Below are 70,898 nucleotides of genomic sequence, written 5' to 3'. Positions count from 1 at the left end.
AGCCCCGGAAGACGGCGAACTCCGCTCCGCCCGACCCAGGGCTCGGACTCGGGCTAAGTCCCGGAAGACGGCGAACTCCGCTCCGCCCGACCCAGGGCTCGGACTCGGGCTAAGCCCCGGAAGACGGCGAACTCCGCTCCGCCCGACCCAGGGCTCGGACTCGGGCTAAGTCCCGGAAGACGACGAACTCCGCTCCGCCCGACCCAGGGCTCGGACTCGGGCTAAGCCTCGGAAGACGACGAACTCCGCTCCGCCCGACCCAGGGCTCGGACTCGGGCTAAGCCCCGGAAGACGACGAACTCCGCTCCACCCGACCCAGGGCTCGAACTCGGGCTCAGCCCCAGAAGACGACGAACTCCGCTTCGCCCGACCCCAGGGCTCGGACTCCGCCCTGGCCTCAGCCGACGGTCTCCGCCTCGCCCGAACCAGGGGCTCGGACTCGACCTCGGCCACGGAAGACAGACTCGACCTCGGCTTCGGAGGAGCTTCCACATCGCCCAACCTAGGGCGCAGACCAGCCACGTCGACAGGAGGCGCCATCATCACCCTACCCCGAACTGACTCGGGCCATGGGGAACAAGACCGGCGTCCCATCTGGCTCGCTCCGCCAGATAGGCAATGATGGCGCCCCGCATACTCTGTGACGACGGCTGCTCTCAGCCCCCTTACGGAAGCAAGAGGACGTCAGCAAGGACTCAACAGCTCCGACAGCTGTCCCTCCACCAGGCTCCAGCACTCCTCCGACGGCCACGACATCACACCAGCTGGGTGCCAAAATCTCTCCGGCTGCCACGACGGCATGTACTTAGGGCGCTAGCTCTCCTCCGCTAGACACGTAGCACTCTGCTATACCCCCCATTGTACACCTGGATCCTCTCCTTACGCCTATAAAAGGAAGGACCAGGGCCCTCTTAGAGAGGGTTGGCCGCGCGGGGACGAGGACGAGACAGGCGCTCGCTTGAAGCCGCTCGCTCCCTCTCCCACGTGGACGCTTGTAACCCCCTACTGCAAGCGCACCCGACCTGGGCGCGGGACGAACACGAAGGCCGCGGGATTTCCACCTCTCTCACGCCTGTCTCCGGCCACCTCACTTCCCCCCTTCGTGCTCGGCCTCGCGTCGACCCATCTGGGCTGGGGCACGCGGCGACATTCACTCGTCGGCTTAGGGACCCCCGGTCTCGAAACGCCGACAGGTAGTATATGAGTTTGTTTTTGAGCTAGCGAACCTAAGTACTTTATATATACAAGATCGTATTCAAGTTGCAAGTATAACCTCAATAAGATAATTGCAAATGGCATGTGACAAAGCATAGAGAGGGTTCAAGTTATTGGAAGCCTATGCAAATCAATCAGTTCATGTTAAAAAAGAAGCTCATGAAAACAATATAGTTCGAGAAAAAGACTACAATACAAAATTCAACTAGTATCCATGTCACCATTAGGCCATGTTCGTTTCATCCCCAAACCATGGGGATTGAGGGGGATTGGAAGGGATTGAGGGGGATTTTGACTTATAGGGGATTTGTTCCCCCTCAATCCCCATGGATTGACACAAAACGAACATGGCCTTAGGATTAACATGTGGTGTCTATACCATCAAATGGTATCTAGTACATTCTATCAAGTGGTGCATTGGGACGACATGCGAACGTCCTTCTTGCATGACGCTTGTGCACTAAATGAGGCGTTCGCTAATTGGTTTCCCACTATTTACAGCCATTGTGTCAAGAAGAGTCTCTCTGTTGCGTAGGTTTAGATGACTGGTTTTGATGACCCATCTATTAGGTTAGGGTATATACAACCAAACATGGCGCACGACACCACTAATATGAACACTATTACACATTGTTAGTAGTTGTGATTGTAAATGTTGCCAGTCATCGACCCAGACACGACATTATGTCTAATCGTGTTATGTCAACACTATATGGCACTAGCATCTAGTAGTGTTCGTGCCAGTGTGTAAACACTATTTCACTTTAAGAGCTCAAAAGGTCTAGAACACATTTAAGATTACGCATATGATTTCAAAACTTGAATATTCATACCAATTAAAACCATAATAAATCACAATTTATAATCACATGCACACATCACAATTATATCCATAGGCCATCAATTGGTCTAAGTTGTACCTAATCGTGTAGCCCACTTAGTCGTGTTGCGCTCGTGCTAGTCGTCCATTGTACTAGAGTGACGACCTAGGCACATCACTGGACCTCGTGTCATACCGGCACAGACACTATGTCTGTATATGGATCATATTGTGTCGTGCCAAAGCACTATGAGTCCTGACGTGCCTAGTGTCAGTCCATTTAGCACAACCCACTTAGGAATATTCTTTGTTTTTAAGGCTGTCTCCAGCAATATCCCCTAAATTTCATCCCCTAAAGAAATATTCCTTGTCCTTTACAGCAAACTCTAAAATATTATGTCATCTATATCTTCTTTGTCTCCAGCAGCGTTCTCTAAATTCGGTCCTGTAAAACTACAGTGATAACAAACTTCCTTTTCTCCATTTACTTAGTTTTAGTTTGTTTTGTTTTCATTATACGCTAACACAAAAAAATCATGCACAACATTTAATCAATTTACAATTAATACTTTTCGAAATAAAACGTGAGTAACATCATAATAACTTCAGAATTTATTTTGAAATTATAAATTTTAATTACCACTTGAAGTGCTTGTTAAACGGTCTCTTCCCTAATCTGGTCTCTCGGACATTTCATCGAACACGTGGAGTGCATAGCTGGGGGAGGAGCTGTAAACGCACCCCAAGTTGCAAATCGAACCAAACAATTTGTGATCGGACAAAGACATCCAAAGCTGTCATTAACATTTCTCTTGACTTGCTATATACAACCGTGAGTAGTGACAGAAGCAATGTTGACATGCACACATCGGATTTCACAAGTAGGAGGCTTGCACATGCCTGGAGAACTCCGGTGGCGGCGATGCGCATGTCCAGGACGTGCCCTTTTCCGGCCTCCTCGCGGCGTATGTACACAGTCTGATCGCCGTCGTGGTAGCCGCGGCCAAACCTTCCGGCGACACAGAGACTCGTAGATTGTAGCGGTCCACGCACCGCCATGTCTGGGACCTTCGCCCATGCCCCCGCCGAGGACGCCCTTGCTGCACTTGTCTACGCGCTCGACTTGGTGTCCTCGAAGGTGGCGAAGCTCGCACCCGGTGGTTGGATAGAAGATACACAGTGAACCTCCAAGAATAGCATGCGAAAGGACGGTCCGCTATTTTACCGGATACTTTACCGTTTATTGTTGGACGCTTTACAGGAGGTTTGGTTCTCTAAATTTAGAGTTCAGGACCATATACAGGTCCTTGTTGGAGTCGGTCTTAGGGGATCAAATTTAGGGGACATTGCTGGATACAGCCTTAGAGCAACTCCAATAGTTATGTAAATTTTAGCTCTCTAAATCACAGATTTAAGAAGTTGCTAAATGGCTTTTGGAGTAAAAAAATGTGAGTTCTCCAATAGTTCTCTAAATATAGGTTGTAATTTTGTTTTGTATTTATCCACATAAAAAATAAGTCACAAAAAATATATAATGCAGTCAACATTTTTGTTTAGGGAGTTGTTTAATGGTTGCCAAATGTAGAGAGAAAATGAGGTTAGATGACAAGTTGTTAAATTTAGAAAGTTCATTTAGAGAACTGTTGGAGAATAGTTTTCATGTTAACTACCTAAATTATTGATTTAGGAAGTCTTTTAGAGAACTACTGGAGTTGCTCTTAGCCATCTATAGGGTAGGGAGAATGCCGGTGCTAGAGGAAGTGTAGCACATACTGCTGCAAACAGATTTGACACAAACACAAGGCACATTCTACTCATCGCATATCAAGTTTGACTTCGGTTGTCTGTAACAATTGCTTAACGTTCTTTCTATTTGAATTGCAACTTTTAGAGCTTTTTTGAAAAGCTATTGACACACATACAGACCTACCTCGAATTGATCGTTGAGCTTTACAAGTTCGACGACGGGATGAACGAGGCGACGCTATGCTACTTGCTGGTAGTGCACAAGGTAGTGTTGTTGTCTGCTTGTCAGCGTGGCGCAGGTTTGCATTGCCTAGTCCGAACTCCGAAGTGCTGCCGGCAATGCCGCCGGTGCAATGCGTTGCCAGTCACCGAGGTCCGCGTCACCAGTCACCGAGATGTCAACAGTAGTGGGCAGCAGCCGAGCACAGACTTCAATGGCGCCGCCGTCGGGGTCAGACATGAAGTTGCTGACGAGGTCTCGGTTGATTGGCGCTTTCTTGTCAAGGGTCACGAACGCTTGTTGGGTCAAGATATAATTCGCGTGATTGGTTACGTGCCTCATTTCAGTCTGGCTTGCGCCAGCCTGGTTCCGCAGGAACGCACCTGTCTGACGTCTGCGCGCGTGCAGGTAAATGATAGAAAAATCACATAAACTGCATCTGCGCGTACAAGCTGAGCTCATGCTATGCAGGTAACCGATCATGGACTTAAACACAGTCAACGCATATGCTAGGCCTGGGTACCGCGAGCGGGGTAACCAATCAAGCTGAATGTAATCGAAGCGGGGCGCCCACTCGATCAGGCTCTCGTTGATGATCTCCGAGTAAGAGTGACCCTTCTTTCTAAGGACCTCAATCTACGATGGTACAAAAGAGAAGACTGTTAAACATTTCACTAATTAATCACCGTGTAATTAACGAAACCCATGGGGAAAGCCGAAAGCAGGAAGCCCTTCCGTCTCCTGTTAAGCAAAAGGAAAACACATGTATTACCCATTTTACTCTTCTCCAACAATATCCTCTAAATTTAGTCTTCTATATCTACAGTATTAGAATAAAGAAACTACAATATTTATTCTATCTTTCACATATAATTTGATTTTGACCTAACATATTTAATTACAAAAAACTAATTAATATTTTTCACTACGACAATTTTTTGAACGTATATTCACATATGTCACTAGCTGCAAATTGACAAGGATATTGCAATGAAACCATTCGACAAACCTAGTATATCAAGCAACCTCACGACTTGCTTGCATCAAACAATGATTCCAAACGAAAACTGAAAAGAAAAAGAAAAGGAATTGCTACGCTTGATCGGGAGGCTACCTGGTCACCAGAGCCATACGCCGGGCCGGTCCTGAAGGGGTGCAAGTGGAGCGGTCGCAACGGGCCTTCGATTTTAGAAGGCACCAAATAGTGTACATGTATATTTATATCTCTACTACTCTATAAGACTCTAATATAGACCACCTGTGCACCATGTTCTGCCTCCGGTCAATCGGTACCGTCCGTATCATCCGACGGCTCGTGGGCGTCGATCCCCCCGTTCTGTTGAGCCGTCACCACTCCACCCCTCCAATTCTCAGTTTCTCACGTCAGTAGGGTTTCGTCACCTCCCTGCCGCCGCCTCCGTTCGTTGTCCGCATCGCCGTCTCCATTCCCCATCCGCATCATCGCCGTCCATGCTGGTCGCCTCCGTTACCCATCCACACCAGCGATTCTGGTCAAGGCCATCCACTGTCAAACAATCGAGAGCTGGAGGAGCGGCTGGCGTGCGTCCGCGGCGAGGCGGCTGCGTGGCAGGCCAAGGTGCTCTTCGAGCAGGCCGTCGCGGTCGCCCTGCACGCGTAGCTGCAGCAGGCCGCGGCCGCGGCGCGGGCGTCGGTCGAGGAGCTCGCCACCGCCGTCCAGGCGGAGTCGTCGGCGTTCGTGGACCCTCGTTGCGCCGAGCCGCCGCCAGACCACGCACATGCCCCCGCTCCTAGCCACGCGCGCGGCCTCTCCTTCCTCGCGACACCCAAATCCTGCCATGGTCGAGGGCTTCCCCACAATTCCGCCTTCCTTCCCCGCGGCGCCCAAAATCACGCCATGGCCGAGGGCTTCCTATTACGGCGCCTTCCCATCACCGCGTGGCCTCGACAGCGCCAACAGCGTGTGGCCTCCAAATCGCCGTCATCGCCCCGACATCGCCCCAAACCGACGCAAACCTTCCATCGACGCCGATTTGGGTCCTGCTTAAAGACCATGCCGACCAACAATTCATTAGCCAACCGCCTCCCGCACCGTCTTCTCCTCTGGCTCCGTCTGTCGAGGTCATGATGAGTTGTCGGGGGGCGCTCACTCCTCCACGCGCTCCTTCGGATCTTGCTAGGCCGCGATGATAGAGAAGAAGCCAGATCGACCTACCCTCAGCGCTCATGAAAGGCGAGCTGCCGATCTAGGCATCCTGGCCTGCGGCGTCGCTCTGTCCGTAGAGGCCATGACGAGTCTCCGAGGACGTCATCTCTTCGAGTTACACCTTCCAGGTGGGCGATCCTTGCTTCCTCGAATTGATCAGCAGGCTTTTCTCAAAGTCCAGTTGGGAATAACAGTCCTTTTAATGTTGTATTTGATTTATATCATTGTGCTCTGAAGGTTTCTAAGTCGATCGTGCCATGTATTTCTGGGGAGTTGTTGGTATGAATCTATCTCATTTTTCTCAAAGATGTTAAATGTAAGCTGCGAACAAAAACTGTCACATTTTTCTCAAAGATTAATACAAAACAAAGTGCTCGTAGATGGTCTGATGATTGTCTGATGATTGTCTTCCTGGCAGAGGCACTTTGTGACAGATTGTTGGATTATGAACAAAATGTGCGGATGGGAGTGGTGGCTGCACTTTGTGATGTAGCTACCCATTCTCCTGACGCTATTCCAATTGTTACATTAGTTAGAGTAGTAGCAGAGCGTGTCTGTGATAAATTGATTGGTTTTTCCTTTGCTATTCTCTACATGCTTCTGTTTTCCTTGTTTGTTTTCATCTGTATGATTACTTCAAGTATGTGTATTCTTGTTAAAAATTGCAGTAGGCTATGAAGTGCTATACCATAGAACAAGAACTAGGTAGGTCCCTTCTCATCTTAGGGTTAGGGTTTTGGGATGGGAATTTTTTTGGGTTTTCTAATTTTGCTTTCTAATCAAACAATTTCCTTGCTTGTAATTGCTTATGCATACTTAATTTCTCGAATTTGGCTTTGGTTGCTCTTAATTTGGACTTATGAATGGAGGTGACTATAGTATATTTCATCGAGAGCTACCATCTTGGGCAAGAGTTGTACTAGCCACTCTTCGTCCTCCTATTTGAAAGGGATATGAAAGGATTGTAGTTGGTGAGAACTCACGTGACAATGATCTTGAGGTAAAATAATAAAATACAATTCACGACCTATTTCTTTTTCTCTTTCCATACTTGAAATCAATGTCTCTTTGGTAGTGAATCATGTGATAACTAAAGAACTTACAAACATCTGAGCCCCTAGAAAGGATGAAAATGTCTATTGGTCTCCACATTGATTGGTGTATTTTTTCTGCTCTTTTACTGAGATATCATGAGAGATGGTGTTTCTTTTCTATAAAAGAAACACAATACTGCAGCGTTTGATCAATTGGTTAATTGACCACTATAACTTGTATTAGCCATGCAAGTTCTAGAACCCATAATTGGCATATGATATTATACAGATTCTTCTTTCTTGGGTGGTCTCTATAGATCAGAAATCAAATATCCTACCGGTAATGTTGCTTTTTAAAAGGTTTTGTGGGGGTTATTGACAATATTGGGCACACTAAATCTCTAAACCAAATGGAGATCCTGCAGCCTAGGGTAGATGCAATGCTATTAATTCCGAATGGATGTTTTGCAGCCAATTGCAGGATGGCTTAGCTTTTTTTGGTAGGTAAATTTAGCATATTAGAGGTATGAATCATGTCAAGTAGATTTTTCTTTTTCTGTTTGGTATTTTGCGAAGGTACATGTTGAGCACATTATTTGGATATATTTCTTGTGTTCTTGTTGTAAATGATCCTCTCATGATACCGGAGTTCATGTCGGGACTTGTATGTCTCCTAGAAAGTTTTCTTTAGATTATGTGTCCATCATTTGAGTAGAATAAAATAGGTGAACTTACTGATATTATTTCATTGTGTTCTCCCTGCTTCCATTTGAAAAATATAAATTACCTGATGATTATAATTCACTAGGATTTTCATCTTGAGAAGGTAGTGTTAGGTATAAATATTGTAGCCTCATAAGCTACTTAATTGAATGTGCTTGTTTATTCCTTAATCATGAATTGTTTCTCATTCACATTGGAGTAGCTTTTTTGTGCTCAATAAAATGGTCTGGCATCTAATTGTTTGCTGACTGTATAATTGTTGGTTGGTATGATGCCAATTTGCTGAATTCCCTTGCTTTGTTAGTAAATGGTTCATGAAATTTGTACAAATACAAACAGATGCAAAGCTCTTGATAGAAAATATGTTTCTCAAACAAAGGAACATTATATCGTCGATATAATTTTAATGTTGCAGTGATATTTTGCCATACAGATTTTATATATCATAATGATGCTTGTATATAGGACTGATGGAATTCTTGGAGCAAAGGACCAGCGCACGGTCACCTCCAAAGCAAGACCCAGGCTGCTTCTACAAGGAGATGTACAAAGGTATTGTTTTCTTTTTCATTTTTGTGACCATGCACTTGTCTATATTATTCAGTTTGTGCATTTGGTTGGGAATATACTATCAATTATTGGCTCATTCAGTTATTAAAACAAAATGACCTGTTTAGATAAGGGAGTATTTTTATAAATCCTGGTGGTTTGGATCCTAATCATCCATATCAAGACAGGTCCTTGAGTATCCCATGCGTCAAAGCTGTATTTTCATTAACGCTGATCAAATCAGCCAATAATCATGTGCGTCAAATCTATAATTTTCATTGACACTGATCAAATCAGCCAGTACTCATTTGTTGTGCTTCCTAGGTTGCCTAAAATTACAACTCTATTTGATAGAATTAAAAAACAAATTTACTCAACATTGTCATATGATACATGGATTCACTTGTTCTCATTTCTTGTTAATGGTTTGTGCCTTCGTAGTCTTCTCCGATATATTGAAGGTACCGCAGATTCAAATACTTGCTGACTCGGATGAACAGTCCATACAATATATTTACTTATTGGAATGACAATTTCAAATGTTGATATGTCATACAACTATGTGCAGCGGGTGCCAGATAAGCTGCAGGTAACTAAGAAGGTAGTACTTCATGTCTTCCCTGCTGCTCTCCCGCAATCGCTCCAGCTCTCATGCCTGTGCCCGCGCCGTCAACTCTCCGGGCTCGATGTGCCTTTCCACGCAGCACCCACCTCCACTCACGAGCATGTGGAGACAACTAAAATATATTTTTTCCTTTTTGAGTTATCCTTATGCTAGAGTGCTAGACAAATAAAGGATCCTTGATTTTGTTTGGTTTATGTATCATTTTGTCTTTTGAGTTCTGCTATCAGATATGGCACCTCATATCATGTTCTCGCAATAATATGTTGTACATAAATAGTATTTTTTACCGTCAGGTACATGTTTTCATGATATGCCAGATTGAAATCATGTAATTTTTGGTAGTTGCCTGTAATTTTGGATTCCAACATGACGTATCTGGTCTTTTAACAGAAGCGAATGGAGGAGGTTGTTCATGCTTTGGCTACCGGCCAAGCTTCAACCGATGCCATGACGAAGCAGCCTGTGAAGGTGTACAAATGGGACATGGATGGGACACTTATTTTGCTCAAGTCACTTCTGGTTGGCTCATATGCTAGGGATTTTGAAGGCCTCAAGGATTGTGAGAAAAGTACTCAAACAAGGAAGCGATGGGAGAACCTCATTTTAGAACTCTGTGATGAGCACTTCTTTTATGAGGAGGTCAGTTAGTGCCTAAACTCAGTACTCAAATACCGCTGCTAGATGTTCCTTGTTTGATTTACTGTTTTTTTCAATTCTGATTTTGCAGCGGAGTGCCGGTCCAAGAGAGATTCACCAAGCCTTTTCAGTCATGCCAGGAGCATCATGTACGCCCTCAAGGAGAAGAAGATTGACATGGTGATTGCTTCTTGCTCCCCACCTCGGACATAGCCAAGGTGTTCCAAGACAAGTTAGAGCTCCAGCCCATGTTTGTCGCCCAAGTAAGAATCCTTCCTCAGCCGGTCGTAATCTTCGTGTATGTTGTTGTTTCCCTTTCTGCATATAAGAATTCCTTGATACGCCATAGTTCAAGCAAATTCTTCTTAGAAAACAGGGCCATCGATAGCATATGAAACTGAAATGGCCCTTTATGTGGCTATGTCGCTATATGCAAGCAAAGAGCGATGCGAAGCGAACAAACAATGTGTCGTGCAGTTTTTTGAGGGTTGCTAAGGGTTACTGTTAATTTCATCGAGCACATTGGTAGTGGACACTTTATATTAATTTTTTTGTTATTTATGGGTTCTTTTAGAGCCATGGATTAGATTAATGTACGTTGTCCACAAACTCTTAACACCGACAAACTATCCTTCAGGAGGCGCTAGGCAAGGAGGTGAGTAATACCTATTACCTCGTGCTCCATCCAAATCCCAAAAGTGTAACTCCTCTACAGCTAGCACCAACACATGATTGTTTTGTGCAAATGTTTAGGTGTGTTAAATGATTATGAGCAATAGTCTGATTTGATGGTTGAGTTATTTTCAGATATTAAGATAGTTTACCTTTTAACGTTATCAACACATTGATATGCTACATGATCTCTGTCCGTGCAATCTTTTGATATGTTACAGAATGCACTATTACTAATTTGTTTTCATGGAGTTATTCATTATTATTTCTGATGTAAGATCCATCCTTTTGTCCCATGTTCTCTTAAGTTTGATCATTCACTACTTTATGGTGTTCTTGAATAGAAGTGCTTGGAAAGAACCTATCCACATGCCCAAACCATGATTAGGCCTTTTTTCTTTTTAGTGCTCTCAAAAGCTTTTCCTCCTCGCTTTGTTTGTCTTTCTCTTTTTGGTGACTTCTTGTTGGTTTTCAACTCCAGCCTACCCCAACTTGATTTGGGTTTATCTTGATGTTGGTGTTGTCATTTAAGCATCTCTATCTATCCCAGTCCCCACTTACGTGGGAGCCTCTTGCACTGGGTCTGCCCTTTTTATCTATTCCAATAACTAATTATTGTGGAGTAACCATTTGATTTGTTTTTCAACTTCATTCTTCATTGTCTAATTTAAATTAAACTTAAATGGGCATGCTGGTTACTAATGTTTTATTTCATTATTATTTACCATAGTTTCCTCTTATAATGGATAATATCTAATGTTATGTTTCTTTCACCAGCGGAAATTTGCTCATGTTACATTCAGTAAGCCATAATACCTCCAAGATTCAGATATTGTAATGAACAGATTCCATGTGAGATACGTTTTCCTTTTGGCGAAAGAATCCTTTCGCAAGAACATTCATTGTAACATTGAAGTATTGTATAAGCTTTTCCTGGTATTGTTTTAGAAATAGAGACCTGTTTATGGAGGTTGGGAACAACACCTTGGATTGGAGCATACAGCCACTACCCCAAAAAGGTCCTACTTAGGCAACAACCAGGTATCATGCTTAAGAATGCTCACATTAAAAGACTTTACTGTTGCATAAAAGTTGAACATATTCTGATTATGATACTAGAGCAATTATAGAACCGCCATTCTTTTGAGAAGCCTGTGAGGATTTACAACTAAAGCTGGGAATACTTTTTACATGTGATGAATGGTGAGTAACCTCCTTGTTAATTGAAAATGGATGGTTAGTATTAGGATCATCTTTTTTTAATGTCCTGAAGTATGTCTGAACTAAAGCTGGGAATGCTTTCAAACTGCAGATGAACAGGATATGAAGGCAGCCTTGTTCCAAAAGCAGTCTTTTGGTGATGTACATGGAGCTTTTGCATAGAGTAGTTTATGTGGCAGTTATCTCAAGAATTTTCATCTGGTGGATGTACAGGGTTCGTATAGCAACATTTCCTTGTAGAAAGTTGAAGTTGTATATCGAGGGTGGATTTACCTGTTTTTATCTTTTTGACCCCAAGCCTCTGAGAAGCTGTAAACCATAGCCTCATGAAATATGCCTGCTCTTGATTCAGTGTTTGTGTTTTTCTTGTTTGTCATTATTTTGCACTCGCTTTTAATATAACACACATTTTGTATATAAGTTACTGTGGTATTATATGTCCCCGTTGCAACGCACGGGCACTCACCTAGTACTACTTCTTAATATACTACCGTAGGCGTTCACAGCGTGCGCCATGTTCTGCCTCCTCCCGCGTCCGCGTCCGTAGCTCCCGTCGCCGCAATCAGCGCCTCCGCCGCCGCAATCCCCCCCCCCATTCCTCTTCCTCCGCGCACGCCGCGCGATCCCCCACCTCCTTCCTACGCACGCATGCTGAGTGGGTCGTTAGCCGCAGCAACGCTCTCCTGCCCCCACCACCGCCCCTCGCTCTCCAGCCCTAGCCTCCGCCTCCATAGATCTCGCCTGCCCCCGCCCGCGACAGCCTGTACCTCGCGCCCAGCCTCGACGCCATCTCCTCCCATGTTCCGCCTACTCGCCCTCCTCCGCGTCGCCAAGATCTGCACGCATCATAGCCTCCGAGTACGCCCTCCTCGCCGTCTCCGACCCGGAGAAGCCGAGCCTGCCGCCACCTCACTCGTCCTCATATCTGTGCCCACCTACGTTCCTACCTCGTCACCAGCGTCCATCGCTTCGACCCCCGCCTGCCTCCCCCGCCGTGATAGCCGCTCCGCATCCTCATCGCGCGTCTGCCCCGTCCTCGACGCCTCTTCTTGTCGCCACCCTCTCCTTTCGCACCGGCGCGTCGGGGTGCACCTCTGCTCCTGCACGCCCTCCTTCTTGCTGATGCGCACTGTTGTCTGTACCCGCTGCGCCCGCCTCTCCCCCCTCGACGTGATGATCCAGAACTCCCGCCCCCAACCAGCCCTACCCCGCCGACCATGCGTACGTCGCGCAGATCCGGATCGGTGGGGCTCGTAAGGGCCCAAGGTGAGCGAGGACGAGGTTAGGTCCACCACCTTCTTCTCTTCCTCCGCCGGCTTCTACACGCTCCAGTCCCCGCCTCCCAACTGTGAACCTCACTCCGTTCCTGGTGCTCTTTTTTCCAGCCTTCAGTGGGATGTGTTTCCGAGTAAGTCACCAAATTAATCTCAAGATGTGTAGTAATATTAGGTGCAGGTGGTGATGAAGTTGGCATTTGGGAGCTCCATAAAATCCATGGAGACTGGAACCTTGATTGTCATGACTCAACATGTGGTCTTATTGAGGAGACTGGAACCTTGATTCTATGGCAAGCACCACCTATTCTAGAGAAGATGGTTGCTCACAATCAGTTAGACTTCAAGCAGGACCCAGACAATTTTTTGCTCTCTGTTACATTATGCCTAGCCTCCAGGGTGATTTATTTCTTACCTTTTTTCGATGCATCACCGTTCTTGGTCCTTGTTAGTTTAGTTACAATTGTTTGGATCATCTGACATTCCATTTTACCAGTCTATCATGATGGAAAAGAGTAGACTTGAGACCAGATTAACAAGTGGTCAGAGCTGTGAGAGAGATACTTTGACAACTGTAGGCAACGTCAATAGTGACATTGAGGTATCTGTAACCTGTTTGTACCTTCTTTGTCCATTAGTAATATAAATTTTATTTCTAAGGTAGTTCACTTTGGGTTTAATATGACTTGTTGAACATCTTGAAACCACATACTGATGTAGTGTCAATAAATTTTTCACTTTACAGTTCATTGATCCTTGCAAACAAAAATGACATGCTTTTGGTGTGGGATACTAATCAGTAAAACACCTAACCAGCATGCAGTAGCTGTTCCAGCTAAGGTGTTCCAAGTACTTGGGCCCTATGTAAGAGATGCTCGCCGAGTTATGCAGCCTGAAAGAGGACCTGCACACCGTGAACAAGGGAGCTCCCAGAGTAGCAGCAGGTGGGGCGACTTGGAAACGTCGACATCTTCATCTGGCCTCTGGGGGCACCTGTCTCTGAGCTCCATGGATTTTATGGAGCTCGAGAAGAGGAAGACCATGATCTTGTCCATGGTTGAAGAGGTAGGCTAGCTTGCTATGTGCACAATGTTTTTTTACTCTTCCATACAAGCATTCAATTAGCAATCCCTGCACTACATACTCCCACTGTTGTGTATTCTGTGTACATCCATTTTTACTCAACGTCAGAGTGAGGTCCAAAGATAGAGTAAGAGAATTTATTCGATTTACAAGCAAAGAGATACTAGAAATGTAGCACCAAAGATGCCCTTCTTACCATTTATTTACAGGCAAAGCTAGGAGAAAGTAATTATCATAGTAACAGTCAATAGATGCCCCCTTCTGTATAGAGTACAGAGTGAGACCCAGAACAAAATGTGATTGAGATTTCTTTTTTATTTTATTTTTATAAGGAAAAGAGACAGTGAAGAATACGACTGACATCAGCTTCACAACCACGACTGGCATTATTGATCGCAGAACCAAGGATGATGCCCAAGCTTTTGCAGCAGATCATGCGGTCTCATCAAGTAGCAGCTGACATTGAGCAGGACCTTAACAGTGGTGAAAAGCGGTCAGAAGAACCTTCTGGTCACTTAATATTTGTCAGTGATCTAGCTGCTGATGTTACTGATGAAGATCAGCCCCTCCTGAACCTTGTCCTAATAACACCACCTTTTGATGTTTTCTTTTTATGTGTGGAAAGGAACAGAAAATTTTTCAATCTCTGTTCCTCGTGTGAATTACTAAACTTCACGTTGATGTGCATGTTCGCTGTTTTCAGAACAACGCCATATCACATAAAAGAAGATGGAGCTTCCGTAGGAGATCTACAAGGCACTGAGTTTTGAAGAACTCTGATATCTCAGAACCTGAGACTCTTAGTTCCAGCAAAGCAAAGGCTGACATTACACCGAGCAATAATGTTTATACTTCAACATATTCCTATGCCTCGGAGAAGCCTCTCCAACAAGACAAGTCGGATAAAGAAGGTAGTCCTATACACATCATATGAAGAAGGTGATGATTTTGTTTTTGCAGTCATTTAATTTATATCAACCTTTTTCCATTCTAATTTAGGGTGCAATTATTTTTTTGGATCGATATTGCTATATTGAGCAAGCTATGTATGTTTATGCTATTCAAATTTGCTCATTTAGATGGAGTAGAGAAATCTGGAGGGGGCTCGTGGAGATCCTGGGCCATTATTTGTAGACCATAGTGACAGCTTGTTGGACCACTTGGGCACTTGGGTTACCAATGGGGAGTAATTCCACAACATGAGTCTCCAACAATGGGCCATTTAAGTGATTTAAGATTCTGGCATTTTACTTTTAGCTACCAGGAAGCTGGTATGATATAATTGTTACTTGTTTATTGGTCTATATGAATGAATTGTTTATACCTCAAGTACTTTCTTGAGAATAATGGGTTGCATTTGGTCTGTGATAATAGAGAAGGAATGATTTCATCCATGGGATGAGAAGAATGATGGGTGCCTAGCCTCATCGAGCTCTTTCACGAACAGTCCATGTCATCGACGTTGGTCAACATGTAAATTCTTGAGGTCATGTTTGGATATATTTAGTTTTATATTTTTTTCATGATATGTTAATCCCTTTAATTTGCATGTAACTGAATAGAAGCTTGTTGATGTTTTTTCAACCTATGGACAGGTGTGTACTTCGTTTTCACTGGCATACTTTTTTAATAAACTTCCATTATGTTATTTTTCCTTATCTAGATGAACTGATGTTCAGTTTGATCCTTTTTGTTTCTTTGCAATACCATACCTATATGTTTGCAAGTATTTTTTGGGGATCATAAATGCAAGTTCTTACCAATGAAACAAGTATTGTCACAGTTTGCCAAATCTCAATAGGTTATCCTGTTTTTCTGTGGATCTGTCCCTAATAACTCCCAAATTATACTGCCATAAACTATTTACAGTCCCTGCCTTAGTGACTACATCATTTACATAGATATGTTTGGAAATGTCTTTGAGGGCACTGCTACTTTACACCATTTTATGAAATATAAGATTATGCTCCACTATGTCTATCGTTGTGCGGTTGGAGTTTCTAGATGTTGAGTTGTGGTGTGTGCGAATGTTTCATGTTTTCCCTCTAGAGTGCATGACTTATTTTCCCTTTGTACCCTTAACTAAGAACTTGTTTACTTCTCAAGATGATTTTTAGTGTATTTATTAGTGCAAACTGTTGATGTCTCTATTTAGGATTTTATTTGATGTGGTAGGTTACGTGGACAATTGTTTTTAGAATGTTGTATAGTTAAATGCCTCATGTGCTATTAGTAGCTGGAGTTGGAAGGCATCGAGAGAATCAAGGAACATGAGCAGGTTTCGTGAGGTGATAGAGGGGCTGGCCAAGGATCTGTCAGAAGGACTAACTGGATTCTTCTAGGTAAGCATGTTCATGTCTTACAATGATTCCTTTGTATATGATGAGTTCTGTTTTTTAGTATTGCTGTTTTTCAACTTCTGAAATGCTCTTAGAATTAATGTCTACCATAATTGCTTATTTCCATTAACTAAGAACAAAAAAATCAATTTGTAAAAACAACAGTTGCAATAGTATATTAGCAGAAATACATAATATTACAAAAAAATCAATTAGTATTTTTGCATATCAATGTATAAATAATGGATCACAAAAGACTAAAATACTTTGATCATTCTATTGTATAGCGCACTCTTGTTCACAAAACAAATCACTTGTAGACACTGAGGTCAACCTTCCCTTACTTCCTTGCCTATTCTTCTACTAGATCTTTTGTCTCCTCATAACAAACCACTGAATCTTCAAGTATAACATCAGTTTTCAGTTAACATGTTACCATTGGTATTTTATCTTTCACAGAATCTACAAATGAGGTAGGACTCGAATTATCTGGCTGCAAATCATATCTATAGTGTAAATGGCCTAGGACTCGAACTATCTTTTAGTTCTTTTTGTCTCTTCTGCACGAAGATGTAGCTGAAGTTTTGTTTTAATCTCTACTACACCATATATTGGTACCATGGGCGTCCACCACTTGGCTTCACCACGCCTCCGCCCTCGTCCTCCCGCCAATCTCGCAGCGGCGCCCGCCCCAACCCTGCAGCCTCACCAGCGCGGTAAACCATTCCATTGTATTTTCTTTAAAGCGTGACATCGATCTTATTGCTATATATTGTTTATCTCTCTTCATGTGTGAAGGCAAACAATGAATAGGTACTCCATTCCTACAATTTTTTGGATTGCTCTGTCTGTACAGTAGTGTTTTTTTATCTCCTGAACCAGAGTTCATATTTTTTACGCGAGAAGAAGACTATAAAGTAATAGAACTCTGATCTTCAAAAGGCCGTCAATATGATTAGTCATCCATGCTTTCCATTCTATATCAATTGGCAACATGTGTCGTTTGTCATTGATTTTAGCTTCCAAACCTGTATCCATGTGAATAGTCTAAGATCCCTAACAAGCTATTCTTTGTGTTCTGTCTTTTGTGTAACACAGGACGAGTGTGCTGCCTGCAAGAAGACTGTGTACCCACTAGAGAAGGTATGAACCAACCGTGTTTTCCTGCAGTCATAATATATTGGTTTTGCTGTACACATGTGTGGAAATTTACTTGCCAAGGTTGTGGAATTCAAAGCTACTTCTCAACTTTTATTTATGCATAAATCAAAGTAGAGTTTTTATGCATGCCCACTTGCATCACTTTAGTTCATGGCAGACCACGATTAAACCTTTTTATGTTTCACAGGATACACATGCATATACTTTCCCTTTTATGCAGGTGTAAAGTGAGGGCTGTGCAGCGTGTTGGTGGATTTCACATTTCAGAGAGGATAGAGAAAGCTCCACGTCGCTTTTTTGAATGGCTTCCGGGAGGATAAGCTGGTGTAGAAGGTTGTGGTGGAGGTCCTGCCTTTTTGGCTTGCAAGCGAAGGGCGCAATAACGAGCAACCAAGCATTTTGTAGCAGCCAATCCTTCCCGTTGAGCACAGGGAGGTGAGTGGGTGTGTGCTGCTGGAGGGCTATGTCCTATGTGTAGTCCCTCTTATGTCTGAAATTAGTAGTCTCTCTGGCAGCTTTGTTTGTTTTCCTTCATGTAAAACAGATAGTCATGTTAAAACTTCAACTTGTTTTGTTTTATACAGTTGAAAATCAATGGCATGTGTTGCGCCCGTCTTGCGGCAAGGGTTCCAAATGGCTCCTTAAAAATGATGTGAACTACCCCTCTGTTCTTTTTTTTATTTGACCGTTGTTCAGTTTAAAAATAAACTAGCGGGCGATAAACATTTGAAAACGGAGGTAGTAATAATTTAGAATAAAAGAAGTGTATTGGTGGGTTTCGGCTCCAGGGGAGAAGCCTTATCAAATGGTTCAAAAGAAATAGTTATTTATATCCACTTTTAGTGATTCTAACAAAATGTCAATTATTATTTTTATATATCAACATATTTTATCATATTGATACCGTAGCAACGTATGTGCATGTACCTAGTAGTCTTATGTGTTGTGTTCGGTCTGTTAAAGTTGCAGTAGACCTGTTTTTTAATTGTTTAACTAACTAAAACTGCATCTGTAATTTTAATCCAGTGCCGCCGCCGCCTTGGTTTCATCCGTGCGTTTGGTTGGCCGGCAAATTAGCGATCGACATCGGCGAATCGGCCTGAGTCCTGACGGCCTGCCTGCTACCAGTTGCAGGTCGCGTTCCCTGGCTGTTGGCCGGCCTGCCTGCTGCCAGCCGCCGGCCGCGTGTTCTAATGCCCTAGCTGCTGGCCGCTAGCCGCTGCTGCAGCTTGCAGGCAGGAGCAGGACGCAAAGGCACAAAGTCGATTAGCCATCAGGATTTAAGACTCAGGTACGTACGGTCTCAATTATCAATTGCAACACATACACATGATCAGAGTGCAGCACAATGATTAATTCATTTTGATTAATTCTTGTCTAATTTTCAGCTAGATCATGTCATCAAGAAAGTATGCATCGGGTAGTCAAAAAATGAAAAAGAGGAAGAAAGTAGATGAATTGATAGAATCCTAAAGAGGAGCCATGGACAGATTTTTCCTGAAAAATACAAGTACCTCAAACTCAAGAAATCCAGATGAGCTAGTTATAGTTGCCGTGGAGGAGCAAACTATACTAATTTAGAAGAGGAGAGTCCAACACAAGGCAATGATGGCAGCAATGTAAGTGCTCCTGCCCATGAACAATTTGCTACAGAATGTCATAGTGTTGATGATCAATTTGTTTATAGCACGGATATTTATGATCCTAGAATTTGGAATGGGCTTGATAACAAAGTTAAAATTGTTGAAGAACTATTTAAGGTCAATGATGTCTCAAGATCGACTCAACGGATTGGCTACTTTATGTATTGAGAAAAAAATATTAAACGAGGTTGATAGCAACACTATTATCAATGAATTCGCATCAAGAAATGTTAGAAGAAATTTTTGAGGTAATATATACAAAGATTTGAAGTTGTTTTGATATATTAGAGACTTTTATCATTCAAAAATTTGTTATGTACTTCGAAAAATATTGAATATATATATATAGCTTTAAAGGTCCCGATTTTTTTTGTTTCGCCCCGGGTCCATGAAACCTCGGGACCGGCCCTGACGCGGACGCGGGAGAAGCATGGGACAAACAGTCGATAGCGAGTGCGCGCCGGTGCACTACATCTAGCGCACAAACAACACATTCTCTGTATCATAGCGGATGTTTTAGCGTGTGTTGTTGGAGGTGTAAAAGAATAATGTGTATGGTAAATATAGGGTACAGAAGGTTTACAACACTTTATTGGAGAGAGTCTAAAATTTATGGGAGCATGGTCTATAATATGAAAACCTTTGACACCAATAGCTTTTTAAATATATTACTAGTTGAGTGCCCGTGTGTTGTAACGGGAATATATAATACGAGTATACTACGATAACTTATATACAAAATGTGTGTTATACCGTTATGAGAAAAGGTTTCATAATCAATTTGTGATCCTGGCCATACATAATTTTTGCTATTTTAATCTATCTGTTTCACCACTACATTTCAATCATCAGTATCATACAGACTTTCGATATATGTCACGATTTGTATGGTCTCATCATTAGAGAGCACGTTCCACACATGCCGGAAGAAATTCTCTTGTACATCGTTAGTCATTAGGCATGCACCACCATACGCTTTTGCTTAAACAAAAAGGCAAGTGTGTGTTTGTGAAGAGAATTAAAGGCAGGCCGACACAAAAGCTACCCCGAGGGTGGCGAGGATGATGAACTGGTCATTGTTGTCGGTCCTTCTCTGCGTCACCTCCGGCACCAAGATGACGCCACAATCCTCGATATAGTAGACGTCGAACACGCGCGACATGCCGAGTACCAATGACTCTTGGCTGGGCTGCCAAACGAAGTGCACCCCGGGCTCATCAGCGAGGTAGTACCCCTGGTCGTTGCACCACTGGATGCGCTACTCCTCTGCATACATCATGTTTGAGGAAACTCACACAACATCAGCAACGACTGTCGTCACAACGCACAAGAATTCATGGCCGGTCAGTAGCGACTTACGTAGCAGGTTGGGCTTCAGGTGAACAATGAGCTGGACGGCGTGATGGCGTCGTCGTCGGATGCGGTTCCCAGAACAACCCGAGAGTCGTCGACATTGGTGACGACCATGAGGTCCCCCTACTGACGATGGACAGCGCGGGGCAGCCGCTCCGCACCGCGTCCAAGCGGCGGCTGCGCCGGAGCTTGTCGTACACAGCGGCGCATGCGGTCACGTAGGACTGCTTCTAGAGGTCGAACTGGCAGTCGTCAAGCTTCTTCTCATCGTCGATGAGCGACGCCAACGCGAGTGCCTCCTTCTAATGGTGTTTGTTCGGGGTTTCTAAGTAAGAAACATGGATTCATGTTTGGCATTGGTTTATAAAAATGACTCATAAGTCATATCCATGGAAAAATATTACGAAGAATAAATGTCACGCATGCAAAAAAAGGAATTTAAGTTGAAAACATTGTTCAAACAAAAGAAATTGCATACAAGGCTCTTCTTTAAATACTACTCCCTCCATCCAAAAATATAATCCAAGAATCTCGGTGATACTTATCTACTACTACACATTGTGCAAGGGTAGCAGATGGGCTTGTGGAGAGATTTAGTAGATGTGTTTCCTGATATAGATGTAGACATAAACACACATGTGATGTAGCGGTAGCTACTGCTGGCATTTCCTTGAGAGGTCGCGAGTTTGAATCCCTTGGGGTCATGTGTTTTTTTAATTTTAGCTATACGTGGACTGTACGGGGGAATAGGAATGGGAATGAGCTTTGCGGAGAGGAAAGAATGGGAAGGGAATGAGAAAGGCAGAACAAGGAATAGAAATGGCAGAACAAGGAATGGTGGCAGAACACAGAATGACAGACTACTCTTGCAGCCTTAATAAGTAGTAGAGATATGTATACTCTTAAATTGAAATAAAAATAGACTCCTCGGACAAATCAAAAGAGGAGAAGTGTTGTTTCCAAAGAAGGAGAAAAAGGCCAAGAATTCTTTTCCAAAGGAGGAGATTTTTTTTAAAACAAAACTTTGAAGAAAATGATTGCTTTTAAAAAGATTTCTAAAGTAGAGAAAATTTTAGTTTACAAAATCAAAATGAAACTGATCATATATAGGCTTCCCTCTTAATTTTTCTAGTCAAATAATTTTCTCAAACTGGCAGAGTGGTAGTCCATGAAACTATATTTTGTTACAAACATGACTTAATATAATATTTTTTATGCCATAAATACGTATTGCTATAGATTTGGTCAAACTATATATATATATATATATATATATTCTATGTACAACACAAGTGAACATGACTTGCAGTGGTTAGGAGGCGAGTAATGTGTCCCTGGTGGCCTGGGTTCGAACCCCGCACGCTGCGCAACATGTGGGAGGGGAATGACGCACAAAGAATTCTCCCTGTAGGTCAGAACTACTCCCAATGTCTTTATTTAAGTGGGGAGGCTATAAATATCACCCAATGACCATTCCCAACTGTGGGAGCTCATATATATTGCAAAAAAGGTGAGATTTCATTTCATAGCTCTTAGACACCAAAATACTTAATATAATCACTTAGTGATTAGCGTAATTGCTTTGTGAAATGTTTAGGTTAGTTAGACAACTGCTGTCGGCGTTTCGAGACAGGGGGGTCCCTAAGCCGACGAGTGAGTGTGCTGCGTGCCCCAGCCCAGATGGGTCGAGCGCGTGGGCGAGCGCGAAGGGGGGAGAGGCGAGGCGGCCGGAGCCGAGCGTGAGAGAGGTGGAAGTCCCGCGGCCTTCCTGTTCGTCCCGCACCCAGGTCAGGTGCGCTTGCAGTAGGGGGGTTACAAGCGTCCACGCGGGTGAGGGAAGCGAGCGGCCCCAAGAGAGCGCCTGTCCCGTCCTCGGTCCCGCGCGGCCAACCTTTTCTGAGAAGGCCCTGGTCCTTCCTTTTATAGTCGTAAGGAGAGGATCCAGGTGTACAATGGGGATGTAGCAGAGTGCTACGTGTCTAGCGGAGGGAGAGCTAGCGCCCTAGGTACATGCCAATGTGGCAGCCGGAGAGATTTGGGCACCCTGCTGGTGTGGTGTCGTGGCTGCCGGAGGTGCGGCGGAGCCTGATGGAGGGACAACTGTTGGAGCGGTCGAGTCCCTGCTGACGTTGTCCTGCTTCCGTAAGAGAGCTGGGGGCCGCCGTCGTCATAGAGCTTGTGGAGCGCCATCATTGTCCCTCTGGCGGAGCTGGCCGGATGAGACGCCGGTCTTGTCCTCCGTGACCCGAGTCGATTCGGGGTGGGATGATGATGGCGCCTCCTGTTGACGTGGCGGTCTGTGCCCTAGGCAGGGTGACATGGGGTTTCCTCCGAAGCCGAGGTTGAGTCTGCCTTCTGTTGCCGTGGCCGAGCCCGAGCCAAGGGGTCGGGCGAGGCGGAAGTCGTTCGGCCGAGGCCAGGGCGGAGTCCGAGCCCTGGGGTCGGGCGAGGCGGAGTTTCGTCGTCTTCCGGGTCTTAGCCCGAGTCCGAGCCCTGGGGTCGGGCGGAGCGGAGTTCGCCGTCTTCTGGGTCTTAGCCCGAGTCCGAGCCCTGGGGTCGGGCGGAGCGGAGTTCGCCGTCTTCCGGGTCTTAGCCCGAGTCTGAGCCCTGGGGTCGGGCGGAGCGGAGTTCGCCGTCTTCCGGGTCTTAGCCCGAGTCCGAGCCCTGGGGTCGGGCGGAGCGGAGTTCGCCGTCTTCCGGGTCTTAGCCCGAGTCCGAGCCCTGGGGTCGGGCGGAGCGGAGTTCGCCGTGGCGCCTTTGGCAAGGCCTGATTGCCTGTCAGACTCACTCTGTCGAGTGGCACTGCAGTCGGAGTGGCGCAGGCGGCGCTGTCCTTCTGTCAGACTGGCCAGTGGGGCGGTGGAGTGACGGCGGTCACCTCGGCTCTGCCGGGGGCGCGTGTCAGGATAGAGGTGTCAGGCCTCCTTTGCGTTAAATGCCCCTGCAATTTGGTCAGTCGGTGTGGTGATTTAGTCAAGGTTGCTTCTGAGCGAAGCCAAGGCCTTGGGCGAGCCGGTGATGTGTCCGCCATAAAAAGGGGGCCTCGGGCGAGACGGAAGTCTCTCGAGGTCGGCTGCCTTTGGCCGAGGCTAGGCTCGGGTGAAGCGTGATCGAGTCACTCGTGTGGACTGATCCCTGACTTAATCGTGCCCATCAGGCCTTTGCAGCTTTATGCTGATGGGGGTTACCAGCTGAGAATTAGGCGTCTTGAGGGTACCCCTAATTATGGTCCCCGACAGTAGCCCCCGAGCCTCGAAGGGAGTGTTAGCACTCGCTTGGAGGCTTTTGTCGCACTTTTTTGCAAGGGGACCAGCCTTTCTCGGTTGCATTTCGTTCCGGTGGGTGCGCGCGAGCGCACCCGCCGGGTGTAGCCCCCGAGGCCTCGGAGGAGTGGTTACACTCCTTCGAGGTCTTAATACTTTGGCTGGTCTGGTCGTTCCCTCATGCGAACTGGCCGTAGCCCGGGTGCACGGTCGGGGCCCAAGCTCTCGGGCTGGTATGTTGACGCTGTCAACGATTTGGCCGGAGCCGGTTTTTGCGAGAGCAGCCCCCGAGCCTCTGCACAGGGCGAGAGGATGATCAGGGACAGACTCGGCTTTTTACATACGCCCCTACGTCGCCTTTCCGCAAGGAGGAGGGGGGGAGTGCGCCATGTTACCCTCGATGGGCACCGAACATGGTGTCTCCGGTGAGCTGCAAGCGGGTAATCCGAGTGGACGTCCGTGCCCCGTTCGTTGGGGGTCGGCTAGGGGCCCAGAGGCACGCCCAAAAGTACCTGCGGGTGATTTGCCGGACCCGGTCCCCTGGCGACGGGGTCCGAGGGCTCGATGCCTCCCTCCGATGGGATTCCGTTACAAGATCGTTCCCGCTGGTCTCGGAAATGTCCTAGGGTACCTCGGGAGCGCAGCCCGAGCCTCGGTTATGTATCGAACGTACCCCTGGTCATCCCTCGCTCGGTGTCTGAGGCGACTGTGAACCCTTCGGGGGCCAGCCTTCGAACCCCTGATCAGTAATGGGCGCGGAGCCCGAGTAGCCTGAGGCGGCCATGGAGCCCTTCGGGGGGCTGGCCTTCGAACCCCTGACCAGTAGTGGGTGTCGGGCCCACGCGATCTGAGGCGACTGTTGAACCCTCGGGGGGCCAGCCTTCGAACCCCTGATCAGTAATGGGGGGCTCGGAGCCCGGTTCCTTCGCGGAGAAGGATCCCTTTCGGGGTATCCCCCTTTCCCGGTCCCTGTTGCAAGAGATAGAGAAAGAGGAAAACGGAAAAGGATACGAAATCGGACGACGTGGCGTACCTTTTCTGACGCGGTTATTACGGCGAAGGTGAAGCGTCGCGCGCTCCTCCTGCCAGAAGCGCCGCGTGTCCCGCCGCGGAGTTAATGCGACGGGGCGAGTGGTTGGCGGGGCGGCCGTTGCGCGCGTGCGATCCGTTCGAGGAACGGGTCACGGGTGCACCGTCTTCACGCCGTGAGAGGAGGCTCTCTTGCTGTCTCAGGATGGGACGTGAGCCTGGCTGACGACGTGACCGCTGCGCCCGCCCGCCTGCCACCGCTATTACTGCCGGCCCACTTTCGGTCGCTTTGACCGACGCGCCAGTCTGGCGCTGTTGGGTCGCCTCGAGTCGTGGCATAGGCTTCGCAACCGAAGAGGCGCGATGGTGGCACAAGTGGCGGTGCGGTTGCTTGCATGCAGCAACTGGCGCGCCGGTTGCTCGACGCGTGGGCCTGGGTTCCAGGCTGGCGTGTCAGGAGTCGGAGAAGCGCGTCCATCTGGCGCGGTTGCATGCCGCCTGCATGGCTGCCCGCCCCTTCTGCCCGTTGGTCTGGGCGAAAATGGGGGGTCGCCTGTAACCGCTGGACGGTCGTGCGCACCATGCGCGGCGGTTTGGCTTCTTCTGCCCTGAGCCGGCTTGCATGTCATGCGGGACCCAGCCCCCGAGTCGCAGGGGAGGGCCTTGGAGCGTGTTGGAGAAGACTCGGCTCGTGGCGCCTGGGGGCGCACGTAGGGGGAGTTGCCTTTAAAAGGAGGGAGGCTCCTTTCGTAAGGCAACCATGTCTTCTTCCTCCCTTAAGCGTCGGGTCTTCCCGTCTTCCAAGCCCCCGGATGGGGGGTATCCGCCGCCTTTCCGCCTCCTCGTTGGAGGAACGCAACTCCATGGGAGTTGGTACCTCTCAGCCATCGTTCGGCTTCAAGGATTTACATCACGCAGCCCGGCTGCTCCCCTCCGCCGGCGATCACCTGAGATGGCGACCTCCGGTTTGATGGTGGGGGAAAGCGAGCCGGGCTGCGGCCTCTTCCCCTCCCTCAGCCTCAAGGATTTTCATCACCAGGGCTGGGGAGGGGAGTGCGCCGAGTTGAGGTCGGCCCCCGCGTGGGCGGCGGCCCGCTCCTTCACTCAGTGATCGGAGGGAAAGGCGGCCGTCGTCCGTGGCGCTGGCAGCTGCAGCGTGCCTGGCTTTCAGGCGCGGGTGGCTTTGGAGCCGCTCGCGGTGCCGGCATCCGCCACGGCAGCTTGAAGAGGTTCTGCTGCCGGCGAGATAGCCGGGGCCTGGCCACGGGCTGACCTCCAACTCTGCGGCCTTCTGCCCGTCCTTGCCTTACGAGTTTTGGCATGGGCGGGGGCCTCCTGGCAGCGGCATCTAGCCTGAGGTCGGCGTTGCCGCTGCTTGGTCCCTCGGAGCAGAAGGCGTCGTCGTCGCCGCTGCTGGAGCAGGTGACGGCGCACCATTCGTCGGCCTTCAGTTGCTCCGCAGGCCTTCCCCCTCGGAGTGGGGTCGTTCGTGCCTGCGGAGGGGGAACCGGAGTTCCGTTCGTAATGGCACTTCGAATGCCAGTGTTTTCTGTTCATTGTGGCTATCGGGGCCTGAACATGTATGTAATTTCGGCACGGAGCCGTGTTTTTTCCTCATTTTCGAGCACTAAGTCTCGCCTGTTTGATTATCTGAACCGCTTTACCAAGCATGAGTTGCCCCGTGTCAAGGTGACGGGTGAGGTATCCGTATCCCGGAGGCGTAGGAATCCCTCGGCCCGTTCGGCCTTGTTATGTGAGGCTCCTCTAGCTTAGTTGAAGAGACCCCTCGGCCGCCCTTCGGTGGACCGAGGCCGGGGGTTGCGATATCAGTATAAACAGAGGCGGAGTTGGCTCGAGAATGGGGAACCTGGTTGGCCGGAGCCTAGCCGTGTTGTCCGTCAGCGGAGCCGACGCCAAAGTCGGTCAGTCGAGGCCTCGGATCGGGCTGGCGCCCTTGGAAGCCGGTTGACCGAGGCCCCAGGGGTAACCGGTTGAGCCGCCTGCTCGGGCCGGATTCCCGGAGGAGCCCTTGGACCGCGGCGCCGCTCGAGGCTGGGTCGGGCTTTGCTGAAGACGTCGTCGATGCCGAGGGTGCTATGGCTCCCTTCGGCGTGAAGACCCGAGCCTGTAGGATCAGATCATCTTGTAGCGTGTGCTTTCTGCGGCCGCCGAGGCCAGAAGAAAACACCCTCGCTGCACTTGCGAAGCTGCGCCTTTTTTCCTCCTGTTTCGAGCATCTGGACTCTGTCGGTAACAGGGATGTTTGTGTGAGCGAGAGTTGCTTTTCGCGGAAGGGACGAGTGAGGTATCCGTATCCCAGAGGCGTGGGAATCCCTCGGCTCGGTCGGCCTTGCCGCTTACGCGTACTTTCACCCGTCCATGAGGCCCTGTCCCCGACTTAGTCGAGAAAGCTTGAAGGACTGCTTCGGCAGGAGAGCTTCCGAACGTGATGACTCGTTCGGTCCACGGAGTCGCTTTATCCGAGCGCAAGTTACTTATCACAGAAAGGGACGAGTGAGGTATCCGTATCCCGGAGGCGTAGGAGTCCCTCGGCTCGGTCAGCCTTGGCTGCTTACGTGTACCTCGTTGTTTCCAGGATCCGCTTTCCGAGGTGGCCAAGAAGCACGAAAGAAATCCTGCTAAAAAGAGATCCTTTTTCGAGGAAAAATTCGACGCAGAGGGGGTCTCCCCCCTTTTAGCCCCCGAGGGAGGGTCGGGCTTTGCCGAGGCTAGGCCGACCCTTCCTTGACAACTAAACTTTGCGTAGGTGCGAGGTATATGAACAACTTGAAAACATCTTAAGGGTAGAAGCGACGTAGCTGTTTGATGTTCCAAGCGTTGCCGTAGATCTCGCCTTCATTGCTGGCCAGCTTGTATGTTCCGGGCTTCAGAATTTTGGCGATGACGAATGGCCCTTCCCAGGGGGGTGTGAGCTTGTGCCTCCCTCGGGCGTCTTGTCGCAGCCGAAGCACCAGGTCGCCCACCTGGAGTTCTCGGGACCGGACCCCTCGGGCGTGGTAGCGTCGCAGGGACTGTTGGTACCGCGCCGAGTGTAGCAAGGCCCTGTCCCGAGCTTCCTCCAGCTGGTCCAGCGATTCCTCTCGGCTAGCTTGGTTGCTTTGTTCGGTGTAGGCCCTCACCCTCGGGGAGCCGTATTCCAGGTCAGTGGGCAAGACAGCTTCAGCCCCGTAGACCAGGAAAAACGGCGTGAAGCCCGTGGCACGACTCGGCGTCGTCCTTAGGCTCCAGACCACCGAGGGGAGTTCCTTCATCCATCGCCTGCCGAACTTGTTGAGGTTGTTGTAGATCCGAGGCTTGAGCCCTTGTAGAATCATGCCGTTGGCACGCTCTACCTGCCCATTCGACATGGGATGAGCCACGGCGGCCCAGTCCACCCGGATATGGTGATCTTCGCAAAAATCCAAGAATTTTTTGCCGGTGAACTGGGTGCCGTTGTCGGTGATGATGGGGTTCGGGACCCCGAAGCGATGGATGATGTTGGTGAAGAATGCCACCGCCTGCTCGGACCTGATGCTGTTCAGGGGTCGGACCTCAATCCACTTGGAGAATTTGTCGATGGCGACCAGCAGGTGCGTGTAGCCCCCGGGCGCCTTCTGCAAGGGACCGACGAGGTCCAGACCCCATACAGCGAAGGGCCAGGTGATGGGTATTGTCTGCAGAGCCTGAGCGGGCAGGTGTGTCCGCTTCGCATAGAATTGGCACCCTTCGCAGGTGCGGACAATTCTAGTGGCGTCAGCCACCGCCGTTGGCCAGTAGAAGCCTTGCCGGAAAGCATTTCCAACAAGGGCTCGGGGTGCTGCGTGGTGGCCGCAAGCCCCCGAGTGTACTTCTTGCAGCAGTTCCCGACCTTCGGCGATGGAGATGCATTGCTGGAGGATGCCCGAGGGGCTGCGATGGTAGAGCTCCTCTTCGTCGCCCAGCAAGACGAATGACTTGGCGCGTCGCGCTACCCGCCGAGCCTCGACTTGGTCGAGGGGTAGCTCTCCTCGACGGAGATATTGCAGGTACGGGGCCTGCCAATCCTGGTCTGGCGTGGCCCCGCTCTGCCCTTCCTCGACGTTCAATGCCCCGCCCTCGGGGGCCGAGGGTACCTCGGGCTGGGCCGAGGGTGCCTCGGGCTGAGCCGAGGGTACCTCGGGCTGAGCCGAGGGTACCTCGGGCTGAGCCGAGGGTACCTCGGGCTCGGGCGCGTCGTCGAGCTCGACGGAGGGTTGATGCAGATCCCGGGAGAAGACGTCCGGGGGGACTGTCGTTCGCCCCGAGGCTATCTTAGCTAGCTCGTCTGCGGTTTCGTTGTAGCGCCGAGCGATGTGGTTGAGCTCGAGCCCGAAGAACTTGTCTTCCAGGCGCCGAACCTCGTCGCAGTAGGCCTCCATCTTCGGGTCGCGGCAGTGGGAGTTCTTCATGACTTGGTCGATGACGAGCTGCGAATCACCGCGGGCGTCGAGGCGTCTGACCCCTAGCTCGATGGCGATCCGCAATCCGTTGACCAGAGCTTCGTACTCGGCCACATTGTTGGACGCCGGGAAGTGGAGGCGCAGCACGTAGCGCAAGTGCTTTCCGAGGGGCGAGATGAAGAGCAGGCCCGCGCCGGCCCCCGTCTTCATCAGCGACCCGTCGAAAAACATGGTCCAGAGCTCCGGTTGGATCAGAGTCGTTGGTAGTTGGGTGTCGACCCATTCGGCCACGAAATCCGCCAACACTTGGGACTTGATGGCCTTCCGAGGGGCGAACGAGATCGTTTCGCCCATGATCTCCACCGCCCACTTTGCGATCCTGCCCGAGGCCTCTCGGCACTGGATGATCTCCCCCAGGGGGAAGGATGACACCACAGTTATCGGATGGGACTCGAAGTAGTGTCGTAGCTTCCGCCTTGTCAGGATCACAGCATACAGCAGCTTTTGAACTTGTGGGTAGCGGATCTTAGTCTCGGACAGCACTTCGCTGATGAAGTAGACCGGCCTCTGAACGGGCAATGTATGCCCTTCCTCCTGCCTTTCGACCACAATCGCGGCGCTAACCACCTGAGTGGTCGCGGCGACGTAGACCAAGAGGGTTTCCCCGTCCGCTGGCGGCACCAAGACTGGCGCCTTTGTAAGGAGCGCCTTCAGGTTACCAAGGGCTTCCTCGGCCTCAGGGGTGCAGTGCTCTCGGCCCGCCGGGCCGCAGCGCCTTCCAGGAGATTCTTGAGTTCTCCCTGGATTCGCCGACCCTCGGTGGTTGACGGCTCCGGCATCGCGCGGATGAGCATCGCTGCGGTTGCCAGGTTCTGACCGACCCCACTGGATGCGGGCGGCGGCCTGATCCTGGCATCGTTGGCGACGCGGTGCTGGAGACCTTGGGGCAGATGACGTATTTCTCCGGCCAGGGCTTGGCCCACCAATGTCTGTCCGACGTCCCGACGGATCGGCTCAAGCGCTCCTGTTCCCTCGTTGAGCCTGGCCTGCGCCTCGCGGACTTGCTCGAGTTGTGGGTCGTAACCCCCCGCCGGAGCGGGGACCACAGCTAGCTCCCGTGGGATGTCGGCGCGAGGCACCGGCCTAGGGAGATCACCATCCTCCGGCATGCCAAGATGGTTGCCTTCGGTGGGATCCCCTAGCTCGATGTGGAAACATTCGAGGCCTGGGCCGCAGCTCTCGTCGCCAAGGCTGCGGCTTCCATCGGAACAGTCGGACAGACAGTAGTCACATGCGGTCATGAAGTCCCGCACGGCACTGGGGTTGCCAAGTCCGGAGAAATCCCAACCGATGCTGGGATCGTCATCTTCCCCGGACCCAGAGGGCCCGTAGGTCGAGACGTCCGTCAGTCGGTCCCAAGGTGACCGCATACAGACCCTCAGTGGGGTTGCACTCGCCTCAATGAGAGCGCCCGCCAAAACGAGGTCGTTTGGCGGGTTGAGGCCGAGTCGAAATGACGCAAGATGGGAGTTAGTCGTTACCTTTTGGTCGACGAGGAGCGACGTAGTCACATCGGGGACTGGTTGCGCCGTCATCTCTGGTTCGAGGGCGACGTCCTGCAGGCTTTCCGCGAGCGCGCCGGCGTCGTCTTCTTGCTCGGGGTCAGCGTGCCGCGGGGGGACGGCGCTCGCCTCCGTCTCGAACGCGAGGTCGACGTCCGGCGTGCCTTCCGTCGGGGCGTCGGGGGCGTCGATTCGCTCGACGGCCGACGAAGCGCGGCCTCCCGTCTGGCCTTGACGGCTCCGCCTCCTCCTCCGTCGACGGGGGAGAGAACGGAGCGAGCCCGAATATTGCTCTTCCACCACGCGGGGAAGACGTCGTCGATTCCGCCGCCGGCGGGCGGGTTGTCGGCCGCCGTTGTCGTAGTCGCGCGGCGGTGGAAGAAGTGTCATGTCGTAGCTGCCGTCGAAGGACATGAACTCGAGAGTCCCGAAACGAAGCACCGTCCCGGGCCGGAGAGGTTGCTGGAGACTGCCCATCTGGAGCTTGACGGGGAGCTGTTTGTCAGCACGCAGCGTGCCCCTACCTGGCGCGCCAACTGTCGGCGTTTCGAGACAGGGGGTCCCTAAGCCGACGAGTGAGTGTGCTGCGTGCTCCAGCCCAGATGGGTCGAGCGCGTGGGCGAGCGCGAAGGGGGGAGAGGCGAGGCGGCCGGAGCCGAGCGTGAGAGAGGTGGAAGTCCCGCGGCCTTCGTGTTCGTCCCGCGCCCAGGTCAGGTGCGTTTGCAGTAGGGGGGTTACAAGCATCCACGCGGGTGAGGGAAGCGAGCGGCCCCAAGAGAGCGCCTGTCCCGTCCTCGGTCCCGCGCGGCCAACCTTTTCTGAGAAGGCCCTGGTCCTTCCTTTTATAGTCGTAAGGAGAGGATCCAGGTGTACAATGGGGATGTAGCAGAGTGCTACGTGTCTAGCGGAGGGAGAGCTAGCGCCCTAGGTACATGCCAATGTGGCAGCCGGAGAGATTTGGGCACCCTGCTGGTGTGGTGTCGTGGCTGCCGGAGGTGCGGCGGAGCCTGATGGAGGGACAGTTGTTGGAGCGGTCGAGTCCCTGCTGACGTTGTCCTGCTTCCGTAAGAGAGCTGGGGGCCGCCGTCGTCATAGAGCTTGTGGAGCGCCATCATTGCCCCTCTGGCGGAGCTGGCCGGATGAGACGCCGGTCTTGTCCTCCGTGACCCGAGTCGATTCGGGGTGGGATGATGATGGCGCCTCCTGTTGACGTGGCGGTCTGTGCCCTAGGCAGGGTGACGTGGGGTTTCCTCCGAAGCCGAGGTTGAGTCTGCCTTCTGTTGCCGTGGCCGAGCCCGAGCCAAGGGGTCGGGCGAGGCGGAAGTCGTTCGGCCGAGGCCAGGGCGGAGTCCGAGCCCTGGGGTCGGGCGAGGCGGAGTTTCGTCGTCTTCCGGGTCTTAGCCCGAGTCCGAGCCCTGGGGTCGGGCGGAGCGGAGTTCGTCGTCTTCCGGGTCTTAGCCCGAGTCTGAGCCCTGGGGTCGGGCGGAGCGGAGTTCGCCGTCTTCCGGGTCTTAGCCCGAGTCCGAGCCCTGGGGTCGGGCGGAGCGGAGTTCGCCGTCTTCCGGGTCTTAGCCCGAGTCCGAGCCCTGGGGTCGGGCGGAGCGGAGTTCGCCGTCTTCCGGGTCTTAGCCCGAGTCCGAGCCCTGGGGTCGGGCGGAGCGGAGTTCGCCGTCTTCCGGGTCTTAGCCCGAGTCCGAGCCCTGGGGTCGGGCGGAGCGGAGTTCGCCGTGGCGCCTTTGGCAAGGCCTGATTGCCTGTCAGACTCACTCTGTCGAGTGGCACTGCAGTCGGAGTGGCGCAGGCGGCGCTGTCCTTCTGTCAGACTGGCCAGTGGGGCGGTGGAGTGACGGCGGTCACCTCGGCTCTGCCGGGGGCGCGTGTCAGGATAGAGGTGTCAGGCCTCCTTTGCGTTAAATGCCCCTGCAATTTGGTCAGTCGGTGTGGTGATTTAGTCAAGGTTGCTTCTGAGCGAAGCCAAGGCCTTGGGCGAGCCGGTGATGTGTCCGCCATAAAAAGGGGGCCTCGGGCGAGACGGAAGTCTCTCGAGGTCGGCTGCCTTTGGCCGAGGCTAGGCTCGGGTGAAGCGTGATCGAGTCACTCGTGTGGACTGATCCCTGACTTAATCGTGCCCATCAGGCCTTTGCAGCTTTATGCTGATGGGGGTTACCAGCTGAGAATTAGGCGTCTTGAGGGTACCCCTAATTATGGTCCCCGACAACTGCTATAACTCTTGTTATAGGTTAACCCCTAGTGAGGATTAGACACCTCCAGACCCTTGATGTTTGTGCGTACCATTGCATCCCTCGACACTTGTACATGTCGTTGTGGTACCTATTGAGTGAGTCAAAAGTCTTACGAGATCACACTAGCCGTGTTTGTGGTGTAGCCGCCACCGTGTACAGGTGGGAACAAGGCTCGTGGTGTTTTAGCTAGAAGCTTGATAGTGGAGAGGGTGGGGAGCGCAGATATAGGACGGAAGCGGAGCACCACTTGAGCATGGAGAAGACCTACGACAAAGCACTACTTGTGTGTGGAGAAGGCCTAGAGCTATCTGAAGTTACCTGGCCAAGTGATTGGTCTTCACGTGGGCTTCCCTTTAGTAGGGACACCATCGAGGATTAGTAAGAACCTTGACACCTTGGTAAAAATACCGACACATCAACGAGAGTTTCTATATCTCAATCAAGCTTACACATTTACATTGCTTCCTTTGATTGTATGCTTTACCTTTTCTAACTTAGTTATAGGCTAGTTGGTAAGACTGAAATATAAGTTGCATAGCTCTGATTTGTGGTAGAGATAGCAACATCCAACACATAGACAAAAGCTTAATTGTACTAACTTGTTTGGTTATCCACATTTATTGGCCTAAATTGGAGTGAAAGGTTTTTTTCCTAATTCACCATTCTTCTTAGGCGTCCACATTCCTTTCACAAGCGGTATAAAACTACATGTTGTTTGGAATTTGGGACTGTTACAGAGAATATTAGGAGTTTTTTAAAGATGCATGAAAACATATAGAACTAAATTTTAGGAGTATTATTGGGTTGCTTTGACCACGTTGAAAGGAATAATAATCACATTAATGGACAAATCAACGTGAGCCATTTCTCACGTGAAGAGACAACATGTTTAGACCCTGTTGGGACCATGCTTCGTCGCCGAAGGTCCTGCAGAAAGAAATAGCTTCAGCTGAAGCTGCTCGTACGTGACGCCGAAGGCACCATTCATGAAGCTTCGGTATTACAGCATATCCGAAGATGAAGGGTCGAACCGACTTAAAGATAGAATGACCTTTTAGTCCATAAGGGTCTGAGTCATTGTTGTAAACTTTTATGAGGGACATGATTGTAATTCCTCACAGGCTGTGTCCTGTGTCTATAAATAGTGAACATTATTCCTTTATTGTTCACGCATTCCTGTAATTGCAAACGCATCACTCGGGAATTATTGTTTGTCAAGGCAAAGCATTTGAGAACAAGTCCCCAACAGACCCATTTGTTGTTTAGACCCATTTGCAAAATGAAGGGACAATTTCACTAACTAAAGTTCAGTTCGTGTCACATCAAATGTTTAAATATTGATTTTTCTCTACTATATTAAAGTAACAATTTCAACTGTCGTCCCGCGTCATATTTTTACAAATAACCCCTTCTATTGTTTGAAATGGCACACAAGACACATTCTCTTAATCAAATTCGTCTATCCACTCCGCGTTCTCAGCGAATCCACGCCCCGCACGGGGCACGAGTGCCTCAGTCATCCACACAATGACACAAACCCACACACACTATGTCTTCCGTTCATAGCAACGAATGGTATGGCAAGTGAGCCCGCGCCAAATGCACCGTGACAGGAGCCCAACAACACGCTGCTCTGTAGGGGTGGGGAAAGCGGTTTCAGTAGACCCACACACGTCGCGTCTTCCATGCATAGAAACGCGGGAAAGCGGTTTCGGTAGCTGCGGGGTGGGGCCGTTTTACTCATCCTAATCTGCACCACCAACTTGGCTACAAAAAGTCGTACCAAGGCCCCTCAAGCGATAGAGGTGGTGGATCTACTTGCCGCCGATGTCCTTACGCTCTCCAGCTACTCCGACTCGCCTACGTCCTCTAAGGTACACACGCACGTACATCTGATTTTCTGGCTCACTGACTCCACGAGCATCTTCACAGGCCTGTCCATCGAGTTTGTGTCGCTTTCATGGGACCTAATGGAGAATGACACTGCCGGGATGGAGGGCATCAGCGGTTAGGCACGAGCCACTTGAAGGGCATCTGCGGCAAGTCACCAACCTTAGGCCCGACGACAGGCATTGGTGGCAAGACGCCAACCTTCGACACGACAGTGGGCATTGATGACAACGTCACTTTTGGCATGACGGTGGGTACTGCAACCGGCTTAGTGGGTAGTGCAGCGGTGTTCGGTGCCACATGGATCTGTGGCACGACGCCCACCGCGGGAACCGTCGGTATGGCGAGCATCAGTGGAAGGGTGGCCACGGGCACGATCGATGACTTCGACATGATAGGAATCCCTAGGATAGCGAAAGGAGCGATGGGGGCAGGGCATGAGTAAGATGTCGCATGGTGTGGCACGTAGTGCTGTCATAGCCGATGAGCATGATGAGCACCATCGTCATGAGCGTCGTGGAAGAGAAGAGAGACGAAGCGTCACAAGTCATTGCTAGCGGCTAGGAGAAGTGTTTCCTCAGGAGTGAGGAGCTACAAGGTCATCGTGCGCGTGCGACGAGTCCTTGGCGAGCATTTTATTGTAGCTCCATTCGAAGTTGAGCATTACTGTTTCGCTAGAGCTAGGTCAGTTCGGAACAAGATAGAGATAGTTGGTGGCCTTCCGATGCAAAGCATGGACGACAAATACGTAGTAGATGGCTGTTGTTCGAGGCATTTGGTTCATTAGCTCATCTGTTTCTTGTATCTGGATCGGAATTAACCACCCCTCGTGCATGACGCAAGACAATATTTGAAAGTCGCCTAGAGGGGGGGTGAATAGGCAAATCTGAAATTTATAAACTTAAACACACACTATGAGCCGGGGTTAGCGTTAGAAATATAAACGAGTCCGAAAGAGAGGGCGAAAACAAATCACAAGCAAATAAGGCGGATGACACGGTGATTTGTTTTACCGAGGTTCGGTTCTTGCAAACCTACTCCCCGTTGAGGTGGTCACAAAGACCGGGTCTCTTTCAACCCTTTCCCTTTCTCAAACGGACACTTAGACCGAGTGAGCTTCTCTTCTCAATCAATCGAGACACTAAGTCCCCACAAGGACCACCACACAATTGGTGTCTCTTGCCTTGATTACAATTGAGTTGGAAACAAGAAAGAAGGAAGAAGAAAAGCAATCCAAGCGCAAGAGCTCAAATGAACACAAATGTCTCTCTCTAGTCGCTAATTTGATTGGAGTGATTCCAAACTTGGGAGAGGATTTGATCTCTTTGATTGTGTCTTTGAATGAAGTCTAGAGCTCTTGTATGTGGTTTGATGGCTGAAAACTTGGATGCATTGAAGTGTGGTGGTTGGGGGTATTTATAGCCCCAATCACCAAAAGAACCGTTGGTGGAGGCTGCTGTCGTATGGCGCACCGGACAGTCCGGTGCGCCAGCCACGTCACGAGGCCGTTGGGTTCTGACCGTTGGAGCTTCTGACAACTGGGCCACCGAACAGGTCCTGTTCACTGTCTGGTGCGCCTTCTGCGCCTGCTGTGACTTCTGCGCGCGTAGTCGCGCACTGTAGCGTTTTACTATTCCTCTACAGACGACCGTTGGCGCTGGATAGCCGTTACTCCACTGGCACACCAGACAGTCTGGTGCTACACCGGACAGTCCGGCGAATTATAGCGGAGTGGCTCCCGAAATTCCCGAAGGTGGCAAGTTCGGAGTTGGGTTCCCTAGTGCACCGGACACTGTCCAGTGGCACACCGGACAGTCCGGTGCGCCAGACCAGGGCTGCCTTTGGGTTGTCTTTTGCTCTCTTTGTTTGAACTCTTTCTTGGTCTTTTTATTGGTTTGTTGTGAACCTTTGGCACCTGTAAAACTTATAATCTAGAGCAAACTAGTTAGTCCAATTATTTGTGTTGGGCAATTCAACCACCAAAATCAATTAGGAAAAGGTGTAAGCCTATTTCCCTTTCAATCTCCCCCTTTTTGGTGATTGATGCCAACACAAACCAAAGCAAATATATAAGTGCAGAATTGAACTAGTTTGCTTAAGGTAAGTGCAAAGGTTGCTTGGAATGAAACCAATAATAATTATTACTAGATATGCATGGATGGCTTTCTTCTTATTTAAAATTTTGGACCACGCTTGCACCACTTGTTTTGGAAATTCTTTTTCAAAATCTTTTGCAAATAGTCAAAGGTATATGAATAAGATTGTGAGAAGCATTTTCAAGATTTGAAATTTTCTCCCCCTGTTTCAAATGCTTTTCCTTTGACTAAACAAAACTCCCCCTTAATGGAATCCTCCTCTTAGTGTTCAAGAGGGTTTTAGATATTAATTTTGAAGAGGGTATACCAATTTGAAATTATATCAACAATAAGATACCAATTTCAAAATCTTTAAAAACACTTCTTTAATACAAATTGAAAGACTACAAATTTTTGAAATTGGTGGTGGTGCGGTCCTTTTGCTTTGGGCTGATACTTTCTCCCCCTTTGGCATGAATCACCAAAAACGGATACTTGTGAGTGAAATATAAGCCCTTTCTCAACCCTTCTCCCCCTTTGGTAAATATAGGAGTGAAGATTATACCACATTGGAGAGCGGTGCAGAGCGACGGCGAAGGATGAATAATTCGATGGAGTGGAGTGGAAGCCTTTTGTCTTTGCCGAAGAACTCCATTTCCCTTTCAATCTATGACTTAGCATATAATACACTTGATAACACATTAGTCATAGCACATGAAAGAGATATGATCAAAGGTATATAAATGAGCTATGTGTGCAAAATATCAATCAAAATTCCTAGAATCAAGAATATTTAGCTCATGCCTAAGTTTGGTAAATGTTTTGTCATCTAGTGGCTTGGTAAAGATATCGACTAATTGATCTTTGGTGTTAATATAAGCAATCTCGATATCTCCCCGTTGTTGGTGATCCCTCAAAAAGTGATATCGAATGGCTATGTGTTTAGTGCGGCTGTGCTCAACGGGATTATCTGCCATGCGGATTGCACTCTCATTATCACATAGAAGAGGAACTTCAGTTAATTTGTAACCATAGTCCCTAAGGGTTTGCCTCATCCAAAGTAATTGCGCGCAACAATGGCATGCGGCAATATACTCGGCTTTGGCGGTAGAAAGAGCTACATAATTTTGTTTCTTAGAAGCCCAAGACACCAGAGATCTTCCCAAGAACTGGCAAGTCCCTGTTGTGCTCTTTCTATCAATCTTACACCCTGCCCAATCAGGATCGGAATAACCAATTAAGTCAAAAGTGGATCCCCTGGGGTACCAAAGGCCAAACTTAGGAGTATAAACTAAATATCTCAAGATTCGTTTTACGACCCTAAGGTGAACTTCCTTAGGATCGGCTTGGAATCTTGCACACATGCATACGGAAAGCATAATATCCGGTCGTGAAGCACATAAATAGAGTAAAGAACCTTTCATCGATCGGTATACCTTTTGATCTACGGATTTACCTCCCGTGTCGAGGTCGAGATGCCCAATGGTTCCCATGGGTGTCTTGATGGGCTTGGCATCCTTCATCCCAAACTTTGCAAGAATGTCTTGAATGTACTTCGTTTGGCTAATGAAGGTGCCCTCTTGGAGTTGCTTGACTTGAAAGCCTAGAAAATACTTCAACTCCCCCATCATTGACATCTCGAATTTTTGAATCATGATCCTACTAAATTCTTCACAAGTAGATTTGTTAGTAGACCCAAATATGATATCATCAACATAAATTTGGCATACAAACAAATCATTTGCAATAGTTTTAGTGAATAGAGTAGGATCGGCTTTTCCGAATTTGAAGCCATCAGCGATAAGAAAATCTCTTAGGCATTCATACCATGCTCTTGGGGCTTGCTTGAGCCCATAAAGCGCCTTAGAGAGTCTATAGACATGGTTAGGGTACTCACTATCTTCAAAGCCGGGAGGTTGCTCAACATAGACCTCCTCCTTGATTGGTCCATTGAGGAAGGCACTTTTCACGTCCATTTTGTAAAGCTTAAAGCCATGGTAAGTAGCATAGGCAAGTAAAATGCGAATTGACTCAAGCCTAGCTACGGGTGCATAGGTTTCACCGAAATCCAAACCTTCGACTTGTGAGTATCCCTTGGCCACAAGTCGGGCTTTGTTCCTTGTCACCACACCATGCTCATCTTGTTTGTTGCGGAAAACCCACTTGGTTCCTACATCAATTTGGTTAGGACGTGGAACTAAATGCCATACCTCATTCCTCGTGAAGTTGTTGAGTTCCTCTTGCATTGCCAACACCCAATCTGAATCCCTTAATGCGTCTTATACCCTGTATGGTTCAATAGAAGACACAAAGGAGTAATGTTCACAAAAATGAGCAATACGAGATTGAGTGGTTACCCCCTTTTGAATATCGCCAAGGATGGTGTTCACGGGGTGATCTCGTTGGATTGCTTGGTGGACTCTTGGGTGTGGCGGTCTTGGATCCTCATCATCTTCCTTGTCTTCATTAGCATCTCCCCCTTGATTATTGTCCTCCTCTTGAGATGGCTCATCTTCTTGATCGTCTCCTTCATCATCTTGAGCCTCATCCTCATCTTGAGTTGGTGTAGATGCTTGCATGGAGGAAGATGGTTGATCTTGTGCTTGTGGAGGCTCTTCGGATTCCTTAGGACACACATCCCCAATGGACATGTTCCTTAGCGCGACGCATGGAGCCTCTTCATCATCTAGCTCATCAAGATCAACTTGCTCTACCTAAGAGCCATTAGTCTCATCAAACACAATGTCACAAGAAACTTCAACTAGTCCAGTGGACTTGTTAAAGACTCTATATGCCCTTGTGTTTGAATCATAACCATGTAAAAAGCCTTCTACAGCCTTAGGAGCAAATTTAGATTTTCTATCTCTTTTAACAAGAATAAAGCATTTGCTACCAAAGACTCTAAAATATGAAACATTGGGCTTTTTACCGGTGAGGAGTTCATAAGATGTCTTCTTGAGGATTCGATGTAGATAATCGGTTGATGGCGTAGCAAGCGGTGTTGACCGCCTCGGCCCAAAACCGATCCGAAGTCTTGTATTCATCAAGCTTGGTCCTTGCCATGTCCAATAGAGTTCTATTCTTCCTCTCCACTACACCATTTTGCTGTGGCGTGTAGGGAGAAGAGAACTCATGCTTGATGCCATCCTCCTCAAGAAAGCTTTCGATTTGTGAGTTCTTGAACTCCGTCCCATTGTCGCTTCTAATCTTTTTGATCCTTATGTCGAACTCATTTTGAGCCTGTCTCAAGAATCCCTTCAATGTCTCTTGGGTTTGTGATTTTTCCTGCAAAAAGAACACCCAAGTGAAGCGAGAATAATCATCCACAATAACTAGATAGTACTTACTCCCGCCGATGCTTATGTAAGCGATTGGGCCGAATAGATCCATGTGGAGTAGCTCGAGTGGCCTGTCAGTCGTCATGATGTTCTTGTGTGGATGATGAGCACCAACTTGCTTCCCTGCTTGACATGCGCTACAAACCCTGTCTTTCTCAAAATGAACATTTGTTAGTCCCAAAATGTGTTCTCCCTTTAGAAGTTTATGAAGATTCTTCATCCCAATGTGGGCTAGTCAGCGATGCAGAGCCAACCCATGTTAGTCTTAGCAGTTAAGCAAGTGTCGAGTTCAGCTCTATTAAAATCAACTAAGTATAGCTGACCCTCTAACACTCCCTTAAATGCTATTGAATCATCACTTCTTCTAAAGACAGTAACACCTAAATCCGTAAAAAGACAATTGTAGCCCATTTTGCATAATTGAGAAACTGAAAGCAAGTTATAATCTAAAGAATCTACAAGAAAAACATTGGAAATAGAATGGTCAGGTGATATAGCAATTTTACCAAGTCCTTTGACCAAGCCTTGATTTCCATCCCCAAATGTGATAGCTCGTTGGGGATCTTGGTTTTTCTCATAGGAGAACATCCTTTTCTCCCCTGTCATGTGGTTTGTGCACCCGCTATCGATGATCCAACTTGAGCCCCCGGATGCATAAACCTACAAAACAAATTTAGGCCTTGTTCTTAGGTACCCAAACGGTCTTGGGTCCTTTGACATTAGAAACAAGTACCTTGGGTACCCAAACACAAGTCTTTGATCCCTTGTGTTTGCCCCCTACATATTTGGCAACTACTTTGCCTGATTTGTTAGTTAAGACATATGAAGCATCAAAAGTCTTAAATGAAACAATAGGCTCATTTGATGCAATAGGAGTTTTCTTCTTAGGCAATTTAGCATGAGTTGATTGCCTAGAACTAGATGCCTCACTCTTATACATGAAAGCATGATGAGAGCCAGAGTGAGACTTCCTAGAGTGAATTCTCCTAATTTTGTGTTCGGGATAACCTGCAGGGTATAAAATGTAACCCTCGTTATCCTGAACCATGGGAGCCTTGCCCTTAACAAAGATGGACAGTTTCTTAGGGGCATTGAGTTTGACATTGCCTCCCTGTTGGAAGTCAATGCCATCCTTAATGCCAGGGCGTCTCCCACTATAGAGCATGCTTCTAGCAAATTTAAAATTTTCATTTTCTAAGTTATGCTCATTAATTTTGGCATTAAGTTGGCTATATGATCATTTTGTTGTTTAATTAAAGCTAGGTGATCATGAATAGCATCAACATTAATATCTCTACATCTAGTGAAAATAGTAACATGCTCAACGATAGATGTAGAGGGTTGGCAAGTATTTAATTCAACAATCTTAGCATGTAAAATAGCATTCTCATCTCTAAGATTGGAAATAGAAGCATTGCAAACATTTAAATCTTTAGCCTTAGCAATTAATTTTTCATTCTCAATTTTAAGGCTAGAGAGGGATGCATTCAATTTGTAAATCTTAGCAATCAAATTAGCATTCTCATTTCTAAGATTAACAATTGAATCATCACAAACACTTGATTTATCAACCTTAGCAATTAATTTGGCATTTTCATTTCTAAGGCTAGAAATAGTGTCATGGTAAGTGCTTAGCTCACTAGTTAATTTTTCACATTTTTCTACCTCTAGAGCATAAGCATTTTTAGTCTTAACATGCTTTTTGTTTTCCTTAATAAGGAAGTCCTCTTGGCTATCCAAGAGTTCATCCTTCTCATGAATAGCACTAATTAATTCATTTAATTTCTCCTTTTGTTGCATGTTAAGATTGGCAAAAAGAGTGAGCAAGTTATCCTCATCATCACTAGAATTATCCTCATCACTAGAGGTTGCATACTTAGTGGAGTATCTTGATTTTACCTTCTTCTTCTTGTCGTCCTTTGCCATGAGGCACTTGTGGCCGACGTTGGGGAAGAGAAGGCCTTTGGTGACGGCGATGTTTGCGGCGTCCTCGTCGGAGGAGGAGTCGGTGGAGCTCTCGTCGGAGTCCCACTCCTGACAAACATGGGCATTGCCACCCTTCTTCTTGTAGTACCTCTTCTTTTCTCTTCTCTTTCCCTTCTTGTCGTCGCCCCTGTCACTATCACTAGACAAAGGACATTTAGCGATAAAATGACCGGGCTTACCACATTTGTAGCAAACCTTCTTGGAGCGGGGTTTGTAATCCTTCCCCCTCCTTTGCTTGAGGATTTGACGGAAGCTCTTGATGATGAGCGCCATTTCCTCGTTGTCGAGTTTGGAGGCGTCGATGGGAATCCTACTTGGTGTAGAATCCTTCTTTTCTTCTTCCGTCGCCTTGAATGCGACGGGTTGCACCTCGGGTGTTGAGGTGGCGCCTTGCTCGATGATTTTCTTAGAGCCTTTGATCATCAATTCAAAGCTCGCAAATTTTCCTATCACTTCCTCGGGATACATTAGTTTATACCTTGGATCACCATGAATTAATTGAACTTGTGTAGTGTTAAGAAAAACGAGTGATCTAAGAATAACCTTAACCATTTCATGGTCATCCCATTTGGTGCTCCCGAGGTTGCGCACTTGGTTCACCAAGGTCTTGAGTCGGTTGTACATCGCTTGTGGCTCCTCCCCTTGGTGAAGCATGAATCGACCGAGCTCCTCCTCGATCGTCTCCCTCTTGGTGATCTTGGTCACCTTGTCTCCTTCGTGCGTGGTCTTGAGCACGTCCCAAATCTCCTTTGCACTCTTCAATCCTTGCACCTTATTATACTCCTCTCGACTTAGAGAGGCAAGGAGTATAGTAGTGGCTTGGGTGTTGAAGTGTTGGATTTGTTCGACCTCCTCCGAATCATAATCCTTGTCCCCTTCCTTTGGTACCTGCGCTCCGTACTCAACAATATCCCATATGCTTTTGTGGAGTGAGGTTAGGTGATGCCTCATTTTATCACTCCACATAGAATAATCTTCACCATCAAACATAGGTGGTTTGCCTAATGGGACGAAAAGTAATGGAGTGTGTTTTGAAATACGAGGATAGTGAAGGGGCATCTTACTATACTTCTTGCGCTCATGACGCTTAGAAGTGACGGATGCCGATTCCGAGCTGGAGGTGGAGGGTGACGAAGAGTCGGTCTCGTAGTTGACCACTTTCTTCATCTTCTTCTTGTCACCCTTCCGTTGAGACTTGATGGAGGAAGAGGATTCCTCCTTGTGCTTGTGGGCGGACTCCCTTGAGTGCGTTCTCCCCGAGCTTGCGGACTTGTCGCCGGTCTCGATCTCCCTCTTGGCGGATGCTCCTGACATCACTTCGAGCGGTTAGGCTCTTAATGAAGTACCTTGCTCTGATACCAATTGAAAGTCGCCTAGAGGGGGGGTGAATAGGCAAATCTGAAATTTATAAACTTAAGCACACACTACAAGCCGGGGTTAGCGTTAGAAATATAAACGAGTCCAAAAGAGAGGGCGAAAACAAATCACAAGCAAATAAGGTGGATGACACGGTGATTTATTTTACCGAGGTTCGGTTCTTGCAAACCTACTCCCCGTTGAGGTGGTCACAAAGACAAGGTCTCTTTCAACCCTTTCCCTCTCTCAAACGGTCACTTAGACCGAGTGAGCTTCTCTTCTCAATCAATTGGGACACTAAGTCCCCACATGGACCACCACACAATTGGTGTCTCTTGCCTTGATTACAATTGAGTTGGAAACAAGAAAGAAGGAAGAAGAAAAGCAATACAAGCGCAAGAGCTCAAATGAACACAAATGTCTCTCTCTCTAGTCGCTAATTTGATTGGAGTGATTCCGGACTTGGGAGAGGATTTGATCTCTGTGATTGTGTCTTTGAATGAAGTCTAGAGCTCTTGTATGTGGTTTGATGGCTGAAAACTTGGATGCATTGAAGTGTGGTGGTTGGGGGGTATTTATAGCCCCAACCACCAAAAGAACCGTTGGTGGAGGCTGCTGTCGTATGGCGCACCGGACAGTCCGGTGCGCCAGCCATGTCACCAGGCCGTTGGGTTCCGACCGTTGGAGCTTCTGACAACTGGGCCACCGGACAGTCCGGTGGTGCACCGGACAGGTCCTGTTCACTGTCCGGTGCGCCTTCTGCGCCTGCTGTGACATCTACGCGTGTAGTCGCGCACTGTAGCGTTTTACTGTTCCTCTGCAGACGACCGTTGGCGCTGGATAGCCGTTACTCCGCTGGCACACCGGACAGTCCGGTGCTACACCGGACAGTCCGGTGCTACACTGGACAGTCCAGTGCTACACCGGACAGTCCGGTGAATTATAGCGGAGTGGCTCCCGAAATTCCCGAAGGTGGCAAGTTCGCAGTTGGATTCCCTGGTGCACCGGACACTGTCCGGTGGCACTCCGGACAGTCCGGTGCGCCAGACCAGGGCTGCCTTTGGGTTGTCTTTTGCGCTCTTTGTTTGAACCCTTTCTTGGTCTTTTTATTGGTTTGTTGTGAACCTTTGGCACCTGTAAAACTTATAATCTAGAGCAAACTAGTTAGTCCAATTATTTGTGTTGGGCAATTCAACCACCAAAATCAATTAGGAAAAGGTGTAAGCCTATTTCCCTTTCAATATTGGACACCACTCAATTCATGCATGGCTCATGCATGATGCATCATGAATCCCTGCATGGCCTCTGTTTGATAATTGTTGAGGCATGTTTTCTTCTCTATTAGATTATTATGCAATAGCCAGAGACATCTTTATAGTTCTATCTGTCCATGAATTGTGTGTTTAATGTGTGTGTCTAAGAGAAAATAAAAGGGCATAGGTTCAGTGGAAGATGTTGTGGGTCTTTAAAATCGGTAGTCATATTGTGTGTTTATATGGAGTTAATGTCTTGAGTTATAAATCATCAAGGCTGTTACACCATATATAGGATGCGAGAAGCCACCAAGCCCAATACAACAGAAACTCATACACATAGTAACACTCCGTTAGCTGAAGGAGGACGAGTTACAGAGAGCTCTATAAAAATAGGGATTGAGTTCTTTTTCAACTCATATCTTTCTCGGTCTTTTGGCTAAAATAAAATGTAATATTTATTCTTATCAATTTAATATCTGGTCTATAGAAAATATGCTCACTTTGATATTAAATTTATTTATTATTGGTATTTTTTGGGGAGGGTCCATATGACTGGTCCGCTAACCATTGATTGCATTGCGGGTACTGAAAGGGAAATGGGCTTAATCATTTCCCATAATCAATTTTGGTGGTTGACGCTCATCACAAACCACGTGAACTAACTAGTTTGCCTAGATGTTATGTATCTCAGGTGCATAAGATTCAACACAAACCAAGAAAGAAATCAAGTTGGGGACTGTCGGTGTTTCGACCCCGGGGGGTCCCTGGACCGACGAGTAAATTGTCGCTGCGTGTCCCAGCCCAGATGGGTCGGCGCGAGACGGAACACAAGGGGGAAACAGTATGGGGAATCGCGGCCTCGTGTTGTCCTGCGCCCAGGGCGGATGCGCTTGCAGTAGGGGGTTACAAGTGTTCGCGAGGGAGAGAGAGAGCGAGAGCCTTGTGCGTCGGCCCGTTCTCCCGCGCGGCCACCCTCCCGTACGAGAGCCCTGGACCTTCCTTTTATAGATGTAAGGAGAGGGCCCAGGTGTACAATGGGGGGTGTAGCAATGTGCTAACGTGTCTAGCAAAGGGGAGTTAGAGCCCTATGTACATGCCGTCGTGGCTGTCGGAGAGGTGTTGTTGCCCTATTCATGTGATGTCATGGCCGTCGGAGGAGCGCTTGAGCCCTGTGGAAGTATAGCTGTCGGGGCTGTCGGATCCTTGCTGACGTCTCCTTGCTTCCGTAAGGGACTGAGAACCGCCATCGTCATGGAGCACGCGGGGTGCCATCATTACCTGTTTTACCGGGGCGAGCCAGATGGGACGCCGGTCTTGTTCCCCGTAGCCTGAGCTAGCTAGGGGTAGGGTAATGATGGGCCCCCCTGTGACATGGTCGGTCCGAGCCCGAGGTCGGGCGAGGCGGTGACTCCTCCAAGGTCGAGGCTGAGTCCGAGCCCTGGGTCGGGCGAGGCGGAGACCATCTTCCGGAGTCGAGGCTGAGTCCGAGCCCTGGGGTCAGGCGAGGCGGAGACCGTCTTCCGAGGTCGAGGTCGAGTCCGAGCCCTGGGGTCGGGCGAGGCGGAGTCCGTCTTCCGAGGTCGAGGCTGAGTCCGAGCCCTAGGGTCGGGCGAGGCGGAGGCCGTCTTCCGAGGTCGAGGTGGAGTCCGAGCCCTCGGGTCGGGCGAGGCGGAGACCGTCTTCCGAGGTCGAGGTCGAGTCCGAGCCCTGGGGTCGGGCGAGGCAGAGTCCGTCGTCTCAGGTCAAGGTTGAGTCCGAGCCCTGGGGTCGGGCGAGGCGGAGACCGTCTTTCGAGGCCGAGACGGGGGCTGAGCCCTAGGGTCGGGCGAGGTGGAGCTTCCTATGGCGCCCGAGGCTGGACTTAGCTGCTGTCGGCCTCACTCTGGCGAGTGGCACAGCAGTCGGAGCAAGGCAGGCGGCGCTGTTTTCCTGTCAGGTCAGTCAGTGGAGCGGCGAAGTGACTGCGGTCACTTCGGCCTTGTCGACTGAGGAGCGTGCGTCAGGATAAGGTGTCAGGCGATCCTTGCATTGAATGCTCCTGCGATACGGTCGGTTGGCGTGGCGATCTGGCCAAGGTTGCTTCTCCGCGAAGCCTGCCCGAGCTGGGCCTCGGGCGAGTCGAAGGTGCGTCCGTTGCTTGAGGGGACCCTCGGGCGAGACGTGAATCCTCCTGGGTCGGCTGTCTTTGCCCGAGGCTGGGCTCGGTCGAGGCGAGATCGTGTCCCTTGAGTGGACGGAGCCTTGACCTGAATTGCGCTCATCAGGCCTTTGCAGCTTTGTGCTGATGGGGGTTACCAGCTGAGATTAGGAGTCTTGGGGGTACCCCCTAATTATGGTCCCCGACAGGGACGTAACAATATTTGGAGCAAGACTTGAGAGTGTGCTGCCAATGGCACACCAGACAGTGTCCGGTGCACCAGACCGAGCACCAAGAGAACATACCACTCTCAAGTTTTCTTAGGGCGCGCTCCGCTATAATTCACCGGACTTTTCGGTGTACACCGGACATGTCCAGTGAGCCAACGGAGCAACGGTAACCTGGCGCCAACGGTCGACTGCAAAAGGTAACAGTGCTCTACAGAAGTCAGAGCACACCGTACATGTCCGGTGTGGCAGCGGACTGTCCGATGCAACTACAAGACAAAGGGTTCCAACGGTCGACAGCTCCAAACCCCAACAGGTGTGCTGACGTGGCGCGCACCGGACAGTGAACAGTACCTGTCCGTTGCGCCACCGGACTGTCCGGTGTGCCCATCGCCAGAAAAACAGCCAACGACTAGGAAGTGGTTGGAGGCTATAAATTCCCCCAACCACCGCCTTCAATGGCATCCAAGTTTTCTGAACTCCACATTCATTGCAAGAGCAAAGCCAAACACTCCGAGACAGATTCAAAGCATTCAATCCAATCCAAGCTCCCAAAATCAACTCTAGTGCTTAGAGACTTGTGAGAGGATTATTTGTGTTGTTTTATTGCTCTTGTTGCTTAGATTGCTTTCTCCTCCTCTATTCTTATTCTCATAAGGGCTTTGTAAAGCTAGCAAGAGACACCTAAGTGTGTGGTGATCCTTGTGGGGTCTTAGTGACCCAAGTGATTAAGGAAAAAAACTCATCTGGTCTAAGTGACCGTTTGAGAGAGGGAAATGGTTGAAATAGACCCGGCCTTTGTGGCCTCTTCACGGGGACTAGGTTCTTTGGAACCGAACCTCGGTAAAACAAATCACTGTGTTCACTTGCATTGATCTTCGCTTGATTTGTTTGCCCTCTTTCCTCTCTCTAAAGTTTCCTTACTAATATTGATTTGAGTTTGCTCCCAAACGTCATCCAGATTAATTGAGCAACTCATAGCAAGAGAAACAATCTTCCGCACTCGAATTTAATTCTAACGCTAACCCCGGCCTTAGTGCGTGTTTAAGTTTATAAATTTCAGGTTTCGCTTATTCACCTCCTCTAGACGACTATCAGGTACGACCTCACCCTTGCTAACCAATATCATGAAATACGATCATGTGCCATCACAACGCACGAGTATTATACTAGTGAGTATTAAATATAGGCTTAATTAGGTTTAAAAAATTGTCTCGTCTTTTAGTCTTTATCTATGTATTTAGTTTTATAATCAGACTATATTTAATAATAGTAATTATTATTTAAATATTCGATATAACATGGACTAAACTTCCCATCAATTTATTATGTGCAGGTGCAGCTGCTTTGCGAGGTCCCCAAAGCCAAATTGGCGTTGTGCTACGGTTTGAGTCAAATATGCGCGATAACTTCGTATTATAATTAGGATGTTAATGAGCTCTAGATTTTACAATATAAAATTTAAAAATCAAATTTAATTAGAATCGGGTTTTATTACTATTTATTTTTGAGCTAAAATTAATTAAATAATTTAATTTATTATGAAGAAATATTGATCGTGATCTGTTACCATCCCTCCGTGTCTCCACATCGCGTCTCCACATCGCGTGCGTGCTCACTCAGATTCCTTTATTTATGTATATGGATCCCACGGACAAATAAAATGCAACTTGGATTCGTCGACAATGGCCGTTGTTGCCCTAGAGTGAAGCATGCGGCCTGCACAAATCTCATATACCATCCCTGCAGCCTGCAGGCCATTGTAGCTCGATCGCACCAGAGCAGAGGCATTATAGCACACAAAACCTTGCAAGCTCTTCTGTCCATACGCACAACGCATGGGACGAGCCATTGAATGATCTGAATGCCGATTTTTATGCTTAGCTTGAAGATCTCAAAGTTGCAAGGCATTGTACAATATGCATTCCACTATCGTATTTACTCCCTACGTCCTCATCTCATTATTTCGACAGATCAATCAATCTTAACTTTCATTAGGTTAAAAATTGTATCTACATTTGGATCTCTAAACATATTTACTATAAAATGTATGACATGATTAATCTAATGATGTTTATCCGGTATCATAAATATCAGTATTTTTGGTATATATTTAGTCAGAATTAAGATTGTTTCTCCTTGAAATACGAAGGGGGTTTATTTTAGGGCGGAGTACATCACAACGAACATGTTCACAATAACCTTTTGCCACATGAGAGAACAGGTAGCACAGTCAAAGCCCGCCAAAAATCACAACCGCTCTCTGCTGGATGTAGTGATGAAGCTACACGTCGACCGAAAGCTCACTAGATCACACCACGGATCATTGTGCCGAGGAAGTGTTAGCCCCCACAGCTGGGGTTTTAATGTAGCCCAAACCTTTCAGCTTCTCAACCAGCTTCCTCTCCGCAGCAGCCTGAGATCATGAAACCACAGTGAGTGTCAGATATGTCAACAAGATCGTTATGCAACTATGCAGCCCACCTGTAAGTACCTCAAGTATGGGGCTGTCCTTTGGGATGTTGCATGCCAGGACTATGTTCAGGCCAGTCTTCAGCACTGGGACATGTAGGGTGCAACCTTTCTGTTACTAAAAGCTAACCGTGAATGCAGCACAATTAGCCACTGCAACTGCAAACAGAAACGGTACCTAGACGGCGAGCCATACTTGAACCGGTGTTATCAGATGTTCCTCCTAGTACAGAGGTAACACTCACTCTGTTATCCTAAAAGGGACACGAAAAGACAACATGGCACAAATGACAACATAAATAATTAGACAGCATCCTCTAAGAATGAAAACGATTAGCGCTTACCGGTCTAGTGGTTGCAGCAGCATATAAATGGCCAAACTTTGCTGTGTTGCATCCAACCCACACGTATATCTGCATCGAAATGAATGAAAGGAAAAGCTAAAATATGATTACTAACAAAAAAATGTTCTGTATACACCAATTAAATCATGAGACGTAACACACTGCCAACAAGCTATGAGGATATTCTTTAAAAAAAACAAGCTGTGAGGACTGAAACAAATATACATCTAAAATACAATGAATGCATAGAGTACGGCAACACATGAGTTTTTGTCCAGGCAGATTAAGGACTTGGAGCTGACTATTACAAGTGACATAAAGCGTTCCGCCAGTCATAACCATCGTGACCACAACGTGAACAACCTTACGAGGACATGATAAACTTACTAAAATGCTAAAACTAGCATACTTTCAGGTGATCAGGTCACAACATGATATGCTAGACAGCTAGTTACTTATTTTACTGAATAAAAGTACACAGCCAGCTGGTAGAGCACAGCAATGAACGACGTTTAAGCCTTACATCATCAGAAGTTACATAAGTTTTTATATAATATTGATGAATCTGTGCTATGTTATGAATTTGAAGAACTTTTTTTTCAGTTTGATACTTCAATTGGAGCCAAGAAAACATGCCTACCTGTTTAGAAAACCTCACTATCTGAAAGTGAAGTGTTACATCGTGAAGATCCTCTGTGAAACAAGTGACGTGTGCACCCTCCTCAGACGACATATCACCTGAAGAATAAGTTTCGCCCTCTGTCCGGGTTGGCGAACCAACCACCAACTCCGAAAAGCTTGCCCTCGCCTCCTCTGAAGACATCACGCGCCTCTCTAACTCTGAAACGAGATGAAGTTACACCTTCAGATAGGTGGGCAACATGATCACCTTGTTTTATCAAGCCCGGGGGGTATTCCACTACACAATTCGCTTGCATGCCGATCGCAAGAGGACCAATGAAAAAAAATTGAAATGAAGTTTTGCAGTCACATAATTGAGGATACTCTTGTATTCACCTCAATCCACATGTATTGAGGTGGATTTGAGTGAACCCCAATCCACCTCAATACATGTGGATTAAGGCAAGGCCTAATTGGGGGCAAACCAGTTGTATTTACCAATTAGGGCGAGATTTTAGAGCGCGAGTATATCGAGAGTGACAGATGCAACAGGTGAAACCTTTTTATTTACGCATGGGTAGCATGGCCTGCACGCGCAAGCACCGGATTTGAACTAATGATCCTACACAAGCAGTAGATTTAACAAAAAGTTTCTGCATCTCGAAGCTTGGGAACTCCTCACCTTAGCTTCTGGCTCCCTTGGGCCACGCGCGGCTGCACAGATGAGATGGGATCCCCAGGGCGGCGAGACGGGAGCCTCTCCAGGCGATGCACGTCGCGGACTTGCGTAAGGACCCGGCGGCGGCTCGCGAGACGGCGGGAGCGTTTAGCAATGTGCACTGTAGCCGACCTGACCTCGGCTCGCAGCAGCAGCAGCAGGCAGGGGAAACATAAGGTTCAGCCCGCTAGGCCCATGAGAGCAGTGAATTTGACTGGATGATTGCAATGAATTTGACCTCTTTTTTTACCTAGTAAGACTCATCCTTTTCAACACTCTGTTCTGAAGGTAAAGAATTACAAGCCTACATTCTACTGAGATTTATCCGGTTGGTGTTCTTTCAATGGATACTCACGTTGTCAGCGCGGAATGGCTTTTGCGGTCTGCAAAATCTTGTTTAGCAATTCATAATTGTCTTTTTTGTGTGTGATTTTCAAGCTCCGACAGAGTGAATGTTTAAAAGAAGAAAACGGTCGATTTATTCTTTGATGCACTCATTTTCGAGAGATCATTTATGTCTTATTAGGGCTAGTATGGGAACTCCATTTTCTCATTTCCCATGGAAAAATAAACTAATTTTTTTTGGGAAATGAAAATCCCTTAAAAAATGTGGTTCCCAAACTAGCCCTTAAAAATATTAGCTGAGTTTAAGCACTCGTACATGACTGCTGAGCGGCGACAACGGTGATGCTCTGCGCTGCGGGGTTTAAGCAGAAGGCACGGGGCGCCGCGCTTGGGAAACAAATCTTTGGGTTGAAAAGGTATGGCAGGGAGCGTGGGTGTGCAGATTGGTTGATGCTAGTAAACGCGCTATAATCGGTCGGCGGCGTGAGAAGGGACCAGCTATACATGTCTAAACATGTCGTCATACATGATCGGGTTCAAGCACAAATTAGGTATGGCACGCTGAACTAGGGTCGTGCCTGAGGGGGTCAAGGGGGTCAACCGCCCTGGACCCCCACTTCTCATGGCCCCCACCTTCTTAGTGTATATAGGAACCCTTACTCTTAGGTCTTAGACTAGCGATCAGCTTAGTAGGCCATAGTTTACACACGAACGAATGTAAATAATCTGATATTAGAGTTAAGAATATTGCAAATGACACTGCTAGATAGACCAATTTTTGCTAGGGATTTTTTTAGTTTGTGAGAGAAATAGATTGTTATCCCAATATATTTATTGCTTTATCGGATATTATTTATAGTACCAGAAGTTGTGACATCAACTAAAAAAGCTTCTCAAAGCTAAAATTATTAAAGAATTGTTTAAGGTCTACAATGTCTCAAGAAATGTTAAATAGGCTATCAACTTTATGTGTTGAGAAGAAAATGTTAGATGCTATTAATATTGAAGCCATCAATGATGATTTTGTATCTATAAATGTTAGAAGTCATTTTAAGGTGTTCCTTATAATATATTTGAGATAATAATTTGATTTCTATTTTTTACCACTCAAGTTTTTCTATGATACATCGAATTATTTTAATTAGTTGATATATATAATAGTAAAAATAGTTCTTATGGTATTGGGGCCTCCATTTATAATAGATTTACTTAAATTTTAAAACTAATTGAACAATACATCATGTTCTTGTTCTTTCTTAACATTGGAATGATGCAGAGCAAGTGACCAGACCGTAGCTAGATTTGACACTTCAAGTCTGCTTATAATACTTGCAAAGGGCACCATACCTGACCCTCTTACCATCAATGACATGAGTTAGCTCATTGAAATCATTCCAGACTTTAGATCTAGGTGCCCTCTTCCTTGATCTATTGGTTTGATGCTCCTACTGAAGATAGGGTAGGGTTTTCTCTACAAAACCTTCTTTCACTTTATTTTTCCATGATGTTCACATCTATATTGGTTCCATATTGTATCTTAAACTTTTGCTTGTCTTTTAGGTCTTAAGCTCATCTACTGATGTCTTGCTTGAGGTGTTGATCATCTGAATCACTACTTCACTTAAGTCCAAGCCCACTTTTCATCCTGTTTGGACTACATAAAAACACACTAGCAAACATTATTAGTTCAAACAGTCATATTGATCATCAAACACCAAAATCCAAACTTATATAGGTCGAGGTCCATTTTTCTATAATCCCCCACTTTTTGGTGCTTGATGATAACATGACCAATACAAGCAAATAATAGATAAAAAAAAATGCAATCTACTTGCTATGCTGCAATGCAAAGGCAAGACTATACAATGCTAAAATGTACCAATTGAATGCAAAGGCAAGACTTAAGCTTTCCCCTAGCTCCAAATTTTACCTTCTCCCTTTCTTGAACCATTTCCCGAAATGGAGTTCTCCTCTATTTTCCTTACAATCCACCACAAAATACTACTTGTATACTTATTTTTTTAATTTACGATTTTTGTATTTATTATGGGTTGGACATGCTTTAGTTTCTTCAAATTCTCCCCTTTGAAATCAAACACCAAAAAGGAAAAACACTAGAAGCATAAGGAAGTTTCAATTTTTGACCATTTATATGTGGCGTGGAATTGGTCACAAAACTTGACTCTCATATTACATAGATTAATATTACCCAAGTGTATGCATACATATGGTGGATGACAAAGCATATGCATAAGCCGCAAATGAATGCACAAGAGAGTTTATCCTATATAATGTGTGGATAAAGCATACTGATAGGTACTAATTGGAATACAAGTATACAACAAGTTGATACCAGTTTGAAGTGATACCAAATCGAAGTGATGCTACCAAACCATTATGTTATAGTGTGAGGATTTAAAGGGAAATGTGCCCTTGGGCCATTCCTAAGTGTTTTGGTGATTTAGTGTCCAACACAAGCACTTAAGTGATAAACTATGCCAAATTGTGGATAAGGTGCAAATCAATATAAAGGTATGATTCTAGACTCAGTACATTGGTTTTTGTGCGCTAACATGTTTGTCTAAGTGTTAGAATCAGAGGAAATTCAACTGGAAAAGCTTGGCTCGAAGCAGCCAAAAGTCTGCTCAGTCTGGGTGCACCAGACTGTGTCCGGTGGTGCACCGGACAGTGTCCGGTGCGCCAGGCTGGCTCTGGCGAACTGGCGGCTCTCGGGACTTCGACGGCGACGTACGGCTACAAATCACCAGACTGTCCGGTGAGCCAACGGTCGGCCGCAGAATCCGCGCGCGACGTGTGGCAAGTGCCAACGGTCGGAAGGGACACCGGACTGTCCGGTGTGCACCGGACAGTGTCCGGTGCGCCAACGGCTCCAAGACTGCAACGGTCGGCTTCGCCAAATAAGGAAAGAGATCCGCACCAGACAGTGTCCGGTGGTGCACCGGACTGTTTGGTGCGCCAGGCGACAGAAGGCAAGAATTGCCTTCCTGGAATGCACTCAACGGCTCCTAGCTGCCTTGGGGCTATAAAAGGGACCCCTAGGCGCATGGAGGAGTACACCAAGCATTCTCTAAGCATTCCTAAGCACCAAGACTTCAATTCCGCGCATTTGATTCTTTGTGATAGCAACTAGAGCTCCATTTGAGTTGTGAACTCGTCGGGTTGTGTTGTGAGCTCTTGTTGCGACTTGTGTGCGTGTTGTCGCTCTGATTTTGTGTCTTGTGTGCGTTGCTCATCCCTCCCTTACTCCGTGCTTCTTTGTGAACTTCAAAGTGTAAGGGCGAGAGGCTCCAAGTTGTGGAGATTCCTCACAAGCGGGATATAGTAAAGTGAAAGCAAAACACCGTGGTATTCAAGTGGGTCTTTGGACCGCTTGAAAGGGGTTGATTGCAACCCTCGTCCGTTGGGACGCCACAACGTGGAGTAGGCAAGTGTTGGACTTGGCCGAACCACGGGATAAACCACTGTGCCATCTCTGTGTTGATCTCTTTGTGGTTATCTTGTTGTGCAAGTTCTCCTCTCTAGCCACTTGGCTTATTCGTGCTAACTCCTAATCAAGTTTTGCGGATTAAGTTTCAAGTTTTTACAGGATCACCTATTCACCCCCCCTCTAGGTGCTCTCAATTGGTATCAGAGCCGTTCTCTTCAAGAAAGGGACTAATCGCCCGAAGAGATGGATCCTAAGGGCAAGGGGATGGTGGTCAACGATAAGGAGAAGGAGTCCTTTGTCAATGATCCAAAGGAGGACAAGCCTACTGACTCGGGCTCGAGCCACAAAAGAAAAGATGGGAGGAAGAAGAAAACAAGGCGCATCAAAGAGATAGTATACTACGACAGCGACGAATCCTCTTCTTCCCAAAAGGACGACGACAACGACTATGAGAAAAAGAAGACGGTTAATTCAAACTTCTCTTTTGATTATTCTCGTATTCCTCAAAGTACCAATGCTCATTTACTCTCCATTCCACTTGGTAAACCTCCTCATTTTGATGGAGAGGACTACGGATTTTGGAGTCACAAAATGTGTAGTCACTTGTTCTCTCTCCATCCTAGTATATGGGAGATAGTAGAGAGTGGAATGAAATATGATAGCTCGGATAGTCCTTTGTTTATCAATGAACAGATTCATAAAAATGCACAAGCTACTACTGTGTTGTTAGCCTCATTGTGCAGGGACGAGTACCATAAGGTGAGCGGCTTGGACAATGCCAAGCAGATCTGGGACACCCTCAAGATCTCACATGAGGGGAACGACGTCACCATGCTCACCAAGATGGAGTTGGTGGAAGGCAAACTCGGGAGATTCGCGATGATAAGAGGGGAGGAGCCAACCCAGACGTACAACAGGCTCAAGACCCTCGTCAACAAGATAAGGCGCTATGGAAGCACGCGATGGATGGACCACGACGTCGTCCGCCTAATACTAAGGTCCTTTACTGTACTTGATCCACATCTGGTAAACAATATTCGTGAAAATCCTAGGTACACCAAGATGTCGCCCGAAGAAATTCTTGGGAAATTTGTAAGCGGGCGGATGATGATCAAGGAGGCGAGATACGTGGATGATGCATTGAATGGCCCAATCCACGAGCCTCAAACCGTTGCTCTCAAAGCGACAAGGAGCAAGGAGGCACTACCTAGCAAGGTGGCGCAAGTTGAGGCGGCCGGGCTTAATGAGGAAGAAATGGCCCTTATCATCAAGCGGTTCAAGACAGTGCTAAAGGGTCGCAAGGAGCACCCCAACAAGAACAAGACGAAGGGGAAGCACTCCTGCTTCAAATGTGGTAAGATTGGTCATTTTATCGCTAATTGTCCCGATAATGATAGTGACCAGGAAAAGAAGAGTGGAAAGTGGGAAAAGAAGAAGAACTACAAGAAGGCGAAGGGCGAGGCACATCTTGGAAAGGAGTGGGATTCGGATTGCTCCTCGTCCGACTCCGACAACGAAGGACTCGCCGCCACCGCCTTCAACAAGTCATCCCTCTTCCCCAACGAGCATCACACATGCCTCATGGCAAAGGAGAAGAAGGTATGTACTCGAAACAATACTACTTATGCTTCTTCAAGCGAGGATGAGTCTAGTGATGATGATGAAATAGACTATTCATGCTTATTCAAGGGATTAGATAGAACTAAGATTGATAAGATTAATGAATTGATTGATGCTTTGAATGATAAGAATAGATTACTAGAAAAACAAGAGGACCTTTTATATGAAGAGCATGATAAATTTGTTGGTGCACAAAATTCTCTTGCTCTAGAAGTTAAAAGGAATGAAATGCTTTCTTATGAACTATCTACTTGTCATGAAACCATTTCTACTTTAAAAAGTGTTAATAATGATTTAAATGCTAAACTAGAAGTAGCAAGTAAATCTAACTCTTGTGTAGAACATGTTATGATTTGCAATAGGTGCAAAGATTTTAATGTTGATGCTTGTAGTGAACACCTAGTTTGCATTTCTAAATTAAATGATGAAGTGGCTAGTCTTAATACCCAACTTAAGACTAGCAAGAGTGAATTTGACAAGCTAAAATTTGCAAGGGATGCCTACACGATTGGTAGACACCCCTCAATTAAGGATGGTCTTGGCTTCAAGAGGGAAGTCAAGAACTTAACAAGCCATAAGGCTTCCATCTCCGCCAAGGAGAAAGGGAAGGCCCCTATGGCTAGTAGTGCTCAAAAGAACCATGCCTTCATGTATCATGATAGGAGACATTCTAGAAATGGTTATAGAAGTTATGATGCTTTTGATTCTCATGCCATGGTTGCTTCTAGTTCTTCTATTATGCATGATAGAAATTTAGCTAGGAGAAATGTTATTAATCACATGCCTAGAAGAAATGTTGTTCATGTTTCTAGGAAAATAATAAATGAACCTTCTACAATCTATCATGCTTGCAATGCCTCATTTGCGATTTGTAGAAAGGATAGGAAAGTGATTGCTAGGAAACTAGGGGCAAAATGCAAGGGAGATAAAACTTGCATTTGGGTCCCTAAGGATATTGTCACTAACCTTGTAGGACCCAACAAGAGTTGGGTACCTAAGACCCAAGCCTAAATTTGCCTTGCAGGTTTATGCATCCGGGGGATCAAGTTGGATTATCGACAGCGGATGCACAAACCACATGACGGGGGAGAAGAAGATGTTCACCTCCTATGTCAAGAATAAAGATTCCCAAGATTCAATCATATTCGGTGACATGAATCAAGGCAAGGTTAAAGGCTTAGGCAAGATTGCAATCTCAAATGAGCACTCTATTTCTAATGTATTCTTAGTTGAGTCGCTTGGATATAATTTGCTATCCGTAAGTCAATTATGTAATATGGGATATAATTGTCTATTCACAAATGTAGATGTGTCTGTCTTTAGAAGAAGTGATGGTTCATTAGCTTTTAAGGGTGTATTAGACGACAAACTCTATTTAGTTGATTTTGCAAAAGAGGAGGCCGGTCTAGATGCATGCTTAATTACTAAGACTAGCATGGGCTGGCTGTGGCATCGCCGCTTAGCACATGTGGGGATGAAGAACCTTCACAAGCTTCTAAAGGGAGAACACGTGATAGGTCTAACTAATGTAACTTTCGAAAAAGATAGACCTTGTGCAGCTTGTCAAGCAGGTAAACAGGTGGGAAGCTCTCATCACACCAAAAATGTGATGACCACATCAAGACCTTTGGAGATGCTTCATATGGACCTCTTCGGACTCGTCGCCTATCTAAGCATAGGAGGAAGTAAGTATGGTCTTGTTATAGTTGATGATTTTTCCCGCTTCACTTGGGTATTCTTTTTGCAGGATAAATCTGAAACCCAAGGGACCCTCAAGCGCTTCCTAAGAAGAGCTCAAAATGAGTTTGAACTCAAGGTAAAGAAGATAAGGAGCGACAACGGTCCGAGTTCAAGAACCTTCAAGTGGAGGAGTACCTTGAGGAGGAAGGGATCAAGCACGAGTTCTCCGCTCCCTACACACCACAGCAAAATGGTGTGGTAGAGAGGAAGAACAGGACGCTCATAGACATGGCGAGGACGATGCTTGGAGAGTTCAAGACCCCCGAGCGATTTTGGTCGGAAGCCGTGAACACGGCTTGCCACGCCATCAACCGGGTCTACCTTCACCGCCTCCTCAAGAAGACTTCGTATGAGCTTCTAACCGGTAACAAACCCAATGTTTCGTATTTCCGAGTTTTTGGGAGTAAATGCTACATTCTAGTGAAGAAGGGTAGGAATTCCAAATTTGCTCCCGAAGCGGTAGAAGGTTTTTTGTTAGGTTATGACTCAAATACAAAGGCGTATAGGGTCTTCAACAAATCATCGGGTTTGGTTGAAGTCTCTAGCGACGTTGTATTTGATGAGACTAATGGCTCTCCAAAAGAGCAAGTTGTTGATCTTGATGATGTAGATGAAGACGTTCCAACAGCCGCAATACGCACCATGGCGATTGGAGATGTGCGGCCACAGGAACAAAATGAGCGAGATCAACCTTCTTCCTCAACAATGGTGCATTCCCCAACTCAAGACGATGAACAGGTTCATCAAGAGGAGGCGTATGATCAAGGGGAGCACAAGATGATCATGTAATGGAGGAAGAAGCACAACCGGCACCTCCAACTCAAGTCCGAGCGATGATTCAAAGGGATCATCCCGTCGACCAGATTTTGGGTGACATTAGCAAGGGAGTAACTACTCGGTCTCGATTAGTTAATTTTTGTGAGCATTACTCTTTTGTCTCTTCTATTGAGCCTTTCAGGGTAGAGGAGGCCTTGCTAGATCCAGACTGGGTGTTGGCCATGCAGGAGGAGCTCAACAACTTCAAGAGAAATGAAGTTTGGACACTGGTGCCTCGTCCCAAGCAAAATGTTGTGGGAACCAAGTGGGTGTTCCGCAACAAACAAGACGAGCACGGGGTGGTGACAAGGAACAAGGCACGACTTGTGGCAAAAGTTTATGCCCAAGTCGCAGGTTTGGACTTTGAGGAGACTTTTGCTCCTGTAGCTAGGCTAGAGTCCATTCGTATTTTGCTAGCATATGCCGCTCACCATTCTTTCAGGTTGTTCCAAATGGATGTGAAGAGCTCTTTCCTCAACGGGCCAATCAAGGAGGAGGTGTACGTGGAGCAACCCCCTGGCTTCGAGGATGAACGGTACCCCGACCACGTTTGTAAGCTCTCTAAGGCGCTCTATGGACTTAAGCAAGCCCCAAGAGCATGGTATGAATGCCTTAGAGACTTTTTAATTGCTAATGCTTTCAAGGTTGGGAAAGCCGATCCAACTCTTTTTACTAAGACATGTGATGGTGATCTTTTTGTGTGCCAAATTTATGTCGATGACATAATATTTGGTTCTACTAACCAAAAGTCTTGTGAAGAGTTTAGCAGGGTGATGACTCAAAAGTTTGAGATGTCGATGATGGGCGAGTTAAGCTATTTCCTTGGGTTCCAAGTGAGGCAACTCAAGGATGGGACTTTCATCTCCCAAACGAAGTACACACAAGACTTGATCAAGCGGTTTGGGATGAAGGACGCCAAGCCCACAAAGACTCCAATGGGAACCGACGGACACACCGACCTCAACAAAGGAGGTAAGTCCGTTGATCAAAAGGCATACCGGTCTATGATAGGGTCTTTACTTTATTTATGTGCTAGTAGACCGGATATTATGCTTAGCGTATGCATGTGTGCTAGATTTCAATCCGATCCAAGGAAGTGTCACTTAGTGGCTGTGAAGCGAATTCTTAGATATTTAGTCGCTACGCCTTGCTTTGGGATCTGGTATCCAAAGGGGTCTACCTTTGACTTGATTGGATATTCAGACTCAGACTATGCTGGATGTAAGGTCGATAGGAAGAGTACATCGGGGACGTGCCAATTCTTAGGAAGGTCCCTGGTGTCATGGAGTTCTAAGAAACAAACTTCCGTTGCCCTATCCACCACTGAGGCCGAGTACGTTGTCGCAGGACAGTGTTGCGCGCAACTACTTTGGATGAGGCAAACCCTCAGGGACTTTGGCTACAATTTGAGCAAAGTCCCACTCCTATGTGATAATGAGAGTGCTATCCGCATGGCGGATAATCCTGTTGAACACAGCCACACAAAGCACATAGACATCCGACATCACTTTTTGAGAGACCACCAGCAAAAGGGAGATATCGAAGTGTTTCATGTTAGCTCCGAGAACCAGCTAGCCGATATCTTTACCAAGCCTTTAGATGAGCAGACCTTTTGCAAGTTGCGTAGTGAGCTAAATGTCTTAGATTCGCGGAACTTGGATTAATTTATAGCATACATGTGTTTATGCCTTGATCATGTTCCTTAATGCATTTTGTTGTTTATTTATGGTGCTCAAGTTGTACAAGCACTCCCCGGACCTCACAAGTCCATTTGCAAGTGATGCACATATTTAGGGGGAGATGTGCTACAACTTGACCCTTTGAGGCTAAATGTGTACTTGAGGTTTATTAATTTAGTCTCAAAGGAGGTTTGAAAGGGAAAGGTGGACTTGGACCATGCAAGACTTCCACTGCACTCCGATGAAAGAGTAACTAATTCCAAGTTCATCTTTGTATTCTTATTGCCTTTTTACTCTTAGTTGAAGATTTTGGGAGGCAATGGGGTTAAAGGGCCAAAATTGATCTCGTTTTGGTGCTTGATGCCAAAGGGGGAGAAAATAAGGCTAAAGCAAGAAATGGATCAGCTACCACTTGAGAATTTTGAAAAATAGTAGAGTTAGAACTTTTGTTTGTCAAAATACTCTTGTTTGTCTCTTATTGTCAAAAGTTGGCTTCTTGTGGGGAGAAGGCTCGATTATGGGAAAAAGGGAGAGTTTTTGAATCCTTGATCAATCTCTCATGAAATATCTCTCTTTGTGTTTCAACAAGTGTGTTTGACTTAGAGATAGGAAATTGAGGTTGATTTGCAAAAACAAACCAAGTGGTGGCAAAGAATGATCCATATATGCCAAATTTGAATCAAAACGATTTTGTGTTTTCATTTGCATTGATGTTGCAATTCTTTTAGTTGCTTTTTATTGTGTTGGCATAAATCACCAAAAAGGGGGAGATTGAAAGGGAAATGTGCCCTTGGGCCATTCCTAAGTGTTTTGGTGATTTCGTGTCCAACACAAGCACTTAAGTGATAAACTATGCCAAATTGTGGATAAGGTGCAAATCAATATAAAGGTATGATTCTAGACTCAGTACATTGGTTTTTGTGTGCTAACATGTTTGTCTAAGTGTTAGCATCAGAGGAAATTCAACTGGAAAAGCTTGGCTCGAAGCAGCCAAAAGTCTGCTCAGTCTGGGTGCACCGGACTGTCCGGTGGTGCACCGGACAATGTCCGGTGGTGCACCAGACAGTGTTCGGTGCGCCAGGCTGGCTCTGGCGAACTGGCGGCTCTCGGGACTTCGACAGCGACGTACGGCTATAAATCACCGGACTGTCCGGTGGTGCACCAGACTGTCCGGTGAGCCAACAGTCGGCCGAGCCAACGGTCGGCCGCAGAATCCGCGTGCGACGCGTGGCAAGTGCCAACGGTCGGAAGGGACACCGGACTGTCCGGTGTGCACCGGACAGTGTCCGGTGCGCCAACGGCTCCAAGACTGCAACGGTCGGCTTCGCCAAATAAGGAAAGAGATCCGCACCGGACTGTCCGGTGCGCCAGGCGACAGAAGGCAAGAATTGCCTTCCTGGAATGCACTCAACGGCTCCTAGCTGCCTTGGGGCTATAAAAGGGACCCCTAGGCGCATGGAGGAGTACACCAAGAATTCTCTAAGCATTCCTAAGCACCAAGACTTCGATTCCGCGCATTTGATTCTTTGTGATAGCAACTAGAGCTCCATTTGAGTTGTGAACTCGTCGGGTTGTGTTGTGAGCTCTTGTTGCGACTTGTGTGCGTGTTGTCGCTCTTATTTTGTGTCTTGTGTGCGTTGCTCATCCCTCCCTTACTCCGTGCTTCTTTGTGAACTTCAAAGTGTAAGGGCGAGAGGCTCCAAGTTGTGGAGATTCCTCACAAGCGGGATATAGTAAAGTGAAAGCAAAACACCGTGGTATTCAAGTGGGTCTTTGGACCGCTTGAAAGGGGTTGATTGCAACCCTCGTCCGTTGGGACGCCACAACGTGGAGTAGGCAAGTGTTGGACTTGGCCGAACCACGGGATAAACCACTGTGCCATCTCTGTGTTGATTTATCTTGTTGTGCAAGTTCTCCTCTCTAGCCACTTGGCTTATTCGTGCTAACTCCTAATCAAGTTTTGCGGATTAAGTTTCAAGTTTTTACAGGATCACCTATTCACCCCCTCTAGGTGCTCTCAAGGATTCATAATGGCTACTATGTCAATCATAGATGTTATAGACCATTGGAATGCACCTATGTAGTGTATAGTCCAACACTTTTCTTAAAACCAGTTTGACGCTCCAAAAAGCTTTTGGAACCTAACTAGAGGCTGTCGAACTCCACTCTTTCAGTATCACGCCTGTGCATAGGCTCGGTCCGACACTCTGTGTTGGTGCATGGATAGTTTGCTCGGTCATAGGGCCCGATGCTCTGCAAAAGACTTGTTAATTTTGTTTTTTCGTGATCTTCATATCTAACTTGGTCCCATCTTGTATTCTTATCTTTTTAGGTCTTCAGTTCACCTTCTAATGTCTCACTTGAGGTATTGATCATCCAGATTATCACCTAGGCTGAAGTCTACTTTGCATCTTGTTTGGACTACACAAAATACACTTGCAAATACTACTAGTTTAAATGATCATATTGATCATCAAACACCAAAGTCCAACTTAAATAGTCTATTGTACATTTTTCTTACATTATAGTTTCGGTTTTTTTTTGTTTCATAGGCGACGCATGAGAGCATTTAATGTGTGTGATTGAACTATTAATGTACGAAATGAAACACTTTAGTGTGGAACAATTTCTAACTTTTGAAACGTGTATATCTTCATATAGATGAAACTCATATTTTATTGAGACAATTCCTTATCACTAGTAAAATTCCTTATTTTATAGATGAACTATAAATGTTGGCCCTTTATTATCGTCTAGTACGATAGCCAAAAAAATGATGTAATAAGAGCATCTCCAAGAGAGCCCAAAAACCATCATCCTAATCCTTATTTTAGGATAAAAAGAAAAAACACGATCCCAACAGTACCCTTTCAAGCAGCCCTAAACCAACGCAGGCGAATAAATCTGTGCACACCGCGCAAATTCGCCGCCGCCCAAGCTCCCCATCCAGCCCCGTACGTCGTTCCCGCGTCCGCATTTGGCGCCATCCCGCGTTGAAGCTACGCAGACGTGATTTCGCGGGCTCACCAAGCCATCGACTGTGTTGGTTTCTGTTGGCGGCCGCCACTTCGAAATCCACCGATGGATCCAGAAATTGTCGATTCTTTGATGCCACCGTCAGCTGTGCCGTCGTCGTCCAATCTAACTCCAACGTCCCACGATTTTGAGGTATCCAAATCTATGTAGCAGTAGAGAATTTTTTTCTTGCGGCACCTAGGGCTGATATAGGCGTTATGGAGATTCACCTACTCCTTGATTTGTTAGACACTGAATGGTGAAAACTGAATTTGTGGTGAATGCTGAAGTTCATTATTTCTGTTAATTTGAAAGCTACGTTCTGGTGAAAGCTGAAGTCCACGTTACAGTAAATATCCCTTTAGTTCATTGATGCTTAGTCAGTGATGTTTTCAGTTATGTTCAATTGTATGTTCAGAGTAATTTATGCAACGTGCAGTGCTGTTTAGAGCAATTTGTGTGCACCATGTACTGTATGTTCAGTGATGTATTTTACAATCCAGTGATGAAATATTTTTTACATAGGATGTACTTCAAATGGAAGGAGGCTATTATAGTAACCTGATGAACGAGGATAACAACAATAGTTCGTTCGATGAATTCAATGTTGTTTGTGAGCAGCATATTTCTCCTAACGTTCCTTCTTCTAGACCAAACCAGAAAAGGTCTGGTAATTTCACTCAAGAGGAAGACACTTTGGTTGTATCCGCGTGGCTAAACATTAGTTTGGATGCTGTGAATGGCACAAATCAGACTCGTGGTACATTTTGGAAGAGAGTTTATAATTACTTCCACACCAATAAGACATTTGATTCTGCTCGATCACAGAGTTCAATATCTCATCGATGGGGTTCTATTTTGGAGGCAGTAAACAAGTTCTGTGCTTGTATATCAGATATCGAAGGTAGAAGGCAAAGTGGTGTAACCTTGCAAGACAAGGTAACTGTTGTATTATTTTTCTTTGTTTTCATATGTTTCACACAACATTGGATGATTTATTTGCATGACACCTGCAGATTGTTCAAGCAATGGCTCTGTTTAAGTCTAGAGACAAGGATAACAAGTCATTCCAATTTATGCATTGCTGGAACATATTGCGTAATCAACCAAAGTGGCATGAGAAGCGAAAACAGATGGAGGAAATCAAAAAAGTTTCACATAAAAAGCGAAAGACAAATGTGGATTCTAGTCCTGGCATTTGCACTCAAATATCCGAGGATTCAAGCAACTGTAATATTGTTAATGAGAATACAAGGGCAGAGGATGAACCTCCTAAAAGGCCAAGTGGAATAAAAAAACTAAAGAAGCACAACGTCGAAGTGGATCCGATTCTTACTTGGAGGCTTCTAAGCATTTCTGGGATAAAAAGAAAGAGTTGGATGCTGAAAAAGAAAAGAAAAAAGAGGATAGATTCCAACTAGCATATGAAATAGAGAAAGAGAGGCTTCAGCTTGATCAAGTAAGAGCACACACCGAACAGCTAAGGGCTGCTACAGAACAAGTACGGGCTGCGAATGAGGCAAAAACTCTAGAGGTAAAGGAAAGTGAGGTACAGATGAAGAAAATGTTAGAGGAAGAAAGGATTATGACAGTGGACTTATCCTCCATGCCTGATCACCTTCAACAGTTCTACAAAAATTTACAAAGTCAAATTACCGAACGCCATGTTTCTAAATGAGGTGGTTCTTTATCTTCACATAATACAAGTTCTGTATTTACATGAGAGCTAGTTCTGAATAAAGGTGCTTGTGTCAATACTGATCTGAATGATGTTGCCAAAGGTGCTCGACAAGGTCCTGTTGCAGCTGATGATGAGTTTCTTTGTCCCTGATTTTTCGATGTGTCTCTATAAATTCGTCCAAATCGGGATGTTGATCATGGGAAGGCTGCACATTATCGCCACCGTCTTGAAAACGTTCATCAGGGTCGACTTCACCCTCGTCTTCAACAATCATGTTATGCATAATAACACATGCTTTCATTATGTCGCCTAATGTTTCCTGATCCCAAAAATGAGCCGGTCCACGAACAATAGCAAAACGGGATTGTAAAACTCCAAATGCACGTTCGACATCCTTCCGTACAGCTTCTTGGGCTTTAGCAAAATATTTTCGCTTATTCCCTTGTGGTTCTGGTATAGTTTTCACAAAGGTTGCCCACGATGGATATATGCCGTCAGCTAAATAGTAACCCATGGTATAGTCATGTCCATTGATGTTGTAGTAAACTTGTGGAGCTTGGCCTTCAGCAAGTTTTGAAAACAGTGGTGACCGGTGAAGAACATTGATATCATTGTGCGACCCAGGCAAACCAAAAAATGCATGCCAAATCCATAGATTTTGTGAAGCAACAACCTCTAATATAATTGTAGGCTCATGTAAATGGCATGAATACATGCCGTGCCATGATGAAGGACAATTCTTCCACCTCCAATGCATACAATCTATAGAACCAAGCATTCCTGGAAATCCTCTTTCTTGTCCAATTGCAAGTAACCGAGATGTATCCATTTCATTAGGTGCTCTCAAATATTCATCCCCAAACACTTTAATAATTGCCTTCACGAACTTTTTCAGACTCTCTATAACCGTACTTTCTCCGATACGAACATACTCATCTGTAGCATCCGCAGCTACTCCATATGTTATCATACGAAATACTGCGGTGACTTTCTGGAAACAACTTAATCCAGGTGTACTGGCTGCATTGAACTTGAATTTGAAGTAGTCATCATGATCTTCTACAGCAGCCATTATACGTTTAAATAGATCGCGACTCATTCTATACCTGTTCAACGAAAATATGAATAGTTAAATAATTTACGCATGATCCAAAATAGATAAACAAACGATAATTATACCAACCTTCGTCTGAAATCAGTTAAGCTAAACGTAGAATTTTCCGCTAAGTAATCTTGATACATTCTTGCATGTCCTGCTTGTCTGTCTCGAAATTTAACTAAATGTCCGGGGATAGACCCATCATGCTTTCTTTTACTGTGTGAAGGCTGATGAAAGATATGATACTCGGCGAAACTAATTTCGTCATCATCGTCTGATGACGACTCATTCAATTGCAACAGTGATTGTCGAATATTCATGGCTCTGTGGCTGAGCCAGATGAAACCTAATCACATGTACTCTGATTAAATGGACTGGTCGGCTCCGCATGATTTAATCGACAGCAAAAACAATAATCAATACAAGTGGTCTCACATGAGCTTTCCGGCGTCGACCTGGAATAATCAGCAGCGCCTGGGGAAAAAATCAACGCCACCACTGTACGCCAGGACGTCTGCACGTTTGGTGGCGGCGCAGGAAGAGATGGCAGCACAGGAAGGTTGAGATGGCAGGTACAGGTACGTACGACATTTGTGGGACTTTATGGATTTAAATTTTGAGAAAATCTTGGGATCTGTTGGAGACCCATATATAGAATGGAACTAAGAGATTTAGGGAGATCCTTATTCCCTTGTATTGGGAGATTATTTTTTGGGCTCTCTTGGAGATGCTCTAACGGTCCGATGAGATGTTTTTTATTGTCGAGAAAACTCTTGCTTTCGTATTATTAATTCGTTAATAACCACCTTTAATGAAGTTATCAAAATCATCACATAGCGAGGTTACCCTCCTCATGATCCTGCAAAACCCAGCGTCCGCTGGCGTCCCTGGTCATGCCCTTGTTCCCCTCCACCCACCAGGCCGCCGGCACGGGGTAGTCGTCGCTGAGCGCGTCCACCTCCTTGTTCACCAGCGCGACGTCGCGGTCCACCTCCAGGCTGAACCCGGCGGCGTCGCCGGCGCCCTGCGTGCCGGCGACGCCGTGCAGGTAGCACTCGAGGTTGTGCCAGGCGGCGGGGCCCGGGCCGGGCCTCTTGAGGTGCGGCGACTTGCGCGTGTCCAGCAGCAGCTCCACGCCGACATCCTTGTAGAAGGCGTTGGGCAGGACGGTGGGCACGACGTCGGGCGCGTTCCGGACCCGGAGCAGCCGGGCGCCGGGCGTCGAGTCGAACGCCTTCTTGAACTGGTCGTCGCCCACGCGGGGGCTGCCGAAGACGATGGCGGCGACGGGGACCGTGTCGTTGTTGGGGCCCCGGACGTTGAGGCCGTTGGCGACGATGTCGATGGCGGTGAGCGTGGAGAGCGCCGCGCCCAGGCTGTGGCCGGTTAGCGTGATGCTGCAGTTCTCGCCCTTGTACGCGTCCAATAGCCTTCTAATCTCGGCCAACACCTGCATGCAGGATTAATTTGGCACTCGTTCGTTCAGTGGAGTATCAGTACCTAGACTAGATTTGGAAGGAAAGCGATTCACGTCTCCTTCCCAATCCAATCAAGAAGGCCGGTTTGTCGTTTCGTCGTCCACCCTATGCCTATCATTAACGGACAAACAGTTTGCGGCGTACTGTCTTGTTGCTTCTCGGCAAATTCTTGTGGACACCAACACCTAAGATGTTCCCGTTCCTACAAGATTCTATACAAGATGAAAATGCATGTTCCTATCAACACAAATGGCTACTAGAACGCACCAGCCAAATCATTTGCCAGTCCCCTACAGCGTGTGAAACAAAGAAGCTTGCTCTCTTCAAATGTCTCTGTCGGTATCCTAAAAAACATACGGGGCTACGAGCTACTACCTGTACGTACTGTCGGAATCTCAACCATTTATTGTGACGACACAAAAGGTCCAACATTTGGATGCAAACGTGTGAACAAACCGCGCCACAACGGCACTCCAGTTTGTCCTATCTCGTGCGCATGCAAAAAAATTACGAAAGTCACCGCAAAATTACTGGCCATCAGTCAGTGGCTATTGTGCCATGGAATGGAAGGACACAAGGAAAGGAAACACTAGAGAGACTGTGTCGGCGAATAAAGCACACGAGGGAGGAGTCAAAACTAGATTACCTGCTCTCTGGCGCTTTGCTTGTTGAACCGCGACGTGGAGTTCCTCGACGCGTACACGGACAAGAAACCCCGGTGCACCGCCGGCTGCGACCACCCGGGGCCAGGCCCGACGACGCCCGCCGCCGGCACCAGCGTGATGTCCAGGTCGTTGGCCCACTCCACGGCGCGCTTGGTCCCGCGCCACGCCACCACGATGTCCCGCCTCCCCAGCCTCGCGACGCCGGCGTCCGTGGCCACGGCGACGTACCCCATCCAGTTGGACTCGGCGCTCCACGCCCCCGGCGGCGCCGGCCGCGTGATGAACTGGCCGGGGACGCGCGCGCTCGACGTCGCGTACAGGAACCTCGTCACGTTGTACGCGTCCGGGTCGGGCGCCTGCGCCCTGCGGAGGAACGCGCCGGGGGCGTACCGCGACGCGCCCGCGTACGGCGACGCCGGGTCGCCGATGAACGCGTCCGACGTCGCCTGCGCCAGCTCCCCGTACCGGATGACGGCGCGCCGGAGGTCGCCGTCGAGCGGGTCCAGGAGCCCGTCCCAGTTGTCCCGCCCGCTGAGTTCGGCCCATGACCTCTGGCTCTGGCTCTGGCTCTGGCTCTGGGCGGCGGCAACGGTGGTGTCGGTGGAAAGCGCGGTGGCTACGAGTGCACAGACGAGGAGGAAGGAGCGGTGCATCTTGGAGACTAGCTTGTGCTGCTTGCAATTGCAACTGAACGAACTGGCTGTCGTTTATTTATGGACCTGTGGAGCATGGGCGTATGAATGGCAGCGCGTGCAGGGTGTGCTGCATGCACAGGGCTGCAGAACTGCAGCTGGAAGGAAAGCAACATGTGTATGGAAGCAATAGCTTGTGGGGGGAAATGTGAGAATCAGGGAAGGAATATGGAACATGAGACAAAGCTACCCATTTTTTTAGTTTTTTTTTGTATCAGTATAATTATAAAAGTTTAAAATTCTATATAAGCTATTAAAAAAGTCATTAGGTCCACCTTCCGTCCTGATGTGTGGGCCATGTGCCCATGTCGTTGAAGATGTCCACACAAATAGTGAAGAAAAAAGTTCGCGCCAGTGTTCGAGATAATTAATTATAAATTTTTATAGTGATACATAGAAGAAACACTTTTTTAAACCCAACAAAATATCAAGAAATTAATTCTCTCGAAGTGACGACCTAGCAGCTCTTTCGGTGTGGATGCAGATGCAGATGGCCAGATGCAGTGCAGGTGGATATGGATGTGTATTGCAATAAATTCTGAGCATAGTGGGCTACTGGGCTGCTGTAATAAGCCTCAAAGTGAGGGCCTGCTGATGCCACACAGCCGCAGGCCAGGAGCCCAGTATCCAGCGTCTGGAACCGTTAGTTATGAAACACTAGCAGGTTACATGGGCAAATGCCACTTCTCTTCTCTATTGGTATCTCTTTTCTACGGTATTAGAGCAACTCCAATAGTTATGTAAATTTTAGCTCTCTAAATCATAGATTTAAGAAGTTACTAAATATTTTTTGGAGTAAAAAAATGTGAGTTCTCCAATAGTTCTCTAAATACAGGTTGTAATTTTGTGTTGTATATATCCATATAAAAAATAAGTCACAAAAACTATATAATGCAGTCAATATTTTTGTTTAGGGAGTTGTTAAATGGTTGCCAAATGTAGAGAGAAAATGAGGTTAGATGACAAGTTCTTAAATTTAGAAAATTCGTTTAGAGAACTGTTGGAGAATAGTTTTTATGTTAACTACCTAAATTATTGATTTAGGAAGTCTTTTAGAAAACTACTGGAGTTGCTCTTAAAACATCAGTTTCAATGGTCGCCCTGCGTTAATATTTTTTTAAAAAAACCCTACATTTTTTAGAATCAACATGCATTCCTATAATCTCTTCTCTATCTCTATTACTAT

General features: G+C 47.2%; 3 protein-coding genes and 1 long non-coding RNA gene across 6 annotated transcripts; 1 reads left to right on the top strand and 3 right to left on the bottom strand.

Moving 5' to 3' along the window:
- The first annotated feature begins 11,208 nt into the window (after window positions 1-11,208).
- Window positions 11,209-11,923, top strand: LOC103636128 (uncharacterized). 2 transcript variants are annotated; one of them, XR_557803.2, is made up of 4 exons: window positions 11,209-11,277; window positions 11,380-11,466; window positions 11,556-11,628; window positions 11,738-11,923. It is a non-coding gene; the product is annotated as an uncharacterized lncRNA (long non-coding RNA). The 2 variants fall into 2 exon arrangements; XR_002264221.1 differs by having other exon boundaries at window positions 11,211-11,277; window positions 11,374-11,466.
- A 37,438-nt stretch (window positions 11,924-49,361) lies between these two features.
- Window positions 49,362-51,635, bottom strand: LOC100278713 (uncharacterized). Of its 2 annotated transcripts, none has more exons than XM_023300760.1 (6): window positions 51,399-51,635; window positions 50,736-50,935; window positions 50,096-50,164; window positions 49,930-50,005; window positions 49,764-49,838; window positions 49,362-49,695 (listed from the first exon to the last, which is right to left on the bottom strand). In XM_023300760.1, exons 2-6 carry the CDS (start codon window positions 50,916-50,918, stop codon window positions 49,670-49,672), a joined length of 429 nt encoding a protein of 142 aa, XP_023156528.1. In that variant the 5' UTR covers window positions 50,919-50,935; window positions 51,399-51,635; the 3' UTR covers window positions 49,362-49,669.
- Window positions 51,636-65,740: 14,105 nt separating this feature from the next.
- Window positions 65,741-67,399, bottom strand: LOC103637388 (uncharacterized). Its single transcript, XM_020542772.3, has 3 exons — window positions 67,313-67,399; window positions 66,962-67,223; window positions 65,741-66,884 (listed from the first exon to the last, which is right to left on the bottom strand). The coding sequence occupies exons 2-3, from the start codon at window positions 67,195-67,197 to the stop codon at window positions 65,849-65,851; spliced, it is 1,272 nt and encodes a 423-aa protein (XP_020398361.1). The 5' UTR covers window positions 67,198-67,223; window positions 67,313-67,399; the 3' UTR covers window positions 65,741-65,848.
- A 236-nt stretch (window positions 67,400-67,635) lies between these two features.
- Window positions 67,636-69,703, bottom strand: LOC100286304 (triacylglycerol lipase). The gene is made up of 2 exons (NM_001159191.2): window positions 69,002-69,703; window positions 67,636-68,327 (listed from the first exon to the last, which is right to left on the bottom strand). Exons 1-2 carry the CDS (start codon window positions 69,671-69,673, stop codon window positions 67,707-67,709), a joined length of 1,293 nt encoding a protein of 430 aa, NP_001152663.1. The 5' UTR covers window positions 69,674-69,703; the 3' UTR covers window positions 67,636-67,706.
- Window positions 69,704-70,898: the final 1,195 nt, after the last annotated feature.

This window comes from Zea mays, chromosome 8, assembly GCF_902167145.1.
Source record: "Zea mays cultivar B73 chromosome 8, Zm-B73-REFERENCE-NAM-5.0, whole genome shotgun sequence".
NCBI lineage: Eukaryota > Viridiplantae > Streptophyta > Magnoliopsida > Poales > Poaceae > Zea > Zea mays.
The sequence above is the reverse complement of the archived record's forward strand: the minus strand, read 5'-3'. Positions and strand labels throughout refer to the sequence as shown.

Coding starts and splice junctions, on each gene's coding strand:
- LOC100278713 (XM_023300760.1), bottom strand. CDS start 50,918: ATGTCTTCAGAGGAGGCGAGGGCAAGCTTTTCGGAGTTGGTGGTTGGT. Junction 50,006..50,095: donor CTGCTGCAACCACTAGACCG/GTAAGCGCTAAT, acceptor TGTCCCTTTTAG/GATAACAGAGTGAGTGTTAC. Junction 49,696..49,763: donor CATACTTGAGGTACTTACAG/GTGGGCTGCATA, acceptor TCATGATCTCAG/GCTGCTGCGGAGAGGAAGCT.
- LOC103637388 (XM_020542772.3), bottom strand. CDS start 67,197: ATGAATATTCGACAATCACTGTTGCAATTGAATGAGTCGTCATCAGAC. Junction 66,885..66,961: donor TTAACTGATTTCAGACGAAG/GTTGGTATAATT, acceptor TTCGTTGAACAG/GTATAGAATGAGTCGCGATC.
- LOC100286304 (NM_001159191.2), bottom strand. CDS start 69,673: ATGCACCGCTCCTTCCTCCTCGTCTGTGCACTCGTAGCCACCGCGCTT. Junction 68,328..69,001: donor AGCAAAGCGCCAGAGAGCAG/GTAATCTAGTTT, acceptor TCCTGCATGCAG/GTGTTGGCCGAGATTAGAAG.